Below are 58547 nucleotides of genomic sequence, written 5' to 3'. Positions count from 1 at the left end.
GATTTCCAAGTAGTCATACAAAGGGTTAATGGTTTTTTTTTTGCAGTTTGTTTTGCTGTTTTACGAGTTGCATCGAGAAAAGGAAGAGTCAAGACTGTTTATTGGTCATATGTTTAGTTTTAGTTTAGTATAGACTTAGAGATGCAGCATGGCAACTGGCCTTTCAGCCAACCGAATACATGCCGACCATAGATCACACGTTCACACGTTCTGTACCCCACTTTCTCATCCGCTCTCCACACACTAGAGGCAATTTACAGAGGCTAATTAACCAACAAAAACCCGCACGCCTTTGGGATGTGGGAGGAAACTGGAGCACCCGGCGGAAGTCCATGCAGTCAGAGGGAGAATGTGCAATACATAGGCTGCGGACGCCAATAAGATTAACAAACTCATAAGGAAGGTTGGCTCCGTCCTGGGGGCAGAGTTGGATTCATGGGAGATGGGCTTGGAGGGGAGCATTTTGGACAATACAGCTCACCCCCCTGCATGACACGCTGGTCAACCTGAGGAGTACCTTCAGCAGCAGACTGTTTCCACCAAGATGCAGTACAGAACGCCACAGGAGATCCTTCTTTCCTGTGGCTATCAAACTGTTCAACCCCTCCCCCTTCTGTCGTGGGGGAGACCGACTCCCCTCGTCCCCCCTCCAATCTTTGCACATCCCCAATCCTTTCCACTCGTCACTTTAATTTCATGTTTGATGTATTTTGTGTTTTATGACTGTTGGCAGATCAATTTCCCTCCTGGGATAAATAACGTTTTATCGTATAGTATAGCACTAACGATCGGGATCGAACCCAGTTCCCTGACGCTGTGACACAGGAGCACTAGCAGCTACGCCTTGTGCACTCCAAACCTTACGTGCACCAGATACGAACCAAAGCAACAAAATTCAAAAAACAAGGAACCGTAAACAAAATAGGAAAAAAAGCTAATCAAACAGCAGGGATCCATACAGATAGTTTAGTTGAAATCCCATGTGTCGGCTTAATTAAATGCGTTAACTCAGGAGATCTGACAGTGACAAGAGCAGGAACTGTTCTTCTTGGGAGAGAAATCTTGTTTCGGACTAGCATCATCATCAACCCATAGGCCAGTCAAATGACATTATTTTGAACCCACAGAAAATTGAATGTCACTGCAAGAGAAATACTGACATGCAAAAAATGAAAATTTCTAAACTGCACATCTCATAAATGTGAAGTAAAATCATTAGTGCTTTGCATTGCATTCCCAGCCAATAAGTAGAAACTGTAGGCATTTATACAATCAAGACATTTTTAAAATTGTGACTGTCAGCACAACATTTATTACAATAAAAGCTTGAAGTCCGTGTACTAATATTGCAGCTCTGCTGCATTCTACATATCAAAATAAAGCTACAAAATGTATGTTAAAAATGTCTGTTAAAGTTTGAGAACGAGGTAAATAAAGTCACATACCAACACTTATCTGGACATCTGAACACCAAGGACACTAACATACTAGAATTCACAAGTCAATTACACCTAGTTCTAGCTACAAAATGTGCTCAATATATTCCATTTTTAAAAAAAGGTCGAAAGTTGGAAGATTTACAACTCACAACGACAGATATAAAATACCCCTAAAAGGCACCCATTAACATACAAAATTTATTTTAAAAAACATGCAAGTAGCATTTAAAAAAACTTGACCTTCAAAATACTAAATTATATTGCTTTTAACATATTAAACCTCTGAAGAATTCTAACTGAAACACACTTTACAAACGAGGCCAGAGTTCCTAAATCATCACAGAAAATGCGGTCATTAGTGTATTGAAAGAAAGTGCACGCTTGTATGACAAAAATATCCTTGTGATTTTTTTTTGGTTAAACCACAGCTCAAATTCAATGTTTCCACAAGCTTTTCTGCACTTCAGAATTCAAGCCCTTCAACACTTCTTCTCAAAATCTATTGTTAACCTTTCTCCCAAATTGAAACAATATATTACTCTTCCTGTTAATGATTCCAAATTATCAGTCAGTATAACACGTCATTTTTAGGACCTGTTGTCACAGGACAGCTATGAGAAATAGAGTCCTCAGTCATGGGCCAACTCAGCAGGATGTGTCAAGGCAACAAAGTCAGATATATATTATATATAGATAGGGACCAGCATTTCTTAGCGTTCTTGAAATTAAAAAAAAAATTATAAATCCAACAGCACATATTCAGCTGAAGTTATGAACAACAGGAATATCAAAAGAATTTTATCCTGTGATATAACTGCAAGGTAACTTCTTCTTGGATCTCAACTTCAGGGATCCATACCGGACCTAGAAAACAAAATAAAAAATAAAAATCAAGATCAACATTTGTTTAATGTATTTGAAAAAAACCCCACAAAAGTTCACAGAGTGCTGGAGTAATTCAGCGGGTCCGGCAGCATCTCTGGAGAACATGGACAGGTGGCCTTTCGGGTCGGGACAAACGACACGTATCTACATTCTCCAGAGAAGCTGTCTGATGTGCTGAGTTACTCTAGCTCTTTTTTAAAATCTGCAGTTCCTTGTTTCTACACACAAATAGGCGGCAAGGTGGCGCAGCGGTAGAGTTGCTGCCTTACAGCGCCGGACACCCGGGTTCGATCCGACTACGGGTGCTGTCTATACGGAGTTTGTATGTTCTCCAAAGACGCACAGGTTTGTAGGTTAATTGGCTTGGTGTATGTGCAAATTGCCCCTAGTATGTATAGGATAGTATTAATGTGCTGGTCAGTGCGGACTCAGTGGCCTGTTACTGCGCTGTATCTCTAAACTAAACAAATGTTCAATTTACAGCAAAAATAGTGAGTTTATAAATTATTAAGAGTTCATTCTTAATTTCCTCCAATCAATCATTCTTCAGAGCAGGTGCTGAGGAAATTGCTTGGAATGACACTACCAGTGAAACCAGAGAAGCAGACATTGTTCTCCATGAAGCAGAGCTGAAGGGATTAAACAAAGTGTCCAAGACCACTGAATTGGTAATAGATCTACTGGCAAGAGAGTTGGAAACAGATGACCCAGACTTCAGAGAATTGATGGAAGGACCAACGGAGTGATAACAAATAAAATTATTTTTAACTAAACAACAAACGTTAATCAATTGCAATATAATGCCTGAAAGGATGATGACATTTATTCTGACTAATGAGTAAATGGCTAATGCACATGAAAAATCAACAGCGGTTGTGAGGAATTCGATAATTAAGTGCCGACAAGGGCCTGATAGGTTGAATGGACTTCTGTACTGTGCATCTTGTCATGTTACAAGAGATACAAGATTAAATCAGGCAAAGGAGATTAATTTAATTTGGCATCATGTTCAGCATGGATAAAAGGTCTGTTTCTGTGCTGTACTGTTAGCGCTAAGAATTGTACGATTGTTCCAGAATATTACTTCCAATTAAATTTTGAAGAAAGGATGCAATGACAGATCCTAACCAATAGAATTCATCTCTAACACAATGTGTAGGAAGAACTGCAGATGCTGGTTTATACCGAAGATAGACCCAAAATGGTGGACCAAAACTGAACACAATACTCCAAACGTGGCCTCCCCAATGTCCTGCACAACCACAACATGATCTCCGAACTTCTATACTCAATAACTGATGTATGGCCAATGTACCCGAAAACGTATTTGACCACCCTATCTACCTGCGACGCTACATTCAAGGAACTATGTACCTGCACTCCTAGATCCTTCTGGTCTATAACACTCCACAGAGCCCTGCCATTCAGTGTGGGTCCTGCCCTGGTTAGAGTTCTCAAGATCCAACACCACACACTTCTCAGTATTAAACTCCATCAACCATTCCTCAGCTCACATGCCCAACCCATTAAGATCCTGCAGTTTTTGACAACCTTTACTATCTACAATACCACCCAATGTAGTGTCATCTGCAAATTTACTAATTATGCCTTGTACATTCTCATCCTAATCATTGATATAGATGACAAACGGCAATTGTCCCAGCGCCGAACATTGAGGCATACCACTAGTCACAGGCCTCCAGTCCAAAAAGCAACCTTCCAAAATCACCCTCTACTTCCTTCTATGAAGCTAATTCTCTATCCAGTCGGTTAGCTCTCCTTGGATACCATACGATCTAACCTTCCAGAGCAGCCTACCATGCAGAACCTTGTCAAACGTGTTGCTGAAATTCATATAGAAAACGTCTACAGCTCGGTTTTGGTCACATCTTCAAAAATCTCAATCGGAAACAGGAGACACAATCTCCCATGTACAAAAACCATGTTGACGATCCCTAATCAGCCCTTGTCCATCTTAATGCACGTATATCATGTCCCTCAGAATACTCTCGGATAAATCTCTGACCACTGATGTTAGACTCACTGGCCTATAGTTCCCAGGCTTTTCCTTGCAGCCCTTCTTAAATAGAGACACAACATTTTGCCACTCTCCAGTCTTCCTGCACCCAATTCATATTTAATGATGACTCATAAATCTTCACCAGAGCACCTACAATATCCTCTCTAGTTTCCCATAGCGTCCGCAGATATATCTGATCAGGCCCGGGAGATTTGTCTACCATACACATTTAGGACCTACAGCATCTCCTTGACTGTAATACCCTCAAGGTACTCCCATTGACTGTGTCAAGTTCCACAGTCCTCGTGTCTTTCTTCATGGTAAAAACAGAGGATTACTCATTGAGAAATACTATTGAGAACCTTGTCCATCTCCTGTGGCTCCACACAGAGTTGGCCACTTTGATTCCTGAGGAACCCTCTGGTTACCCTCCTTCCCTTAATGCACTTGGGATTATCCTTAATATTACCTGCCAGAGACATCTCGTGTTCTCTTTTTGCCCTCCTGTTTTCCTTTTTTAACAGCCTCCCCAGTTCCCGAAAACTCCTCCATTGAAACACGATCCCAGTTGCCCATATCTGCCCTATGCCTCCTTCCTATTCTTGACCAGAGCTTCAATTTCTCTCATCATACAAGCATCCTTACGTCCATCTGCCTTGCCCTTCATTCCAACAGGAACACGGAATAAGAACAGGAATACTTTATTGTCACATGTGACTAGGCACAGTGAAATTCTTTGCTTTCATACACAATGTATACAAAAAGCAGCCACCTACGGCGCTGACAAAGCACACCGGCTCCCTCTTTTGTCCCCCACCGCACAACCCCCCCCAACAGTTCCCCACACCGGCTCCCCATTGTCCTTTGACCCCCCCCCCCATATTGTCCATTGTTCTTCCTCACTGAGGTCCCCCCACGCTGGGTCCTCCATTGTTCTTCCCCTCCCCCTTCACGGTGGTACTCCACACTTTCATCGTCCGTCGACCATGGCTCGACCCGCGAGGCCTCACCGCCGTCAACGCCCCACTTCACGGCTCCATGGTGTCGATCTGGGCTCCAGCCGCGGGCTCCGTCAGCCGCTCCACTGACCCGGATGGCCCCTGCCCGGGCTTCTACGCGGCGATCCAGGAGGCATAGAGATCGATAAAGACCTCCGGCCGCGTTCCCAGTCCACATCCGCGGCCTGTTGGGAAGTCTTCTGGCCGCGCAGCCCTTCAGGAAGCCTTTATCTCTTTATTAGTCCTTTATCTCGTTTATAAATTAATCGCTGATTTTCTTCCCTCAACTTAGCATGTAGAAGGTTTTCTTTGTATTTCTTCCACTTCCCCGGTTGCACATTTCCAGGCATCATCAGCCCCGGGGCACTGACCCACTGACCCACAAAATTGACACTCGTTTCCTCGGTTGACTCATTCCTTACCATCCAAGCCACCCCCTACCCAGGTACTTTCCCCTGCAACCACAAGAGATGCAAAACCTGTCCCTGTACCACCTCCTTCTCCTCCCTCCAAGGATCCCAACAATCCTTCCAAGTGAGATAGAAGTGATGTGCATCTCCTCTAACTTCATCTACTGCATTGTCCATGCGTTGTTGGAAGATGCTCCTTGCCTCTGTGTGGTACTGTTAGCATGTTCATCAACTTTGTACTAAAAATCTGCAAAATCCAATTTTGCGAGGTGGTTCGTCAGCTTCTCTGCAGTCAGAGGATGGCAGCTTCAGTGGCTCAATGTGTCGATACACTGTTGATGAGCAGCCCAGGTTCATATCCCTGGGCTTGCAACTGCAATGTCCTGGACTCTTGTCAGGACACCTTTTAAAACATCCCACTTTCCAGACATTCCTTTTCCTTCAAACAACCTGCTCCAATCAATTTCAGCAAGTTCACGTCTAATGCAGCTCGAATCAACTCGAGCAAGTACCTGAGCAACTTCTTGGGTCTATTTGTTTCTCCCCCAATTCTTTCTTCAATTACCTTAAAATTTGCATCCTCCAATTTCCAATCTCCTGTCAGTTACTCTATCAGAAATCCTTAAGTGTGCCCCCTGATTTTGATTCCTTAGCCCTCTTTACTCCACGGAGATCAATCTTACCTGGAAACTAGTCATCTATTTGCACTGAAAACATCTCAACACCATTTAAAAAAGCAACTCAGTGAATCGAATCTAAAAATTTTGCCCTAACATTAAAACTCAAACATTTAGAATCAGCCTAATTGAAAATAAAACTTACCTGCAATACCTATACAATACAGACAAAAAAAGACAAAAAACCAAAGCAATACAATGACAGAGCACAAAAGGAAAGGTCGACAGTTACAGAACCATGATAAAATACCTCTTTACGATGACCTTTCCGTTTCATTTTAAGGCTCTGTGATCGCAGGAGATGCTTTTGTGTGACCAGCTCGTCGTCAGAATGAACGCTGTTCTGCTCAGCCTCTGATCGATCGTCACTGTCCACATCATCGTAATTTAAATGTTGGTCTAAGAGATTAAATGGCACATTAGTTAGCATATTCCCAACAATTGGTTTCATCAAACAAATTATGTTGCATGTAAAGTGTTTCCTGTCAATCGGGAAGAGGGGAAAAGATATACACAGAAAAAAGGTGAGATTCAGTGTTTAAAATGCATGAGCACCCATGAATCAACATGTGACAATTAAATGATTGTTCACCAGGGGGCAATAGCACCTCAGTAGTAGACTAAAGCTGACATACAGCTACATCTTCAGTTCAAAAGACTCAAGATTCAAGAGTGTTTAATTGTCATATGTACGGACAACGGAACAATGAAATTCTTGCGAAGATAGACACAAAATGCTGGAGTAACTCAGTGGGGTAAGCAGCATCTCTGGAGAGAAGGAATGGGTGACGTTTTGGGTCGAGACCCTTCTTCACCTTAGCTAGTCAGAAGAAGGGTCTCATGCTGAAACGTCACTCATTCCTTTGCTCCAGAGATGCTGCCTGTCCCACTGAATTACTCCAGCTTTTTTGTGTCTATCTTCAGTTTAAACCAGCATCTGCAGTTCCTTCCTACACAATGAAATTCTTGCAGCAGCATAAAAGGCTTGTAGACAAAATACACAGATAACATATACACAAAACATTTTCATTACATTAATAACCGCAATATTAGAGCCAACAAAACTAAAGTTACAATTTTTATATAAATCTGTGCTTTGTATGCCGTTAGCAGCCTACTGTTTTAAATTGTATTTTTGTTTAGACATGTTTGTTCTTGTGGAAAGTACTTTGGGCTGCATTCAATTGCTTGAAAAGTGCTATATAAATAAAGTTATTATTATCGTTAGTGCAACCAAAGGAAGACCACGGTTCACAAATTAAAAGCAATAGATGGAGAAGGGGGCAGAAAGAGGTGATCCAAAGCATGCGATTTATTATTCCCTTTTATACCAATTCTAAATCACCCCTATATTATTATCAAAGGTCAAAAGAATTTATCCACTGAAGCATTCATCATTCTAACAGATGAAGAGTGTAAATCTCCACCACCGTCATACCAGGGTACACTTCAATGGAAAATGAACCTTTTTTTTTTTACTTTGGTGCCTCTTTTTTTGTATACACACACACACATACACACTTGATCAGTAGAGCAAATGCCTGTTGCTTACAGTGAACAAACACTGGGTCTCATTTAACAGAGATTGCCTCAGAGAGAAAAAAAGGTGGGAACAAATGGGATTCTTCTCACGTTGGTAACTAGTGGGCGACCACAGGGGGGCAGTTTGTGGACCTCAACTAATCCCAATCAACATAAATGATTTGAATGTGAGATTCTCTCCAGAGATGCTACTTGTCCCACTGAGTTACTCCAGCTTTTTGTGTCTATCTTTGATTTAAACCAGTATCTGCAGTTCCTTCCTACACACATGGTTAATCAACAATCAGGCTTGGATAGAGTGGATGTGGAGAGGATGTTTCCACCAGTGGGAGGGTCTGGGACCAGAGGTCATATCCTGAGAATTAAAGGACATTCCTTTTGGAAGGAGATGAGGAGGAATTTCTTTAGTCTGAGGGTTGTGAATCTGCAGTGATTCATTGCCACAGAAGGCTGCGGAGGCCAATTCAATGGATATTTTTAAGGCAGAAGTAGATAGATTCTTGGATAGTACAGGTATCGGGGGTTATATGGAGAAGGCAGAAGAATGGGGTTCGGAAGGAGAGATAGGTCGGCCATGATTGAATTGCGGAGTAGACTTGATGGGCCGGAAGGTCTAATTCTGCTCCGATCGCTTATGAATCAACTGTAACATTCTCGCATTTGCTAATGACACAAAACCAAGTGGGAATGCGAGTTCAGATGAGGATGCAAAGAGGCTTCAAGGCGATAGAGACATGTTGAACGAATGAGTAACAGTACGGCAAATGGAGTACAATGTGCAAAAACATGCAGTTAATCACTTTGGTGGAGAAAACAAATGCTGAGTATTTCTTACGTGGTGAATTGTTGAAGTTCAAAGCTAACTTGGTGTCCGAGTACACAAGTCGCTAAGAGTTAGCATGCAGGTTAAGCAGGCAATTATGATGACAAATTATATACTGTTTTTTATTGCAAGACAATCTGAGTGCAGAGTAAAGTTGTTTTGCAAAATTGTAGAAAGGCCTTGATGAAATCACACACGGAATACTGTGTGCAAATTTTAATCTCCTTAACCAACCATAACAAGAATACATTTACTTTTGAATACAGCAAAAATTCAGCCCGATGGTTCCTGGCATGGTAGGTTAGGCAAATGGGGAGACTGGAGAAGCTAGGTCTCTATTCTTCATATTTTAGAAGAATGAGAGGTAACATCATTTAAACATACAAAATTCTTAAGAAGTAGACACAAAAAGCTGGAGTAACTCAGCGGGACCCAAAAAGTCACCTATTCCTTCTCTCCAGAGATGCTGCCTGTCCCGCTGAGTTACTCCAGCTTTTTGTGTCTTCGGTTTAAACCAGCATCTGCAGTTCCTTCCTACAAAATTCTTAAGAGGATTTGATCAGGTGGATATATTACTCCCAGACAAGACTACAAGTAGGAATGGGTCGACTCGGCTGGGCGGCACGGTGTGTCGCAGCGGTACAGTTGCTGCCTTACAGCGAATGCAGCGCCGGAGACTCAGGTTCGATCCTGACTACGGGCGTCATCTGTACAGAGTTTGTACATTCTCCCCTTGACCTGCGTGGGTTTTCTCCGAGATCTTCGGTTTCCTCCCACACTCCAAAGACGTACAGGTATGTAGGTTAATTGACTGGGTAAATGTAAAAATTGTCCCTAGTGTGTGTCGGATAGTGTTAATGTGCAGGGATCGCTGGGCGGCGCGGACTCGATGGGCCGAAGGGCCTGTTTCCGCGTTGTATCTCTAAAAATATTTACTGAAATTTAGAAGGATGAGAGATCTTATAGAAACATGTACAATTCTTAAGGGATTGGACAGCTAGATGTAGGAAAAATGTTCCCGATGTTGGGGGAGTCCAGAACCAGGAGTCATAGTTTAAGAATAAGGGGTAGGTAGGCCACTTACAACTGAGATGAGGAAAAACTTTTTCACCCAGAGAGCTGTGAATTTGTGCAATACAACACTAAATATACATATAAAAATACAGGTGCCAAGGACACAATTAAATTTCCATGAGAGAGAAATGCTTACTTTCTATTTTTAGTAACTGTGAAAAAAAATTGAAATTAGTTTGATCCACGTGGGAGAGGATGCTTATCATTTCCTGCATCAAATTTCAATGAGTCTTCTCAGACATAATCCTACAAGTCTGTTCTTTCCTGAGCCACCCTTCATCCACAAATTTCTCTTCTTCAGCAACGAATATCCCTTGTTCAGGAACTGAACAACCTGCTCTAGTGACATTAAGGGATATATACTGTCCTAGACACCAGGAATAACATCCCTACTCAGCTCCAATAAAGTGGGTGGATTTGTATTAACTTCAACAAAAATCAGTGTTGGGAGGTGAATGTTTAATACAGTTAATATGAATATTAATACAATACAATACAATACAATATATCTTTATTGTCATTGTACCCAGGGGTACAACGAGATTGGGAATGCGCCTCCCATACGATGCAATAATTTAAGTAATTTAGACAACAGCAATCCAACGAAACGAAACAATTGTAACAGTTTTAGACAGGGTAAAGTGCAAGTTGATCTATGCGTTGTGGCCATCCGGCTCAGCAGGACCGGTTCATAGCATCTATGGCCCTGGGGATGAAGCTGTTCCTGAGTCTGGAGGTGCGGGCGTAGAAGGCCTTGTATCGTCTGCCCGATGGAAGGAGTTCGAACAGACTGTTGCAGGGGTGTGAAGAGTCTTTGTGGATGCTGGTGGCTTTTCTGAGGCATCGTGTGTTGTAGATGCCCTCCAAGTCTGGTAGCTGTGTTCCGATGGCCCTCTGAGCTCTATGGACTACCCGCTGTAGAGCTTTCCTTTCTGCCTCAGTGCAGCTGAGGTACCACACAGGGATGCCATGCGTAAGGATGCTCTCTATGGTGCAGCGGTAGAAGGTCGTCAGCAGCTGTTGGGTTAGACCAGACTTTTTCAGTGTTCTTAAGTAGAACAGTCTTTGTTGTGCCTTCTTGACCAGCGCAGCAGTGTTATTGGACCATGTTAGGTCCTCCGAAATGTGAGTGCCCAGAAACATGAAGCTGGACACTCTCTCCACACTGTCCCCGTTGATAGAGATCGGGGCATATTCCCCGTTATGTGACCTACGGAAGTTGATGATCAGCTCCTTGGTCTTGGTGGTATTTAGGGACAGGTTGTTATCCGAGCACCAGTCCGCCAGGTTCTGCACCTCCCCTCTATAGTTTGTTTCATCCCCGTTGGTGATAAGCCCGATCACCGTTGTGTCGTCTGCAAACTTGACAATGGTGTTGGTGTCGAATGCAGGAACACAGTCGTGTGTGAAGAGGGAGTAGAGCATGAGGCTCAGAACACAGTCCTGTGGTGCGCCGGTACTCAGGGTGATAGTGGAGGACAGGTGCGGGCCCATTCTCACTGCCTGCGGTCGTTCCAGCAGGCAGTCCAGGATCCAGTCACATAATGACGAGCTGAGGCCTAGCTGGTGGAGTTTGGTGATGAGCTTGGCGGGGATGACCGTGTTGAAGGCGGAGCTATAGTCTATGAATAGCATCCTCACGTACATGCCCTGTCTCTCTAGGTGAATCAGGACAGTGTGAAGAGCCAGAGAGATGGCGTCCTCTGTGGATCTATTTGCCCTGTATGCAAATTGATGTGGGTCCAGTGAGTCAGGGATGCTGGATTTGATGTGTGAGAGGACCAGCCTCTCAAAGCACTTCATGACTATCAGCGTTAGGGCAACCGGGCGGTAGTCGTTCAGGTTGGAGATCTTTGCTTTTTTCGGCACCGGAACTATGATAGCCGACTTCAGGCACTTGGGGACCGTAGCCAGAGATAATGACAGGTTAAAGATCCTGGTGAATACCTCAGCCAGCTGTTCAGCACAGTCCTTCAGTACCCTTCCTTGAACTCCATCCGGTCCAGCAGCCTTGCGTGGGTTGACCCTTTGCAGAGCGCGTTGTACCTCCTGTGTGCTCAGTTGCAAGACCTGTCCCACCACCTCGGCTGGGGTTCTTTCACTCAAGGTGGTTTTGCCAGTTTCAAAGCGGGCAAAGAAGGTGTTAAGCTCGTTGGTCAGTGCCATATCGCTGTGGGGGCAGGCAGGGCTGCTCTTGTAGCCAGTAATGTCCCTGACACCCTGCCACATGCTTCTGGTGTCCGTGGTGTTGAAGTGGTCTTCCACCCGTTGCCTGTGGGTGTCTTTGGCCCTTTTAATACCTTTGTTCAGGTGTGATCTGGCAACACTGTATGCTGAAGTGTCACCAGATTTAAAGGCATTGTTGCGTGCCCTCAGCAGGTTCTGTACCTCCTTGTTGATCCAGGGTTTCCGGTTTGGGAACATCTTTATCTCCTTGTCCTCCGTGACATTCTCCACACAGCAGTTGATGTAGGAGAGCACAGTGGATGCGTATTCCTCCAAGTCTACCTCTGAACCGTAGGTGGCCTGTTGTGCAAACAGGTCCCAGTCGGTGCGATCAAAGCAGTCCTGGAGTTGTAGGGTGGCATCCTCGGGCCATATTTTGACCGTCTTTATTGTGGGTTTGGTCTTGCGGATGAGGGATTTGTATGCGGGCAGTAGAAACTGTGAGAGGTGATCGGATTGTCCCAGGGGTGGGCAGGGGAGAGCTCTGCAGGCGTCCTTTACATTGGTGTACACCTTATCCAGTGTGTTTGAGCCCCTGTATGACCTACCACAGTATGGCCTTTTCTCATTGATGTACTGAAGAGTCAACCTAGATTGTTGTACTCAAGCCTCAAGAGGGACTCGAACCCAAAATCTTTTTATTCAGAGGGAGGAAAACAGACCCAAAGCTGACAAAATAGAGGCAATATTCACAGCAATGAAGTCATTTTCCGGGAGCATGAAAAGCTGTTGTCTGACAAAGGATTCTCCATCCCAAGCACAGCCATTTTAAGTGGGAAAGAAGGTTTTCCTTCTTTCACTACCAATTTCCACTACCACAATCAATAAAAAGTGCTGCTGTAAATAATTTAAGACACACATTACCATAACTACATGATTTAATTAAAATCTGCAATAACACCTAACTTCGCAGATATTAAGACTGAGAATGCATATATTCCTGGTTCAAAATTAAGCACTACAAAATAGAATAAATTAAGAATTATGCCCAGCAAGTCACCTCCAGCCTACCCCAACCACATGCTTATCCAAGTTAACCAAAGGTCTAATTCTCATATTTGGGATCTGTAGTTTGAGAAACTGTGAACAATCCAATAGCAATTATGCTTTGATCATAAACTGATACAAAATCAAATATAACCACCAACATAGAAACACATTAAGGCAGAGCATTCAGTCCCCTACCCAATTTTCTCTATACCCATGATTATGTAGCCAGACACAATTCCAATGCCATCTTTAAATTCTAAGACAATGTCACTGTTGTTAAGCAAATAACAGGTAACGATGTGTCAGATTACAGGAGAGATTGAAAATTGAATTGAATGGTGCCAGAACAATAAATAATCTTGTTCTCAATGTTGGCAAGATCAAGGAGCTGATTGAATGTGTAGGAAGGAACTGCAGATGTTGATTTAAATCTAAGATAGACCAAAAAAAAGCTGGAGTAACTCAGCAGGACAGGCAGCGTCTCTGGAAAAAATGGGTGATGTTTTTGCACGAGCAGAAGGGTCTCGACCCGAAACATCACCCATTCCTTCTCTCCAGAGACCCTGCCTGTCCTGCGGAGTTATTCCAGCTTTTTGTGTCTACCAAGCAGCTGACTGTTGACTTCAGGAGGGGAAAGCCAGGGATCGAGGAACTAGTCTTCATTGATGGGAAGGTGGTGGAGCAAGTCAAAAGTTTCAAGTTTCTGGGTGTGCATATCTCTGAGGATCTGTCCTGGGCCCAGCACATCAATGCAAGCACAAAGAAAACTCATTAGCCCCTCTACTTCCTTGGAAGATTGAGGAGATTTGGTATATTGATGAATACTCCATCGATCTTCTGCAGGTGTAGAGAGCATTATGGACTGGTTGCATCACGGCCTGGTTCAGCAATTCGAACACACAAGAACAAAGGAGGCTATCGAGAGTGATAGACACTGGCCGGTGCATCACAGATTGCCGACATTCCCAAATTCAAAGAGATCTACAAGAGGCAATGCCTCAGAAAAACAGCCAATGTCAAAGACCCACACGACCCTGGCCGCACTCTCATTTCACTATTACCATGGGGAAAAAAGGTGTAGGACCCTGAAAATTGTGACTACCAGGTTTAAAACCAACTTCTTCCCAGCAACTATCAGACACTTGAACACTCCACAACACTAATCTCAGCTACTATAATCTTCCATGGATCGTGTCTTTGATTGCAGTACAGACGGAGGTTTTTGCACTATTCTGGTTACCTAGTATTATGGTTATTAATTGATTGTTACATGTTGTTTACTGTTAACCTGCAGCAAGTAAGAATTTTGTTGTTCCGTTGTCGGTACATATGACAATTAAAACACTCTTGATTGGAATCTCTCTTCAGAATAAAACCTTAGAAAGTCCAATATCTTAGTTACTTCTCTCCTTCCTCGTGGCCCCCTTCCACCCTATAATCCACCCTGAATGAACCAGAAATCCACCAGGCTTGATATTTCTCAGGACCAGATTCACTGCTTAGTTTTCTGAAAAATATCGAGTTGTACAAACATTGCATCACTTTGCGGAAAGTTTTGCGCTTTTAATTACTTACTGAAGTCCTCTCTGGGCAAATGTTTTGCCTTCTTTCTGGTATCTGCACCACCAGTTAAGGAACGGTGTCCTACTGGCTCATCACCTTGTATGGTTGTTAGGTCATGCATACTTAAACTCCTCAGCTTTTCAGTAATTGCACCTTGACTCTGCACAGAAAAAAAAGATCAAAAGTGATGTTATGCATCAATTGCAAAAATAAAAATCTTCCTTTGTCCTCAATTGGGTGTGATGAGCATCAAACAGGAAAAACTAAGAAAGTGCCAGTTTTACTTCCTCTGTTTTAAATGAACCCTTGTTGAAAGGGGTATTACACTGAGATTACAATCTCAAATTGATGGTGGGGAGGGGGGGGTAATAAAGTATATTTGGCTATACTCCAATTACTATTCAGGGACTACTGAATTTTACACAAATCAGCACCAGTTGGGAATAGTTCAGAAATTATATGTTCTGGCTTTTGAGGTCAAATATCCAACTGCATCAGCACCCAGGTTCCTTTTCTGTGGAATATGCATATTCAACAAAGGGGTAACCACCACTGCCATAACGTACGTCAAACATTAGAGGCATAGAATCATAGAATATGCAAACTGGCCCTTTGCTCCATCTGGTCCATGTTAACCAAGATGTTGACTAAGCTAGTCATATTTCCCATCATTTGACCACATGCCTCTAAACGTTTTCAATGTACCTGTCGAAATGTCATTTAAATGTTATTATTGTGCCTTTTTCCTCTGGCAGCTCATTCCATACACCCACCACCCTCTGAAGGGAAAAGTTGTCTCTCAGGCTCCTATGTTTCCATTCTCACCATAAATCTATGCCCTCGAGTTCTTCATTCCCATCCCTTGAGGAAAAGACTATGTATTCAATCTATCAATTCTTTCCCCCAGCCCCCCCCCCCATGATTATATACACTACAAAATCACCCCTTAGCCTCCTGCGTTCAAAGGAATAAAGTCTAAGCCTGCCCAATCTCTCCCTATAGCTCAGGACCTAGTGTTCTGGCAAATCTTTTCTGCACCCTTTTCAGATGAGTGGTATTTTTGTTCTTTGAGTACATCAATACAAACGAAGATAGACTAATCTTGGCTAAAAGAATTTTGGCTAAAAATAGTTTCAGAACTTTTTCATGAATCGTCTGGCAACGTACGAAACAGTGGAATTCAACACAATGAAGCTCACATTAAACAGCCACCTTCCCCCCCCCACAAATATTCTAAACCAGGTATCAATAACTTAAAAAAATGAAAGAAAGATGAGCACAAGCAACAAGGCGGCAGCATATTTGCATGCAATTTTTCTTCTGTTAACATCGTTAAGATGATCGAAGTACTTATAGGTAAAAAGCAGGAGCCAAGTTCTGTTCCTTTTTTTTAAAACTAGCTTTATGATGACAAGGTAAACAAGGAACAGTACTGTCATGTTCATAGTGAGCACAAGAGGTTGAACTTCAAAACAGTTTTGAATGGTTTAAGTGGGAAATTACAAATCATTTAAAAACTAGCACTAAAATTTGAAACTTAAGTATTTTCCACTCAGAAAAATAAAGTCCAAAATAGATGCTGACCACAGAAAGGTTGGGTTATACATCAGGTCGGGGACTTGCACTTATTGTCAGATTGCTGCAAAAAGACTTCAGGTTCCAACACAAAATCAGTACTATTTACAACAGTGCTGCAGTTTATATTTCACATATGATGGTAACAACTTTTTAAAATCATTTTTACAAGTCATCACACATTATTAAATTTTTGGATTGTTAATCATCATAAATTGTTTTCAAAATCTGTTTGAAACCTAAAAATTGTATTAACAAAAAGACAGAAATAATTAAGCCCCTATGATACCCTTCAGATGAACATGCCATTAATAGCTTCAAAAGCCAACATTACAATTATATTTTTTTATAGGAATCATCCTAAAAAAAACCCACAAATTTAAGGGGACAATAAGTTAATTAGTAGTGCATTCATCCTTAGCTTATAAAAAAATATGTAGCTACAGCAGTTATCCATTGATGCCAACAGTCTCATTACCTCAACTCGATTGGGCCAGTACAACAGCAGAAAGCTGAGTAATTATCCTGCAAAACAGTTTGCAAGTATAGGCAAGAGAGAGCAATATCAAAGTTAGAATTAAGACAGAAGGGAAACGACAAGTCAGAGAAGAACTTAATATTTTACATAAAATGCAATTCAGAATTAAAATTTAGTGGCTTTGAACCACATTTTCAAATGTGCATTAACTCTTGGACTATAAAAGAGGTTTTATAAAGACATCCAATATTTAAAATGTAAAGTTACTAAAAGAAAACCAAAGCTGCTTTGGGGATAAGACACGTGGAAATGTTCTACTATTTTCAATAGGTTTTTTTGCATTCCACTTTAACAATACATATTTGTAAAACAGGTCTAATGCATGATAAGGCAGTGTATTATTGTTTCTTTCATTGTGTCACACATACGTCTGGGCATGTGCTGAAAAGACATGCAATAAACCATATATGTTCACAAAATGCAAAGGAAAGTACGTAGAATGCATTCTGTAAACCTCCCCAAAATTTTATAAAATTCAGACCTACAACACGTTGGGATTTCTGCAAGGATTTAGGCCAGGTCTTTAAATCGGGGCAAAACACGCAGTACTCACCTTTACTGCAGCCGTCACAGCAGCAGTTGCAGCTAGGTTTAGACCTTGCCTTCCAAATTTCACCATTGTATCATAGCTTCGATCTTTAGCTTGGCTAATATACTCATCAATCTCCTGAAGCAAACATAAACACAATGTACAGATTAATTTTATCATTAATCTTTTAGAGTATGTTTCTCAGTGCACAATATCAATATACTCACATTTAATAAATGTGGGTTATTTTGTGACAGAATTGTTTTTTCCAAAATACAAGGTACAGGATAAGTGTTACTGACAATATTGAGAGAACAATGAAAGCAGCATCTTTATATATCTCAGGACTATGCCAGAGTCAATCCGATACTTATGAAATCTGATCATAAATAGCATAGTTAAAGTGGGATCAACTTAAAACTGAAACCATGGTTAGAAGTTACAACAGCAGGATCACTTACTGTCTCACGGGAGGAAAGAAGAGGGTGTAGAAACTTTCTGTAAAGTACACCTGCACCTCGTGTGTATGGAGACAGCAACCAAATAACAAATGCAACTTTAAGTTCATAGTACAGTGGAAACCTGCAAACAAAGACAAACAGTTGTAAAGCTACATATAATGCAATTAGCTCAGTTTAATATGCTCTTAGTCGCTTGAATAAACTAGAAATAAACTTTGTTTCCAATCATCTATTCCAAACCAGTACATTTCTGTAAAACTGTTAGAGTTGTAGAGTGATCCCTTTTAACTCTTCCCATCAATATATCTGTTTAAATACTTTTAGAAAGTTGTAGTTATATCCACTTCTATAGGTTCCTCTGGCAGCTCAATCTAGGTATGATCTCTCCTCTCTCACCTCAAGTCTATACCCTCTAATTTTAGAATCCTGGGGAAAAAACTGAGCGTTCACTTTATCAATGCCTCTTGTGATTTTATATATTTCAATAAGGCCAACCCCTCAACTCTCACATTACAAAAAAATGCTACAGCCTATCCATATAACTCATGCTCCAAGTCCAGATAACAACTCGTGAATCTCTTCTGCACCTTTAAATTAGGTGCAGCCTGAATAAATAATGACACATTAATGACATCCTTTCTGTAGCTGGGCAACCAGAACAGCAAACAGTACTCCAAGCTTGAACTCAAAGAACAAGAGGGTATAGGTTTATGGTGAGAGGGGAAAGATGCAACAGGAACCCGAGGGGCAACATTTTCAACAGAGAGAGTGGTGGGTATATGGAAAGTGCTGCCAAAGTAAGTGGTTGAGGCAGGTACAAGAACAACATTTAAAAAGACATTTGGACAGGTACACGGAAAATAGAACTAGTATAAATAAGCATCTTGGTTAACATGGATGAGTTGGGCCAAAGCACCCGTTTCTCTACTGTATGAATCTGACTCATGATCAACTACTTGTACAGCTGGATCATTTTGTCCCAACTCTTGTGCACAAAGTTATAACTTAGGCCAATGGAAATTTTTTAAAAAAAATTTAGAGACTGTTAACTTTGCCTCTCTGAAATCTGAAATAGGGTGCAACTCATACGAGTGACTCAAAAGGCAAAATCAAACAAGACCTCACCAACTTGGTAATTAACATCTTCTGTGAGAAACAAAGTTATAAATATTACGATTGAAAGAATATTTCATCAATGATTGCGGAATCAAAAAAATCCCGGCAACCAGTAAGAATTCATCCGATAAATTTATAAAATCCCCCACCTTATCTTCTCCCCATTTCCTACTTCTTTACAAAACTGTGTCAAAATAGTGAGTAATATCTGAACATGTAGTTCCTTTGTTTGTTTAATTAACTCTATTATGCAATTAAGATACGCACAGCAAATGTTAGAAATTGCCGCTCACTAAAAATAGACGTTCCATCTTGTTGGTTACTTATGTTTCCTAAGGATCTTCAACTCTGCAGAAGAACCTGTTTTAATCTATAACAGTTATTGTGCTCATTAGCTTATAGCTCTCGATGCCATTTATTTATTAAGTACAATAACTTGCATTCATATAGTGTTTATAACGTTATAAAACATTCTAAGGTGCTCAACAAGAATCTCATGAAGAAAATATTGAAACACCACCATTCTTTTTACATGTTTCTATTGGAGTAGCAGGTTAGACTTGTATGTCAAGTTTATAAATCCACTCAATGATTTCATATAAAGGCATGTGTTTCATCCTATACAACTAACAATTAACCTTTAGAGAGAGGTCCAGTCACAGCCACGTCTTCTATCCCAATTTACCATTTTGTGGCATATGATTATTTTTTCTGTGAAGTGACTCAAACGGCTCAAGGTGGAATCAGAATCAGTTTAGTTTATTGTCACTACAGCTGAGGTACAGCTAAAAGCTTTTGTTGCATGCTATCCAGTCAGCAGAAAGACATTACATGATTACAATCGTGCCAGTTACACTGTATAGATACATGATAAGGGAATTATAGTGGAATTATAAGGAAACATAAGATAATTAGGGGATTGGACACATTAGAGGCAGGAAACATGTTCCCAATGTTGGGGGAGTCCAGAACAAGGGGCCACAGTTTAAGAATAAGGGGTAGGCCATTTAGAACGGAGATGAGGAAGAACTTTTTCAGTCAGAGAGTGGTGAAGGTGTGGAATTCTCTGCCTCAGAAGGCAGTGGAGGCCAGTTCGTTGGATGCTTTCAAGAGAGAGCTGGATAGAGCTCTTAAGGATAGCGGAGTGAGGGGGTATGGGGAGAAGGCAGGAACGGGGTACTGATTGAGAGTGATCAGCCATGATCGCATTGAATGGCGGTGCTGGCTCGAAGGGCTGAATGGCCTACTCCTGCACCTATTGTCTATTGTCTAATTATATTTAGTGCAAGTTAAAGCCAGCAAAGTCTGGTCAAGGATAGTCCAAGGGTCACCAAAGAGGTAGACAGTCGTTCAGCACTGCTCTCTGGCTGTGATAGGATGATTCAGTTGCCCGATTACTGCTGGGAAGAAACTGTCCCTGAATCTGGAGGTGTGCACTTTCACACTTCTTTACCTTTTGCCTGATGGGAGAGGGGAGAAGAGGGAGTGGCCAGGGTGCGACACCTTGATTATGCAGCTGGCCTTGTCAAGGCAGAGTGAGGTATAAATGAAATCAATAGAAAGGAGGTTGGTTTGTGTGATGGTCTGGGCTGTGACCACAATGCGCTGCAACATTTTCTTGCGGTCTTGGATGGAGCTGTTCCCAAACTATGCAGTGAAAAGGTTTTTCCAGGAAGAATCTTTGTCTCTTCATAAAACTTACTTTTACACCTCTTTGTATCATCAGCACACTTGGATACAATCTACTCAGCATGTTCATCCAAGTCATTAACATTAATTGTAAATAGCTGAGGCCCCAGAACTGAACACCTTGGCAACCCAATTGTTGTTACAGATTGCTGACCTACAAAAGACCCATTTATTCCTACAGGTTTCCATCTTAACCAATCTTCTATTCAAGCTACTAGAATACTCTGAAAAATGAGCCCTCACCTTGTGAAATGAGTATATGTAGGATCCTCTGAAAAATCATTTGGAAATTCTTTAGCCACGTGCTAAATCATTCACAGGCAGAAACAATACACAAAAATCTTTAAAGCACCCGCATCTTCAGGGAGGATGCTGTTCACCAAAAATAGCAAGACTGCTAGGTGTACATTCTCTTTGTCTACAACATTATTATAAATGCACACCAAAGGATGAGTTAAAAAGACAGCATACACAAGGATCTAATGGGAAAGAATTGATGGAAATGTGATCAGAAATCGTACAAGGTTTATGTTGGCCAACGGTGTGTGTGGGGGGGGGGGGGGGGGGGAGTGTTGTCAATTACTAATAACCAGAACATGAAAAGTTTGTTGAAATCTCAAATATTTTTCGAAGATTTGAGAGATTCACAGCAGTTAGAATACAAAGTAAAGTGTCACTTCTAAAATGGTCCTCTAAACAGAAAAAAACAGAACAAAGAAACCCAATTTATCCAGGCCGCACCTATTTGCCAGATTGCTGGTTTATATAAAAGCAAGAACTCAAAATTGCAGAATGAATGAAAAAGGTGCAAACAATCTCTGAAAGACACGAGAATATGGGAAAAAAGGACTAAAGAAGTTGCACCAAACACCAGAACGGCACGGACAGTACAAAGCAGATGCTGAAGGAGATAAAAGTTGCAGACGCAAATCATTTGGACTTAAATATGTCTGATCTTTTATCCAAGCACCCTTTCCTGCACTAACCCTATCTTGTGTAATATTAGAATATCTCTTGAGCTCTGCTGTGAATATACTCAGTAACTCCATTGCCAAGAGTTGAAATTCAAAAGATTTGCTGCCCTCTAGATGAAGTTTGACACCCCACAGAACAAACATTGCCGCTTGTCAATCTCTCCGCTAGATGCTGCCATTAAAAAAAAATCACCTCACGCTCTGAGTGCGAGAAACTGTAACCCCAGTCTTAGTCTCTCTTGAATCCACAACCCCAAATCCAGAATTAAACTGGTGAACATTTATGATTCTCTCTCTTGCTAGTTTCTTTCCCCATCAAAGGTGACATAACTACACACAAAATGAATGAATGAACTTACCAGGATCCTATTTCAATAATATACTTTTACTTTTGTACTTAAATCCTTTTGCAATAAACACCAGTATACCATGTAGTTTCCTAATTACTTGATGTATATCCATCCGCATTAGCTTTTAGATAGTCATCAGCAAGGAAACCCAGGTCCCGATGCACAATACTTCAAGCTCTCAACATTTCTAGAGACGTACTGTACATTTTTTCCAACAAAGCAGATGGCTTCACATTTTTTCCATCTGCCACATACTCACCAATTCACTTAACCTGTCCATACCTCATTGAAGCCTCTCTGCATCCTGCCCACAACTTCCACTTCCATCAACATTTTGAACATCAACAAGGATACACCAATGCTAACTTCTGCTTAACATACAAGATTCAGAAAATTGAACAGATTTTAGAACTGCAAACTAGAAGACCCATCTACTACTGTGGAAGTCTGTTCAATCTGGTAAATCTAAATTAGTCGAAGATTGACACAAAATGCTGGATTCAGACCAAAGAAGGGTCTTGACCCATTCCTTCTCTCCAGAGATGCTGCCTATCCCGCTGAGTTACACCAGCATTTTATATCTATCTTCGGTTTAAACTAGCACCTGCAGTTCCTTTCTACACAAATCTAAATTAGTCTCAGGTTGTGCTTTGTGTTTCGCTGAATACATTCTAACTGTTAAATAAAATATAATGATAAAATATCATTAAAAAATGAAATTTAAGTAACATTTAGACAGGTACATGGATAGGGTAAGTTTAGAGGGATATGGGCCAAATGCAGGTAGGTGGGACTCATGTAGATGGGACATGTTGAGCCGAAGGGTAAGTTGGGCTGAAGGGCCCGTTTCCACGCTGTAAAACTCTATAATGAAAACTCTCCCATTAACATTTTGACAAATAATTTAAGTTCAGATAAAACTGGACCACTTTTTAATCCAGCTGATATCCAGAATGGGAGCATTTATTAATGGAGCCAGAAAGTACTTCATAAATCTTAATTAATCACTCTAAGTGGTTTGCTGGCGAAAAGACTAAACAACAAATTGTTGCAAAATTGATAAGAAGTACATGACTTCAATTTATATACCGTCAAATATATTGTCTAAATATATTAACATGAAACATCACTACCGTGGGCGGCACGGTAGCGCAGCGGTAGAGTTGCTGCTTTACAGCGAATGCAGCGCCTGAGACTCAGGTTCGATCCTGACTACGGGTGCTGCACTGTAAGGAGTTTGTACGTTCTCCCCGTGACCTGCGTGGGTTTTCTCCGAGATCTTCGGTTTCCTCCCACACTCCAAAGACGTACAGGTATGTAGGTTAATTGGCTGGGTAAATGTAAAAATTGTCCCTAGTGGGTGTAGGATAGTGTTAATGTACGGGGATCACTGGGCGGCACGGACATGGAGGGCCGAAAAGGCCTGTTTCCGGCTGTATATATATGATATGATATGATCACGACAGCATGTGGTTCAAGATCCTGGAGCACAGGCGCCAACGCCGCAATATGATCAAATACAACAGCCACAGACTCCCCAGAACAACGACCAGATACGACCTCACCTGTGGAAGGATCTCCCTGTCACGGAAAGGCCTAGTCAGTCACACAAGGACATGTAACCACAGCTGAAATATCCCCCTCTCCAAGCAGGACAACACCAAGCCGCACCATCATCTCCCGCAGATGGACGGATGCCAGAGTATAATGTCTCCAGTGAGAGATAAAATAGTACCCTAACCAGAACCGATTGCGTTCACTGTTTGTACTCTCTTGCACTTTATTTACTTCAGCCCTCAAATACACTGCATAAGAACCCTGCTACCTGACCCAAGCCCAGTGTTATCTAACATGGGTCATGTCAGGTTGCATGTTGAAACTATTTTATTTATGGCTTGGTTTGAGCCAGAATGAACAGAATCTGGAAGTACATTCCAAAGCCGTACATGTAGGTATCAAAATACAAAAGGGAACCTGATTCAGGATAGGTTTGGATCAACTTGAGCTTTAATTTCATGCCTCTGCAGTACTCAGCAATATTAAACACAAGGATAAACATAATTTCATCATTACGATTTCAGTCATTTTCTATCTTTTATCAAATTTTTCATTAAACAATTACCAGTCATTTAAATTAGCTGCAAATTTCATTGTGTCCTATTTTGTTGGTCCTTACCATGCAATAGTGAGATCTGCAATAGTTTCAAGTATCGTGTAAAGGGCAAAAACAATCCAGTACATCATCCAACGAACCTGAAAAAGACAAAGACAGAACCATATTTTACGTGATATTTGAATTAATGAACACGTGATCCTGCAAAATCTGCATGAGCACCTCTCCTGAAACAAAAGCATTCAAATAGTCACTGTAACAAGATTAATGAGACAGAATGAAGTCAAGCGGCTGAAATATGTAATTATATCTGAAGAATTCCTCATTTTGAGGAGCTGGAATAAGAGGAAGCTGGAATAAGAGCACTGAACAAAAACTAATAACCGGAGACTGGATGGATTTCCTGCCAATTATGCTGAGCAGATTGGGTTAAAAAAAACTACGGAAGAGAAAAAGCACACTAATAGTGAAATTAAATCTACCTATATCTATTATTTGCACTGCATATTGGCTAACCCAGGTGTATGAATGACCTTAAAGTTACGTGATGATATATATCAGTTGAATCTCTCTTAACAATTAAAGTGTTATTTTAAGTGAGTGAATGAAATAAAATGAACGGATGTCATTTCAAAATTGCTGGTAGGATAAGTAATGTTTGACCTTAATTGACTTTAATCAACCTGACCATCCATTTCTCCCATACTATTATCACTCTAATGATATGGTTCAGCAACCATGCTTATTTTGAGATGATTTTAGACAGTCTAAATTATACTGCTTTAATTATACTGCTGACTCCATCTGGCTAACATGACATGGCTGATCAAGGCATTTCTTATATTTCAATGTACATGTGGAGAACTATGAACAAGCATCTATCTGAAAAAGGAGTCAGCCCGACCATTATCTCTGTATGTGCACTATTTTTCTTCAGCCTTTTTAACTGCTTTAATATATTTCAACAGCAAAGAACCACCACGGGGTGCCAAAGGCTTCTGGCTTGAAGGCCAACATCATTTGACAGGGTAGGTGTTGGGATGATGTTTCCCCCATCTGAGAAATCCAGAATTCATGATCACAGATTCAAAATAAGCAGAAGGCTACGCAGCACTAAAATCAGAAGAATTTTCTTCTTTCAAAAAGTTTTGGAATTTTCTACCTCAGTCATAGCTTGTGCTCAAGATCAACAAATTTCTGAACATTTTAGAAATAATAAGAAACAGGGATGCCCCAGGGAAATGGGTTTGTGTATAAACAGCTTTCGAAAGTTTACACTTCCCAACATAATACTTCAGAATTACAGGTTGCTTATGATGATTGGGAAACTGTCATGGTTTAGATTAGGAGTTAAGACAAATAAGATCAACATCCAAGTTTCAAGACATAGACACCAGGAGCTGCAGCTGCTGGTTTACAAAATGGACACAGACTCAGTATCTCAGAACAGCCTGCTGAACACGGTGGAACCAGGTAGAAATAGCTCAGAGTGACTCCTGACTCTCCGCCTCAACACCACCGCAGGCCCGGTCACCCTTGTCAGCGTGTATGCCCCGACACTGTCCTCCACATCAGACACAAAGGACGAGTTCTACGAGAACCTCGCATCCATCATCAGCAGCATCCCCAGCAAGGAGGAGCTTGTTCTCTTGGGCGACTTCAACGCCAGAGTGGCCGCAGACCACGAATCGTGATCTTCCTGCCTTGGGCAGTTTGGTGTGGGCAAAATGAATGAGAACGGACAGTGACTGCTCGAGCTGTGCACTTACCATCACCTGTGCATTGCCAACTCGTACTTCCAGACAAAGCCCCAGCACAAGGTATCCTGGAGGTATCCGCGCTCAAAGCATTGGCATCAACTGGATCTGATCCTAGTCAGACGTGCCGCCCTCAAGAACATCCTCCACACACGCTCCTTCCACAGTGCGGACTGCGACACAGACCACTCCTTGGTGTGTTGCAAGATCAGGCTGCAACCAAAGAGGTTCTACCATACCAAGAAGCAGGGGAAACCCCGCATCGATGTCAGCAAGATGCCCCATCCAGACCTCTTGCAACAGTTTGCAGAGGCTTTTGAGAGAACTTGGCACCTCGTGTCCTGGAGACTCTGCAACAGAGAAGTGGGAAACTCTGTGGGGCACCATGCACCGCACAGCCTTGGCTAGCTTTGGGAAGATCTCAAAGACACACGACTGGTTTGAGGCCAAGTCGACCGAGATGACTGCCGTCATCGAAGCCAAGCGCGCCGCCCTAGCTGAGTACAAGCGGTCAGCCAAGGAGAAGAACCTGCAGATCCGCAGGGTTGCCAGGAGCAAGACTCAACAGATTGCCAGGCGTTGCGCGAATGAGTACTGGACACAGCTCCAGACAGCCGCCATAACGGGGAACATCAGGGGAATGTACGATGGCATTATGAAGGCACTAGGACCAGTCCAGAGCAAGACAGCCCCCCTCAAATCCTCCACTGGGGAAGTAATCACAGACAAATGCCAAAGATGGAGAGATGGGTGGAACCCGACCTCTACTCGAGAAAGAACACAGTGTCCCCCTCAGCCGTTGACGCCATCAAGTGCCTGCCGACCATGGATGAGTTAGATGGAGAGCCGACAGTAGAAGAGCTCAGCAAGGCCATTAACAGCCTGGCCTCAGGCAAGGCCCCAGGCAGCCACGGGATTCCCCCTGACCTGATCAAGCATTGCAAGATTACCTTACTGCTTCCTTTGCATGAAGTTCTCTGCCAGTGCTGGCAAGAAGGAGCTGTACCGCAGGACATGAGGGATGCCATGATCAGTACCCTCTACAAGAACAAGGGCGAGAAGCGACTGCAACAACTACAGAGGCATCTCCTTCCTCAACATCGTCGGCAAGGTCTTTGCTTGGGTCATCTTGATCCGCCTGCAGAAGCTGGTAGAACGTGTCTACCCAGAGTCACAGTGCGGTTTCCAAACTGGAAGGTTAACAGTAGACATGGTTTTCTCCCTTTGCTAGCTCCAGGAGAAGTGCAGAGAACAGCGGACGGATGCCCCTGTATATTGCTTGACCTCACCAAGGCGTTTGACTTCGTCAGCAGAGATGGCCTATTCAAGCCTCTCCCAAAGATTGGTTGCCCACCAAAACTGCAGAGCATGCTAGAATCCTTCCACATCAACACGAAGGGGACAGTGCAGTTCAATGGCAGTTTCTCGGAGCCCTTAGACATCCGCAGTGGCGTCAAACAAGGCTGCATCCTCACTCCCACACTCTTTGGGATTTTCTTCGCTCTGCTCCTGAAACATGCCTTCGGCACCGCAACAGAGGGGATCTACCTGTGTACTAGATCAGACGGCAAGCTTTTCAACCTCACCCGCCTCCGAGCCAAGACAAAAGTACGTGAAGCTCTCATCAGAGACATGTTGTTCGCCGATGACGCAGCAGTTGTGTCCCACACCCAGCAGGAACTACAGTCACTGATGGACCGCTTCTATCGGGCTGACAAGGACTTTGGGCTGACCATCAGCCTGAAGAAGACGAACGTCCTGGGAAAGGATACAGAGGCACCGCCTGTCATCACCATCGACGACTACGAACTCGATGCCGTCCATCAGTTCACGTACCTCGGCTCCACCATCACCGACAACCTCTCCTTGGACACAGAGATTGACAAGAGGATCGGGAAGGCAGCTACAACTCTCGCTCGCCTCACAACTCGAGTGTGGACCAATCCAAAGCTGACAGTGAAGACAAAGATAGCAGTCTACAATGCCTGTGTCAACAGCACACTGCTGTACGGCAGTGAGACATTGACAACATATGCCAGACTGGAGAGAAGACTCAACACCTTACAAGCATCCGCCGTATCCTGGGTATATCCTGGCAAGACAGAGTGTCCAACGCCGAGATTCTGTCTCGCCCTGGCCTTCCAAGTATGTACACTCTACTCAGGCGGTGCAGGCTGCGGTGGCTGGGCCATGTCCACCGCATGGAGGATGGCCGTATTCCAAAAGACATCCTCTATGGAGAGCTAACATCTGGGAGGAGAACCATCGGCCGCCCCTAGCTACATTACAAGGATGTCTGCAAGAGAGATTTGAAGGTGCTCGACATCGATGTGGAGTCCAGGGAGAGCCTTGCAGCTGACCGTACAAGGTGGAGAGGTACCCTGAACCAACATCTCAAAACGGGGGAAGAGAAACTGATGAACGCAGTGGCAGAAAAGCGGGCACACAGAAAGGAGCGCAGCAACTTCAACAGAGCAGAGTCCATACACAAATGTGACCTTTGCGACAGAGACTGTCACTCCCGCATTGGTCTCTTCAGCCACAAGCGACGCTGCTCTAGCCAAGGTGTGGAGCAAGCAGCCAACTAGGATGCATCACCCATGGTCGGCCATGACCGAGGGGGCCCAAGAAGAAGAAGATGATGATTGGGAGACTGTCATGGTTTGGATTAGGAGTTAAGACAAATAAGATCAACATCCAAGTTTCAAGATATAGACACCAGGAGCTGCAGCTGCTGCTGGTTGACAAAATGGACACAGACTCAGTATCTCAGCAGATCAAGCAGCATCTCTGGAGAACATGGATAGGTGACTTTTTGGGTCTGAAGAAGGGTCCCAATTCGAACGTCACCTATCCATGTTCGCCTGCAAGTTTCAAGTTTATTATCATGCACGAATATGGTGAGGCACAAGTACAATGAAAAAGCTTGCTTGCAGCAGTATCATTGGCACAGATTTAGACAAACACACACAAAAACAAGATGATACAAGGAACTGCAGATGCTGGTTTACAAAGGAAAAGACACAAAGTGCTGGAGGTACTCGGCGAATCAGGAAGCACCTCTGGAGAACATGGACAAGTGACTTTTTGGGTGGGGACCCATCGTCATAGGCAAAAATATATACAGATTACACAAAATATAGAAGACAGTGCCAAAAAAATACATTTGTGCCAATACGTAATTAGAAACTATAAAAAAGTCCATAGTAGTGCTCAAGGTGGGCCACAGAAAGAGATTCACCAGAGATGTAGAGATAAAGATAGTTTATTCTCACTGGAACGTAGAAGGCTGTGGTGTAACCTTTGAAGGTTTATAAAATTATGAGGGGGCATAAATACGGTAGAAAGCCACAGATATTTTCATATGGTGGTGAGGATAGTCTAAAACAAAAAAGCCCAGCTTGAATGTGAGACAGGAGAAATTTAAAGGAAATTGGAGGGGCAAGAATTTCCACAGGGGCTGGTAGTGATATGAAATACATTTCCAAAAGAAATAGTAGAGACAAATACATTTATGGTATTTAAAAGGCACTTGGATAGGAAGGGAATGGAGGGCCATGCGTCTAATGAGGGCAAATAGAATGAGTGCAGATATGCATGATGGTCGGCTTGGATGAGTTGGGCTGAAGGACCAGTTTCTGTGCTGTACAACTCCGACTTAAAAGTGGACAGAAGTTATATAATGCCAAATAAATGCATTTAAAAACATACTTTTGGGAGACCATGAACTTTGTGGGGAATTTACTGACAACTAACACCACAAGACCAGGGTTTGAAACATTTTAAGCAATTAAGGTGACGTCAGTTGCTCCAGAACAACAACTTGACCTTAAACTGTGCATTGACACCCTCTCAATTATATCATGGGTGAGGCACACAAGTGAGGAGGATTTACTGGAAGGACTGCATTTGAACAAGCTTGTCACAACTTGTACATAGAACATAATCACATGGAATGGCAACTTACATGACTATGAAAATTTTACCAACTGAAAACAACCTTTAGGGTTTGGCTGTCTTGGTGCAGCTTACGTCAGCAACATCCGAGCTGAGTGCCAAAAGTCAGCACAGTAAAGCCAAATTAAACTTACTTTAGCCTACATCGGATCAACTCCAAGGTTAAAAACAGTGCCTCTTCTCAAACGCCCAGGCAATCCCAAGGAACAGCCTTGAATAAATAACTAACAGCTGTTGAACTGAAGGCAAAACTTAAATCGATTCCATGTTCAAGATAATCTCATATGTCTGTCCCATCTACGAATGGAGTGATGCAATTTTTCTGCTTTGACTTCCAGGCGTATTACTTTTGTTCAGGAGACACTGCTGGGTTTTTTTTTAATGTTATTTCTGTTGCTAGACAAACAAAAAGAGAATCTTCGACAATTACACCAGTTTTCCTCTGGACAGTTTATACTGTTGGGATGTCTCGGTCCATATGTTGACAATTCTGCAGTGGCCACCCACACACAGATAGACTGCAAACTACAAGTGCAAGTAATGTGTAAAAGCCAATTATTAAAGAGCTAACAAATATGCACAGTCTTTTTCCCAGGATAGGGAAATCAAGAACTAGAGGGCATATGTTCCAAGTGAGAGGGAAAGAATGTAATAGGAACCTGATGGGCAACTTTTTCACAGAGTGGTGAATGAGTTGCCAAATAAAATAGCTGAGGCAGGCACAATACAACATTTAAACAACATTTTGGACAGGTACATAGATAGGAAAGGTTTTGAGAGGGATATGGGCCAGCCATGGCACATGGGACTCCCCTGGATGGGGCATCTTGGTCAACGTGGATGAGGTGGACAGAAAAACCTGGTTCTATGCTGTATGACTCAATAAAAATAATAACACCTTTATAATAACTGGCACTGACAGGCGGGAAAGTACATCACTGAAATTTATAAATACCTCATTTCTGGACATATAACGTACAACGGCATTCACCAGCTCAGACCAGCAGTACATAAGACAAAAGAAATAGAAATTGGACACCATTTGGCCCCTCATGCCATCCCTGCATCATGGTTGGTCATGAAGATAAGTGCTATTTTCCTGCACTAACACCACATCCTTTGATATCCAAACATCTATTGATCTCAATCTGGAATATAGTCTGATAAGGGTCCAGACCCGAAACGTCACTTCCATGTTCTTCAGGGACGCTGCCTGACCCACTGATTTACTCCAGCACAGTTTGTCCATTTTTCTTCTTATCTCTGTCCTGAATGGCTAATTTAAAGACTGCGACCTCAGGATCTAGACAAGCTGGCTTGTTGGAATGCCCCAGAGCAAATACAGTGCAGTGCAATGACCCTCATAATGCATGTGGCCAGGTGCACAAATCATTGGCTTTAACAACAGGCAACATCCCACCCCAGGGCATACCAGCTGTTAAACTGGTTGCTGTTAGCAAATATTTGTGAACGCCAAAATCACTTGGGACCTATAGCTCAAATAAAAATGCTCAAAGACATTAAAATTTAAAGTGTTCTGAAAGCCAAGTTAAAAATAATTAAAAACACCAATTAATCATTGAATCAAATAAAAACCTCCACCTGCTTTAAACCACCCACACCCCACTCAGGAGCAGCCTTTTATATATTTCAATCAGTCAAATGTACTTGCACGGGTTAACCCAGAGAGTGGGTTAAATAACTGAAATCAGTTCAACTGAAACAAAACTTAAGTTGATTCTAGGTGCAAGACAATCCCACATGTCTGCAAGTGGGTTGATCCAGAGTGTGTTTCCCAGAGAATGCAGAGACGGTGCTGTCCCATTGGATTCCATGAAGAGTACACAGGCACAGAGCAGAACTGCAGAGGTGTCTTATAGCCAACACTATATCGAGCACAAGGATTCAATTCACCCTCTGCCATGAAATAGCCATGTTACAACATCATTTGACATTATAATCTGTTGGAAGACCACAACTAAAAATAGAAAATGCAGAGCACGTCAGGCAGCATCAATGGAGAAAGAAAGTTAATATTTCAAGATAATGGCCTTCCATCAGAAATTTGAATTAAGTGCAATCAGAATGAATTAAGATTCATTTACATAGAACTAATTTTTGTTGATTATCATCATTTTCTCAATTTTATATCTAGTTTTCTTTTCATCAGAAAAGTTTTTTGAAAACTGCAGCTATTTGTTTTCGAGAGATCTTACTTCCTTACTCTTTCCGAATTCCATTCATTCGGCGAGTGTGCATGCACGTGTTAACATTTTCCTCTCAGGGCTGGAACAGTTCCTTGTTCAGGCACCAAGTTCAGCATCAAGCTGATTCTGTACCTTTGTTTCAACTTATCACTACATCATCTTCTTCCACCGGACGGCTTTTAAAATAAATGTTGCCTTGATAACTTCAGTCAGCACCCTATCAAGGGCATTCTCTCCATCTCTGCAATTTAAAACATACTGGTCTCCCCAGCCTTTCCAATTCTGTTGAAGCATCCACAACTTAAAATGTCCCTTGTGTTTCCCTCCTACTGGCGATGCCTGACTTGCTGAGTGCATCCAGCATTCTCCTTTTGTTTAAGATTTCCAGCGTCTGCAGTTTCTGTTTGAATTGATCAAATCTACTCTGATCAATAACGTGTCTCGGCCACAAATGTGGAAGAATAGTTGAATGACCAAGGTGTCATTCCTTTTTCGGCACATCCAAAGCCATTCGTTATTTACTTGTTTGGAAGTGCTTAGTACTGTTGGCTTATGTTCACTTTAATCCTAAGAGCAACTTAGAAACCTTGCAGCCAGCTGACAGCAAGTATTGCTACCTGCTGGAGTAGAACAAAAGGCCAAGTCCAAGCCCTTCGATTGAACGATCTTGTATCGTGATAGGAGGAAAACTAATTAAACTGTTCGATAAAAACATTCACGAAAATTCCTTAACATGCATATATTCTTAATGCCATGTGTTCATGCTCAAATTTAAACTTGAAAGAAATACTATTTATAGTAATAAAGGGCAAAATAATATTTTTAGTTTAATGATAATGCCTCAGCAAAATGGAAAAAAGTACTTACATATTCCTTCACGTTTTTGGTTTTTACAGCTTTGTATGAATAATAAGCAGGATACAAGGTTCCAAACACAAGGCTGTGAAGAAAGACAAACAGTTACCATCACTATATATGTGTTACTTAAAACCTACTGTTAGGTTTACATGAATATCTAAGAGGTATATTGCAAACCCATGCCTCTATAACCACAAGAGAACAAAATCTTTGAACGCCACAAGGCTTTACGAAACACCTACACCAACCACAAATATCCATCTACCTCAAGTCAGGATAATTTATTCAGCCAGCTCTGTCACTTGTCAGCTATTAAAATACTTTAGCTTCTGCCTCTTATAAATAATTCTACCAATAACCAGTCAGCTCCTGCCAAAGCTTTCCAGAGTCTCATGCTCAGAGAATAGAATCCAAGCTTACCCGCCTGCATAATCCAACACTGCTTAAAACTATCTCGTAAAGATTGAGAATTTATTAGAAATATATCATGTATTAATGCTAATTCCGAGGGGCTGAATTTGGCAAGATAAAAGAAACAAAAATAGTAGTGGCCAACAACAATGTGAAACTGCAGTGGGAAACATTAAAAATGCTATTCCAAAGTGCTGTAAATACATACTCCACTTAAAAGGAAAGAATGAAATAAATGTTCATGATACTCCCGGCATGAGTGAAGGGGGATGTTTCGAATGGGACTACTGAGGATTGCAACAAATTACAATAGAACTTTAATAAACTTCCAGAATTGGCAAATGAAATTCAACAAAAATAAATGCTAAATTTCCAAGGATGAATAGGGAGGTGACATTTACTTAGGAGTTGCACGTCTAGTGAGGTAGAGGAACAAAAGGAATCACAGAACACAAGTCATGGAATTGCACAAAAGGTTATCAAGGTCATAAGTGTGTTAGGAGGATTAGGAATACTTTATCGTCACATGTGACTAGGCTCAGTGAGATTCTTTGCTTGCATACACAATTTATACAAATAGCAGCCACCTACGGCGCTGACAAAGTTACAAAGCACGCCAGCACCCTTTTTATCCCCCCCCCCCAAACAATTCCCTCACGCCGGATCCCCATTGTCCTTTGTCGTCGTCCCCCTATCTCTGCCCCCCCCCCCCCCCACGCGTTAACCAAGTACCATGGTTTATTTCTAGAGGAGGAGAATTAAATAATTGATAAGGTCGAGTCATAAAGTGATACAGTGTGGAAACACGGTCTTCAACCCAACATGTCCCAGCTGCACTAGTCCCACCTGCCTGTGTTTGGTCCATATCCCTCCAAACCTTTCCTATCCATGTACCGTTTCTACCAATTGTCTACCGTTAACAATCTAACCGTTTCTTAAACGTTGGGATAGTCCCAGCCTCAACTACCTCCTCTGGCAGCTTGTTCCGTATACCCACCACCCTTTGGGTGAAAAATTTACCCCTCAGATTCCTATTAAATTGTTTCCCCTTCACCTTAAACCTGTGCCCTCGATTCACATCCTTTAAAAAATATTTCCACTAAAATGGTTATGAAGAGACCATTTCCACTTGAGAAGAACATAATTCAAGATTATCAATGTAAAGGATCACGGCAAAATCCAAAAGGAATTCCAAAGAAAGAGACTTAGAGTGATAGCAATGTGGAACTCTCCACCACAGTGGTTTAGGTGAAAGATATAAATGTGTTTAAGAGGAAATGGGGGGGAAACATATGAGGGAGGAAGACCTTGAGGGATTTTGTTTAAGATTTGGATTAAAAGGATGGGAACATGGCCAAGTGTAACATAAATGCTGTATGGACTGGTTATGTACAGTACATTCTCTACAGTAAAACAGCCAGGCCAAAGGGAAACAGAGAAATCAAGCTTGATAACTAGTTGCACGAGTACAAATACAAATTTTTTGAACAGTCAGCAGGAAGGGAATGTAGAATCCTGAAGCGAATGGTATAAAATTAACTGTAAGCAGGCGAGCAGCTGCATTTAAATTGGAACTATAGCGTACTATATTTCATACAGAAAACATCATGACATTTAAACAATCCAACTACAGTGCTTCATCTGTAATTTAAGCTTCCCCAGCTTTAAGGTGTTTATCCAGGCACTGCAAGGCACATACCGTACCTGAGAGTGATTGCCGAGAATATCCGTTTGAACAATGTAACATTCCTGAAGCATGCTAGCCACCCTACATCGCCCCTACCTCAAAACCTGCTCAAGATCCATGTTCCTACCCATTCCTCTGCAAAACCCCACCACTCTACCATCTGGGGGATTTCTCTTCATCTAGTGTTTACCTCAAACCTGGCTTCAAACCTGCATACTCTAATACCCCACACCCTTCTACCACTCCTCAAACAAATTCCAAAGACCTGAATGAGGGTTAGCCCAGCATGTTCACGCATGTTCCACAGGCAACTAACAAGCAGTAACAAACAAAAGTGTACACGTTAGGTGTACATTTTGCCATTCCCTGAAAAAAAAAAGATAGTACAGGATGTCCCCAGGTTACAACAGGGTTCAATTCCCAAGAACTGTTTGCAAAGTGAACAATTCTTGTCGAATGCTACCATAAATCAAGTTTGTGCATGGAGGAAGATGCCGGTAGCCCCTCAACAGCTAGCAGTTCCTTCCTTCCAATTTCCCATACATTCATTTGTATGTAGAAGCTGTACACAAGTTGGGCGTTTGTAAACTGGAGAAGACCTGTACTCACTAACAAAACAATGGATGGTTTTGGGATCCTGTATAGAACCTTCTCTCTTATCATTTATTAATAAAAATAAACCATACGCAGAAAGCAGATGTTTTACTGGACTAGATGGTTTTAAATCAAGGATTCAAAGAGAAGAAATAAGACACATTGTTGTAGCTATTTTCACATTCCATACATTATCCCCACAGATAAACATACGATACCTCTTTCACACTCTGCCTCTATGCTTCAGTTCAAAGTAAAAATGTACCACTTTGATGCACAAGAGCAGACTTTATTTTTATAGCAAAAAAACAGACAATGGACGACTTGTTTCAGCCCTCGTGTATGCCCATCTGCTTCTATTCTAAAAAAATTACAGCATTCCAGAATAATTCACAGAACAACTGGATTACTTAATCCCAGCAAATAACTTTGTTGGCGGTCTACCAATAGACATTCTGGAACGCATTCTGTATTCAGACTTTCATACTTATTTGCACTGGGCACAATCTTCTAGAAGTTTTTGTTCCACAAAACAATAAAATGTTCGCTTAAATATTAAGAACTGCATTCTCCAAATGGCTTCAAAGGCTACCAGTGCTCAGGGTATGAGCTGATTTTAAAACCACACCAGCATGTAGACATGAGAGCTCACATCTTGTGTACAGATTAATGGCAGCTTGCCCGAAAGAACCAGATGGGAACAAAGCCAGGTTTTTACTCTGGCTTCAGCAAAAACTTAGTGGTCTTTCATGCTGGAAGGTTTAAAAATGAAAAAATGCACTGAACACTCAGTCAACAGAAATTTGACTCTTGGTTTTTTTTTTAAACCAAACCCAATATCTGTTAACAGTCAGGAAAGTTTGTTCAGTACAACAGTTGTAGCAAAATACTTGGATACAAACATTTAGTTTACTTAATGTCAAATGAACAATGTGATCTGTACATTTTTACAGCAGAGAAAATACTATTTTCTTATTGGAAAGAAATAGCCTATAAAAATGTAAAAGAATTAACTCTTAATTAGAAAGAATATGGACATTAAAGCCACTTTATTATTTTGAAAAGTATCTTTTTTAACCGAAGCTTTTTAAAAAGCTTCCAAACAACTCAAAATAGCAATGTGCCTTAAATAACAGAATAAGATGAATAGTAGAAAAAAAGCTCTACAAAAATGATACCAAAATGAGATAGCGTCGCTCCATTCTCCTCACCAGTACAGTATAGCACATCCAGTTAACAGTTAAGTCAGATAACACCAGTGTGTAAAAGTGATTTGCATCCAAAATGCTGATAGATCACACAATCAACATTTTCAGTAGAACACTTGTGAATATCACCATCAAATAGCATCTGATTGTTGCAGAACAAGGATTCCTAGTTTTAAAGGAATCACAAAACAAAAGGAAAATCCATGTTTTTGTTTTTAAGAAAGGGCAGTATACATGTGGAAGAAGCCAAAAGCAATACAACTATGGAAAATGAAAGCAGGGCAGAGTTCAAAATGTTCCCAGAGGTAAACAGAATTAAAGATTAATGGATTGCAGTTTGGTGGGCAGTCAAAATGCTTATCTGAAAATCATTACTGTTGGTTCATGGAAAAAAATTGCAAAGAAAATAAATGTAAAAGCACTTAAAATTCAGCACATAGATTAAACACACAAGAGCAAATGAAATACATTTCAATCCAAAATATCTACAAAATAATTAAGTTATTTTCTTCAATAGGCACAAAAGTAAGATTTTTAACAGCAGGGGTAGAGATGCTTTATTGTCATCAGTAAATCATTTTCAGCATGAATCTAAATACAACAACTTTTATTTTGTTTGCCTCACTACATAGACTCAACTCAATTGCAAGTTATTACATTCACAGCACATAATCCATAAAGTCAACCGGTAATAAAAACATCATGATCTTCAATTAGGAAACAAGTTAGCCTTCAAAATCAGTTTTTTTCAGAGAATCCAATACAGATTCAGTGAGAAATATGCACAATTGAGACATACACATCAGAATACAAAAATTGCCTAAACAAATCCCCCTTCACCGACAGCCCAAGAACATTAGTGAAAGCAAGATCGTCTCATCTTTCCCCCTCAGCCTCATCTCTTTTCCCCCTTCCATCATCCCATCTTTTTTGTCTTATCTTGACAACAGCAAAGACAACTTTGCTTCGAAGAAATCCTGGATAAAATTCAGATAACGCAGGAAACAGAAGCTAATGTTGGATCAACCACTGAAAAAGGAGAAATACAAATTCTTATTTTAATACAGCAATTTTAACATTTAAATCTGATTTGTACATCTAATTTGTACCTTGTATTTACCATTTTGTAATTGTGCTAATTGCCTTTTAAGTTCATGACAATCAATAACCTCATTAAGTACCATGGTCTGAACTACATTTTTGTGTTAGTAAAGTGTAGGACACAGGTCACTCCATTCACCACATTTTTCTCCAAAAGTACTGGGAATAAGAATAAATTTAGAGTTCCCAGTTCATATACTGAAATCCATGCAATTATTTCAAAATGAAGCAAGGATTAGATCAAACCCATCTGCCCTTCCTCTTCCCCTGCCAAGATGTCATAAGTGATAGGAGCGGAACTAGGCCATTCGACCCATCAAATCTACTCCGCCATTCAATCATGGCTGATCTGTCTTTCCCTCTTAACCCCACTCTCCTGCATTCTCCCCAAAACCCCTGATACTCAGACTAATTAATAATCTATCTATCTCTGCCTTAAAAATATCCATTAACTTGGCCTCCACACCCTTCTGTGGCAATTAATTCCACAGATTCACCACCATCTGACAAAAGAAATCTCCCTTTGTCAATTCCCAACAAAGAAAATTCTTATTGGATGCTTTTTCTTTCTCTTTAATAAAAACAAAACATGGTGTAATGTATGCTGCCATTTGAATAACAGCGCTCAACTGACCAGGTCTCTATTCTTTTGCTGACGACATCATCTACATTGTCCTGACCAGCTACTTTTTTTCTATCTTTTGCAGACATGCCATTGAAACCTGCTGCTTGCAGAAAGTCTATTATTTCATGCATCGTCCTCTTGCTTGCTGACCTGCACCAGTTTCCGGTTGAATAATTATTCAATGCTGTTGATTTTATCCTTCCTTTCAAACCCTCTGTGGCCTTGCTCCTCCGTACCTTGATAATTTCCTTCAACACTTCCAATCCATCCCTTCTCAGAATATTTGCAATCCAAGTTTGGCATGTTAAATATCACCAAATTTCTTTGCTATTGACAGTCCTTTAGACTCACGGGTGACTTGATTGCCCTCCATTTTTACTAGTTCCAAAGCAAATAACCAGTCCAGTGTGGGATCTGCAAAAGACTGGCAGCTATCACAGCAACTACGAGGTTCCCAAGCTCTGAACTTCTTTGTTAAACGTTCCTACACATCTCTCCTACCATTAAGCTCCTTTACACTGAAGCATTTGATCAAGCTTTTAGTCATCTGCCCTGCAGATTCCCATACTCTAACACTGTATAGCTTGATAAGAAAATCAAAGCTTTATATTACAGGTTCTATGTATAGTTGTTGTGGTAATGGAAGTGATGGTGGGGATAAATGAACATAATTCCACTTTGGGGAGAACACTGCTTGCCATAAGCAAAAGTCCTCACAGCTGTTTCCAGCTTTTGTTTTTCCAAAGGAGCTGCAGAAAGTACAACTTTCCTCCAGCGTCCCTTCAAAGCACATTCATCACCAATTAAGTATCAAAATGCAAAACAGATGTATGAATTTTATTCAGAAAAAACTCAGGAGTTAATTACATGAAAACAAATTTAAAGAACAGACTTTAAATATCAGCCTAAATGGTACCAAAGGAACACAAAATTTTCAAAATGCAATTGGTTTCTAAAAAATCTTCTAAAGCTATCATAAAAATCAGTTTTGGCCCACGTGCAGAACCAGCACATTGCGTGGGTAAAGTGATCATTATGGAAAAGACCGGGTCTTTGAGAAGGCTCTACCAATTAATCAGTAACTTCTGGGTGCAAGGTCATTCTATACATTTTGAACAATTCAATTTAAAAATTTACAAAAGAAACAACCCACTCGAAATAGATACGATTTTTATTTTTTAAAAGCCATGTTCATTCATTTAAAATAAAGTTACTCACGGGGTAAAATTATGTGATTTGATATGTTTATTTTTGGTGATAAATTTATCAAACAGCCCAAAGACAGAATTCTTAAAATAATGCTGAATTATGATAAGATTTTAATTTGCGATGTGCAAATGAGCTTAACCAGAAATACTATGGGGAATAAGAGACAGAAGTACAACTCAATAAAATTTTCCAATAAATGATAACCATGCAGAATTTACATTCTGTTTTCAAAATGCTGAAGCAGTCAAGCCACCTGTTTGGACGCAAATGGAAAGGCTGATATAAATTCAGCTTATTTTGAAGGTGTTGAATTTCATCCTTCATGTTGGTGCTTCGCTCAAACGTACAAGCAATCTGCCAGGAAGTGATTCTCACAGTCATTATTTCTCAATTCCCTTGTCTTTCTGAACATTGGGAGTCACAGAATTTCTATGAGGCCATGTAGACTCTGAATTGCTCGGAGTTTAGTAGAATAAAGGCAATATTTATTTTGCCAGATTAAATTTGTGGCATAAAACATTATGCATGCGACTGAATCAATTTTAGTTGTAGGAAATGAAGCAACTCACATTCACCAGGTTTAAGATATTTTCCAAGTAGGAAATAGAAATCACACATTGGCAAAAATCTGAAGGCTTAGCAAAAATTAGTAAAAATGGGTCCAATATCTGCTGTTATACTTCCAATCACTGAACTTGCAAAAGGCTTCTGGCATTTTTGGAGTAGTTTCCTGTTCAGTGTTCACAAAGTGGCAGGTAAAAAGCCATTTGGAAAACAAATGCCTTGTGCAACTTAATGATCATATGTAGAAGTAGCAACTTTCTAAACCTCTAAATTTTACAGCTCAATCATACAAATATCGTGTTTGAAAAGAACAAAAGATGTCGCAAAATTCAATTGATGGAATAGATGCTCATTCCAGCATCTACAAATTTACTGTAACAAATCCAGCTTTCTGGAAAAGTTGAATGCAGCGACCATTTTGTCCAAGTCATTGGCAATGTTGACAACTAGTATAACTTTGCTACTACAACTTGTGTCATTAGTAACCGCAAGAGGAAAAGTATCAGTGCAAAATATATGCTGTATTGTTTTGTAAATAAAAAAGTACTACAGAATTTTTTTTCAATAACGCAACATGAATCTGCATGTGCACAAGCTATTTTGCTTTGGTTGTATTCAAAGACCAAAAAACAAATTTTAACTCAATAAAAATTGTATAAAAAAGTATCAGCCACCAACAAATCTGAAAAAAATGAAAACTTCAAATCATAATCATGTTGGATCTTGATAAAAATAGTCCACATGATAATTCCAAGTAATTGCTGCTCAAATGCAGATTTCACTTGCCCTGATCATTGCACCCAACATGTCTAAATCACCCTGCACCAGAATGTCCCAGGATCCTGCAGTTTAATTTTAAATCCAACACTATTGAGCAGCAAACAGTACAGTGATGGAACTAAATCTACTGGGATTCTCCAGCTTAGCACCAACAAATGTTGTTTCTCCAATTCAATACAAGGTCAAACCTAGCAGAGGACTGGAAACCCATTTCACATTAATGGGGTCACTGCCTGCAGATTACAAACGGGAATGACGAGACCTTTTAAACAATAATAATTGCCTTGGAATTATTTTTTAGTTCACTTTAAATTTTTTAATAATAATAATAATAATAATTGTATTTGTCATATGTAGGTTGGCAAAGGGTCAACAGTACAATGAAATGTATTTGACAAGACAACGGGTCACCTCAGCAGTAATATTCCAAGGATAAATAAGATAAAAATGACATTAGTGAGGTAAAAAGACAATATTAAAATAATCAACATATATGATGTGAAAAGTGTTTATGAGTTCAGAAGCCTGATGGTAGAAACTGTTCTTAAGTCTGGTGGTACGCACAGCCATACTCCTGTATCGTCTGCCTGACGGTAACAAGGAGAACAGCCTGCGTGCTGGGTAGTTGTGGTCGTTGATGCTGCATGCCTTCCACAGGCACCGCCGGTAGAAAATGTCCTGAATGGCCGGGAGACAGTTGCCAGTGATGTGCTGTGCCATCTTCATCACTCTCTGTAGTGATTTGTGGCTGTGGGCAGAACAGTTCCCGTACCAGACTGTAATGCAGCCCGTCAGCAGGCTCTCGATGGTACATCTGTAGAGGTTTGTGAGGATGCTGGCGTTTATGCCAAACCTCCTCAGTCTTCTCAGGAAAAAGAGCCACTGGCGGGCCTTCTTTGTTATTGTGTCCGTGTGCAGTGTCCAAGAAAGGTCCTCAGTGATGTGCACACCGAGGAACTTAAAGCTGCTGACCCTTTCAACCTCAGCATCACCGATGTGGATGGGGAGGTGTCCACTCCCCCGCTGTCTCCCACGATCATCTCTTTAGTTTTGCTGACATTGAGAGAGAGGTTATTTTCCTGGCACCAGCTGTTCAGTGTCTTTACCTCCTCTCTGTAGGCCATCTCATTGTTGTCTGTGATGAGACCCAAGATGGTCGTGTCGTCAGCAAACTTTAGGATGATGTTTGAGCTGTGCTTAGCAGTACAGTCGTGCGTGAACAGGGAGTACAGGAGAGGACTGAGCACGCAGCCCTGTGGTGTGCCTGTGTTGAGGATCAGTGAGGAAGAGGTGTGGCTGCCAATTCTCACCACCTGGGGCCTGCCCGTCAGGAAATCGAATATCCATCCGCAGATGGAGGTCTCCAGTCCAAGATCAAGGAGCTTGGGGAAGAGTTTTGAAGGAATAATAGTGTTGAATGCCAAGCTGTAGTCAATAAAGAGCATTCTCACATATGTATTTCCTTTGTCCAGGTGGGTGAGCGCAGTATGTATTGCCATGGCGATGGCATCGACCGTGGCCCTGTTTGGTCTATATGCAAACTGAAGAGGGTCCATGGTGTCAGGGAGAGAGGAGTAGATGTGAGTTTTGACTAGTCGCTCGAAGCACTTCATGATGACGGATGTCAGTGCGACAGGACGGTAGTCATTTAAACTGGTTTCTTTAACAGGAACGATGATGGATGCTTTGAAGGAGGTGGGAACCACGGACTGACTCAGAGAGAGGTTGAAGATGTTGGTGAACACCTCTGCCAGTTGATCAGCACATGCTCTGAGAGCCCACCCTGGAATACCATCCGGCCCTGGAGCTTTGCGATCGTTGACCTTTTTGAAGGACCGCCTCACATCTGCCGTTTGTAAGAACAGTGTGGTAGTCCCCCTGCACACCTGTGGACTCATGGTGAGCGCTGTGTTGTCTGCATCGAACTGGGCGTAAAAGGTGTTAAGCTCGTCCGAGAGCGATGCAGTAGGCTGAACAGTGCTCCTGTTTTTCCCTTCGTAGTCTGTGACGCAGCGTAATCCACTCCACATGCGTCTGGAGTCCGAGCTGTAGTAGTTAGATTCCACTTTGTTTCTGTAGTCTCTCTTGGCTTTCCTGATGGACTTCCGGAGGTCATATCTGGCTACCTTGTAGCCGTTGAGGTCGCCTGAGTTGAAGGCAGTAGTCCATGCTTTAAGTTTAGCACGGATTTCCCGTCCGACCCAGGGTTTCTGATTTGGGTAAGTGAAGATGGTGGCTTTTGGAACCACATCATCGATGCACTTACTTATGTAGCCTAAGATGCAGGCAGCAGTAGAATGGAACAGTGATCTGCCTTACCAAAAGCAGGGCATGGGAGGGGCTTATAACAGTCTCTGAATGGGGTGTAAAATGGTCCAGGGTCTGCTCTCCCCTAGTGGGAAAAGGGATGTGTTGGAAGTATTTTGGGAGAACCTTCTTCATATTGGCTCTGTTGAAGTCTCCCAGAACAATGAACGCAGCCTCAGGATGGGAGTTCTCCAGCTCCTTTACAATCCCATACAGTTTGTCCAGGGCTAGAGATTTATCAGCCTGTGGGGGGATGTAAGCAGCAGTAAGGAGGACTGAACTGAACTCTCTGGGGAGGTAGAAAGATCTAGCTTTAATGGTCAACAGCTCCAGAACCGGGGAGCAGTCATAAAATTAAAGAATATTAAAATTTGTTTCATATACAGTATAAACATCAGACATTTATATACTTTAAATCAATCACAAGATTAAACATCTTCAAAATGTGTCTCCATCTATGCATTCTGTCAAGGTCAAAAAAGATCTTTCCAGAAGCAGGGCCTCAGCAGTCGTCAGCCTGTGACTCAGTTGCTTTGAAGACCTGACTCCACACTGCACACGTCCAGTAAGATCAGCCCTCTGCATCTAACCCAGCTGAGTACAGACAGGGTTATCAAGATTGACAGAACATGGAAATGTGTGGCTTCACTATCAGAGTGCATTCACGTTTATTTTTAAATGTGCACTGTATCATCAGAAAATGTCCCAGGCTGTTGTTAAAAGTCATAAAATAAAGCACAGGTGATATACCATATGAGGTTGCTAATCTTTAATGTAAGATGCTCTTTGTAAAAAGAGTAACATTATATTTCACAGTAGCCAGTCGCAGTCAAATTCAATGTCCTTTATGTACCGCCCCCTCACCTCAGCCTCCATATAGCTATTGCACTCTGAGCTGCAATTACATTCACCTACAAAGCATTTTCTGCTTGACACCACCCAGGGCAATGCTTACCAATTTCACAACACAATGTGTAGGGACAGAGGCGCCAGATATCAAGAGTTAAGAGAGGTAGCTGGACACATTGTTCACCTTTACAGATAACAAAGAAAAAATCAAAATAGAAAATGCTGAAGACACTCAACAGACTCGGCAGTATTTGTGGAAACTGGAACAGAATTAACAATTCAAATAGATGACCTTTCATCAGGGGGCTCAACATTTCAGCTTACATTGCAAATTTTAATTCCTACAGTTTTGAAAGTGATCAGGCAGTGGTGGATTCAATGGTCACAGAGGAGACAAATATAATATAGGTCCCTATTGTGGAGCAAAGAAGAAGGCCTGTTTCCACACTATATGACTATGACTCTGAGTGAACCAGAGCCACTGCACATAATTCTGTCCTCTTTTACAGTCACACATTCAATAGTTATTTTGTGATTCCATTACAAACGACCTTGTCAGATTTGTTGCCGACAAATGTCAACTAATTTGTTTGCACTATATACCATTCAGTTTTCCAGCTATGGCCAAGTACAATTCCAGCACTTGACAAACATACATGCAAGATTTCTATTACAACCAGAGTATGGGAGCAATAAAAGAAAACTCAACAGCGTCTGAGAGACTTGGATATAACAGTAGCTCAAAATAATTGGTGTGTACTAGACTGCAGATATTCTCTGTTGCATATAAACTCATCTTCCGCAGCTTTACCATAATTCCTAATTTTGAGGTAGAATGATAAGGAATGATGGGGAGGGGAAGAGTCAATACCAAGGAAGAAAAGAACAAAAAATACAGGCAGGTATGGAAAAGATAAATAATTGGCAAGTGAAACTCCACATACATAAACGTGAGTTAATATATTTAGGTAATAACTGTAGAGTTATTTAGATAATAACTAGAGAGAATATATCTTGGTTCTACTCAGATTTGCATAATAGAGACTTTCTCTATTAGGCAAATCTGAGTAGAACCAAGACATAAAATATACCAGTCACTGTAGTTATGCCATAGATGAGCAAACCTACAAGATAAACAATTAATCATGCATTACAGATTATTTCTAGTGGGAAATAATTGAAAAGTAGGGAAGTTATGCTAAATCTGTGTCCAAACTCAAGTTGCACAGCACATTTAAGAGGACAGTTCTGATTATATTAACTTATTTATTGTGTGACTGAGGCAATGAAGCATACAATTAATATTTACAAGATTGATACCAGAAATAGGAGAGAATATACATCTGGAGAGTACAAACACATTTGATGTCATAATTTGAAAACAAAGGAGGCTGGGTTACTCAAAAGAGAGAAATGGTTTTGCTAGAGTGGTTCGAGATAATGTTTCTAAGTGTGGAGAAGAGCAGAACCAGAGATCATCAATCCAAAAAAACTCACTGAGGGAACATGGAAGAAATTTACTTACCCAAATAGTGGTAACAATGTGGAATGTACTGCCACTGAGCAAGTTTGAAAAAGAGTGGAGGGGTGGGGGGAAGAAAGGATGCAAAAGAGGAGGGAATATTGCAGTGCTGATCAGGTGGAGCAATACAGGGAGGATATTCTCGAGAGATTGGCCAATGAGGCGATATGGGTAGAGCCTAGGGATAAGATGGGGGCAGTCCCTTTGATATAGTTATACTATAGACTTCCCAATAGCAGTAATTAGAACACATATGCAGGCAGATCGTGAAAGGGTATAAAAGCAACAGGGTTTTCTCAGTTGCGGATTTTAACTTCCCCGATATTGGTGAGGATTGCATTCAGAAGGGTTTTCTGAAGGAGTGTGTAGGGGGTCCTACAAGGGACAGGGCTGAACCTGACCATGTCCTTGGGAATGAGGATTGGCAAGTGTCTTTGGGCGAACCCATTGGGAACAGAGACCACAGTTCAGTCAGCTTCAAGGTTGTCATGGAAAAGGGTAACATGGGTTCCCAAGTTAAGGCCTTACACAGGAGGAAGACGAATTTTGATAGCTTAAGACAGGACCCGTGAGAGGTTGACTGGGAGCAGCTGCAAGGGGGATAAAAATATATTTTAAATGGCAGCCCTTTCAAAGTCAAGAGGTAAAGATGGCAAGTTTAAAAGAACACTGGTTAATAAAAGATAATGAAGGTTCAATCAGAGAAAAGGAGGAAGATGTTAGGTATAGAACATTGATATTAAGTCACTTGAAGCTTGCAGGGGATAGAGCAAAAAAATTAATGACAAAGAGGCACCATAAAATTACATTGTCAAGTAGGATTAAGGTGAATCCTAATACCTTTTAGGTATATTAGAAGCAAGAGGATAGCTAAGGAATGAACATATCGCTTCAGGGAGCAGAAGTGCAAGCTATGCATAGAACCAGGGGATAAGAACGGGATCCTAAATTAAAACTTCTCATCCAAATTCAACAAGGAGAATGACATGGAGGCTAGAGATTTAAGGGAGGGATACGCTGATATTCTTGAGTATGTCAGGAAGAAGAATTTGCTAGAAATATTGGAGCACATTGGGATGAATAAATCCCCTGAGCTAAATAGGATCTATCTCAAAATGGTAAGGGAGGAACTTGATGGAGCACCTTCATTAGCCATAGGTGAGATACCAGATGATTGCAGGATAGCTAATGTTGTCCACCAGCACTCCCACCTATTTCTCCCTTCCCCACCTCCTGCTCCTTTCCTCCCATTAGCTTCACAATGCACAACTTTTCAAACCTGTCACACACTGCTTTTATCTCTGACCTTTGTTCTAGGCATCTGCCTATCAATCCCCTTCTTGCTCGATTTGTCTTGCCTCTCCCCCTACCAGCTTTCTTCCTCCTATAATCAGTCTGAAGAAGGTTCTCAACCTGAAACAGCAACTATCCGTGTTCTCCAGAGATGCTGCCTGATCTGTTGAGTTACTCCAGCACTTTGTGTCCTTTTGGCAAATCTTCAATGATTTTTGCCAATTTCTACAGATGCACCACAACAAACATCCTAACAGGATGCATCACAGCTTCGTATTGCAACTGTTCTGCACAAAACTCAAGAAATTACAGAGAAGTGTCAGTGTAAACCAGCCTTCCCGACCCCATCCCCTATCAACCTCATCTGTACTTCTCTTCCCTCAGGAAAGCAGTGGACATAATCAGACTACTCACACCCCAGTCATTCCCTTTTCTCTCCTTCCCCAATCGATTCGAGGATACAAAAAAACTGAAAGGACAAACTACCAGATTCAGGAAAAGCTTCTTCCTCACCGTCTCTTCAATAGATAGCTCATATGCCAAGGATGCATTCCTGATCTTCCAATCTACCTTGTTGTAACCCTTGCACTTTTCCCTGTATCTCACGTGACAATAATAAAACAATGCGCTTCCACCCCACCCGTTCACAAATGAGACGGAATTTATATCTTTGCCATCTCCAGACTCAATTATTTCACATTTCCTCAGAGCCTCGTAAATTATTAATAATTACAGGAATCCTTCCTATGTATCTCCTTCAGCCGAGCCGTTTTTCGTATTATGCTTTAATTTCTTATTAAACAACGTGGGATGACTTGAGGAAATGTAAAGAATCCCCTCTTCTAAACATGGACCCCAGAAATATATCAATTTGAAATAAAAATTCAATTTATCTAACCTATAATAACCAGCAGACTCTTTGGTATTTACAAAGCTTTAATGGTCGAGAACCAAGCTGGGACCGTGAAGGTGCATGTTACAACTGCGCCAGACACAAAAAGGACGGCGACACACGAAGTGCATTCATTGCACGAATGATTCAAGAGGAAAAAAAGTAGTCCGGAACCACTCAGTTATAGATATCCCTCTATAAAAGAGTTAACCCTATCCCACCCAAGGCTCACTGAAATGAAAATATCCCAACGCAAGTGATAAATCGGCCTTTCGAAACGAATTGCTAAATTCGGTAAACAATTCAGAGCTGAAACACTCGTAACGCTCTTGAAACATAAATAACTTTGTTGAGAGGTCATGGCCCTGAAAACTTAACCATCCTCCCCTCTCCATAGTTGCTGACCTGCTCACTTTCGCTGATATTTGTTTTCATTTCAGATTTCCAACATCTGCAGTTTCAAACAGCCCTGATATTGTCAGCTCACTTGGCACTCTTGTCAGAGTAATCATTTACACTGAACTGAAAATATCCCAACGCAATTGTTCCAATTGACTTATTGCTCTTTAAAACTGAAAAATGACGGTTAAATGGCTCATTTAAGATCAGTAAGAAACCCTTTTGAGGTGTGGCTGGATTAAACGTCATCTGGCTTTTTAAATGGTTAAATAGTTTCAGCGTGAACAATAATTATTGGGGGTTTTTTTGTGCCCTTTTTAGTCAGACACCAACTGGTTTGACATAAACCAGTCCTCCGGCATCTACACTGACTTATAAGGAAGGGTTGGTCTTTCAAAGGGCAATGAGCTGTCACTGAAGATATGTAACCTTCTGGGACAGATGGGTTTTTCATTGCAAGTGTATTTTTAGCACAATAAGGTGATATCTGAAGAAGCGCCCCGTCCCGGAATGGCGGGACTATCGTATGTTGAAAGGCTGGAGCGATTGGGCTTGTATACACTGGAATTTAGAAGGATGAGGGGGGATCTTATTGAAACATATAAGATAATTAGGGGATTGGACACATTAGAGGCAGGAAACATGTTCCCAATGTTGGGGGAGTCCAGAACAAGGGGCCACAGTTTAAGAATAAGGGGTAGGCCATTTAGAACGGAGATGAGGAAGAACTTTTTCAGTCAGAGAGTGGTGAAGGTGTGGAATTCTCTGCCTCAGAAGGCAGTGGAGGCCAGTTCGTTGGATGCTTTCAAGAGAGAGCTGGATAGAGCTCTTAAGGATAGCGGAGTGAGGGGGTATGGGGAGAAGGCAGGAACGGGGTACTGATTGAGAGTGATCAGCCATGATCGCATTGAATGGCGGTGCTGGCTCGAAGGGCTGAATGGCCTACTCCTGCACCTATTGTCTATTGACCCAAAACGTCGCCTGCCCATTCCCTTGCCCGCTGAGTTCCTCCAGCACTTTTGTTGTGTTGGGATTAAGGTTGTCTATTTCTGGAAAGATGAAAAAAGGTTTGGTCCCCCACTTCCCTTCCCGTTAAACGTTGTCGCTTGATGTCATTACCTGCCGAAATGAATTTGGGTGGAGACCCAAAATCCACTCATCCTGGAGCCACTCTCCCTCCCCCCGCCTCTCGCCCCGAGCAAGGCCCGCGACCCAGGCCCCGCCATTTCCACTTACACCACCGTCCTTGAGATGATCCACGACACCATGGCGCTCCCAAGCCGCGTCGCCGGCGGCGGCTCTCGTCGAGGATCAGGCGCTGGGAAAGTCGCGGAAGTTGTGTTGTGCTGCCGGGCGCCGGGCACCGAGCTCCCTCCTCCTTCTCCTCCACACACACTTTATCTCCGACACTCTCTCCGCTGCCAAATCCACTCTGATCCGCCGCCGCCGCCGCCGCTCCCCAACCTCCCGTCAACGACTTCTCCCTGCCGCAGACCCAGTCCCGCAACCATTGGCCGACTTGAACATTGCCCGTGTTACGTTTCGTTTGATTGATCGCAAGGCGTGTCAATCGGGACATTAAACCCGCCCAATGTTTTTTCAGCTGGAAGTGTGTGGGAAGGAACTGCAGATGCTGATGGACACAAAATGCTGAAGCAACTGTGCGAGACAGGCAGCATCCCCGGAGAGATGGAATGGGTGACGTTTCGGGTCGGGTTGAGTGAGACCCTTCTTTAGAGAGTCAGGGGAAGAGGGGAAACTAGAGGTTTGAAGGGTAAGGTGTAAAAACGACAGATCAAAAGCAGATGTGATGGATGTTTCTTTTGTTTGGTGTTGTTTTGTGATTGTATGTGTTATTGCATTTTTATTGATTATTCTTATTGGTCTTATTGATGAACTGCGGGTAATTTTTCATTTCACTGCACATTTATGTGTATGTGACAAATAAATTGACTATTGACGTTGATCAACGAAAATGTGGAATGGGTCACTGTTGGATGAGGGGAAGATGACAACGAGGCATACAAACAGTAAAATTAACCAGGAGGGCAGTGAAACAACTAGTCAGACAACTGGGGGGGGCAGAGTGAGAGAGGTAAAGCAAGGGATATTTGAAGTTAGAGAAATCAATATTGGAACTGCTGGGTTGCAAGCTGCCCAAGCGAAATATGAGGTGCTGTTCCTCCAATTTGCGTTCGGCCTCACTCTGACAATTAAGAAGGCCCAGGACAGAAAGGTTGGTATGGAAATGGGAGGGAGAGTTAAAGTGTTTCGCAATCAGGAACTCACGTAGGCCTAGGGGGACCGAGCGAAGTACTGGGCTGTACCAAGTACTGCGAACCCAACCTCGTCTGTCATGTCAAGATTTGCTGGGAGTCAAATATAGCCATAACTACAATTAATGCAACTCCGATTTTTTTTTTAGAGTGGGATGGCTTGAAACATTTTAACCCATTCGCTGAATCCTGTATTGTCATTCACAGTGACAAACACCTTAACATCATTAAAATATATATATTTGCAGCAGCACATGCATGGTTTACACAATACACAAAATTATTATCATTTACAGTCACAAGAATAATCGAGGCATTTTGTGATCTGTAGAAATAGTGTTTCTTCCAATGGCATGGACTTTTAATGTGTGCGTGTTGGGGGTGGGCTTAGATTGACAATGAGCCTTCAAATTAGCTAAGGTATTTGTGGATGGTTTAAAAATGTTTATCTTGTGGAAGATGATGAAACATGGATTGATGGAATTGCCTTAAGAGTTAATACAGACTCAATGAGCTGAATGGTGTCATGTGGCCAGAAAATTATGATTATATTTTTTAATAATCTCAAAACACGTACAGAAACACACAGCAGAGCTAAAGAGCACACAAGTCCCATTGACCTGTCCTCCACTGAAAATTCACTCCAGTCTGGATTGTGCTCTTTGCATGGTGTCAAAATAACCCTATTTCAGTAGCAGAAAAAATATTGGAATCCATAATTTAGGAATAAATAATAAGGTGCTTTGAAATTAGAGTTGGCCAGGATCAATATGGATTTCTGAAACAAAAATTATGTCAGATAAATCAGTTTGACTTTTTTAGGTTATCATTCGCAAAATTTAGAAGTCATACCAGGTGATGTGTATCGGGACTTTCAAAAGATCTAGTATAAAATATGCCACTGAAGTAATTATTAAACAAAAATAGTGTTCATTGTGTTGAGGATAAAATATTGGCAGAATTGATGAACAGAGTAGGAACAAACACAACATTGGCAAAAATTATGAACAGAGCAGGAATAAACACAACATTTTAGCTCAGGAGGTGTGACCAGAGGGGTGCCATGAGGATCAATATTGGTGCACAAGCTGCTCACAATTAACATCAATCACTTGAATGGGAGAATCAAGTGTAACATCTCCAATTTTTTGGGATGAAACAAAGAAAAATGGAAAGTAAAGGGTGCAAAAAAATGCCTTGGGTCTTCAAAGAGATAGTGAAGAATAAGTAAATAGCAAGGTTGTCCAGATAAAATATAATTTGGAAAAATATGAGGCACAAAAGAAAATTTGTTTTTAATATTGTGAAATATTGAAAGGGATTGGCGTTGAGGGGAATCTAGCTGTTCTTATTCGTGAATCACTGAAAATTAATGTGCAAGTACACCAAACAAATGTGGCAAATAGTACATTGACATGTTGAATACCATTCTAGTTTGGGATGATATAATCATTTTAATAGGGTTAGAAGCATGAGAAACTTGAAGTGAGGCACAGGAAGTCATTACTCTAGAACATTAGGGGTATCAACACCAAAGGGATTACAGTGAATAAAGAAGGCAGCTCATCAACATTTTCTTAAAAGCAAATGTAGTTGATCCTGGCTGAGCTTTCAATCAAGTCAAGTCAATTTATTTGTATAGCACATTTAAAAACAACCCACGTTGACCAAAGTGCTGCACATCTGACTAGGAAAAAAAAGAAACATACAGTGGCAGAATCAGACATCTGCCTCCTTATTACAAAGTCAATTTCCATTCCCTTAAAATTGCCATGTAACTGAAACTCTCATACAGACTACATTATTACAAAACACTTCTGTCTAGCCTCCATCCCTCATTCCACAAAGATCCAAAATTCCCCTACCCATATTCTAGCTGATGCTCATATGACCCTGATTCCCACAATTTTATTGTAGCTCCTGGTTGAGTCACACACTGTGTTAAAGTTTTCTTCTTTGTTGTAGTTGCAGAGGAGGTTGCCAAGTCCTATGTCCAGGGATTTGCAGAGGAGATTGATTTGAATTGTCATGTTGAAGGTGGAGCTAGAGTCATTTATAAATCCATCGTAAGTGTCCTTATTATTATAATGTTCCAGGGATGAGTGTAGGGCTCGGGACATGCTATCTGCCATGTACCTTTTGCAGCAGTTAAGCTTGTCTGGAAAGCTGGAGTTGATTCACGATATAACCAGCCTCTTAAGATGATAGACACTTTAAGATGATAGACACAAAGTGCTGGAGCAACTCAGCAGGTCAGGCGCCATCACTGGAGAACATGGATAGGTGACAGTTCACGTTGGGACATTTCTTCAGACTGATTACGCTGGGGGGGGGGGGGGGGGGGGAGGGAGGAATGCAGGAAGAGAGGAAAAGCATGGCAGGTGGACACAGGCGTGAGGGGAGATTGATAGGCAGATTATTGGAACAAAGGCCAGAGATAAAACCAGAAAGTGTGAGACATGATTGAAAATGACATAGTGCTGGAGTAACTCAGCCAGTCAGCAGAATTTTCTGGAGAACATGGATAGGTGACATTTCGGTTGAGACCCTTCTGAGTTGCGAATTGTGAATAAGAATTGTGAATTGCTGCCTGCCCCACTGTGTGTCCTTTTGTATAAACCAGCATCTGTAGTTCCTTATTTCTTCATAATGGTGGATATCAGAGCCATCGGATAGTAGTCAATAAGGCTCGCTTCCTTTTTTTTCACATGGGGATGATAGTCTTCCTCTCAAAGCAGGTGGGAACCTAGGTTGGAAGAGAGCGAGGTCAAGGTCCTCCAGGAATACTTTCGCCATTTGGTCTGCGCAGATTCTAATGGCACAGTGGGGTCTCTATCCAGGCCAGTTGCTTTCTTGGGTTCACTCTCAGGAAGGCTGTTCTGACATCTGCAATGGTGAACATGTACGGTTGCCCATGACGCTGTTGGGGCAGGTGACATTCTACTGACCTTCTGTTCAAAATAAGCACATCACACATTGAGTCCTTCAGGGAGGGATGTGTTATTGTCAGTGAATCAGCCAGGCTGTGCTTTTCAACCTGTTATAGCAAACAAGCCTTGCCACAGTCAATGGGTGCCCGTGTGGTTAGTTTGGACTTGAGCATGATCTAGAATTGTCTCTTGGCATCCAAAAATAACAGATTATAAAATAACAATGATTTTTTTTTCTTTCGCACTTTTAGCTCAATCCATCAATTTGAATGTTATTTAAACTGCAGCCTTCAAAGCAGAACATTAAACCCCAGTATTTAGTGTTAGTATTTATCTTTATGAATAGTTGTGCCATTCCCATGAGCTCATGTTGTCCTTATACCCATTTTCTCTCCTTTCCTTCAAACATCTTCCTAATCTAGTCTTGCATCTAGTAAACAGATCACAAACAAATCAGGCACATATAAAAACACATGATAACTTTCTATCTGGAATAGATTTGAATGAATATCCATTTAAAGTCAAATCTGATAGCAGTTGAAATAAGGAATAAGACTTAACATGATATTCACATGATCTCCATCAATGTGCCTTAATATTCTGAAAGTTATTTTCTGCTGTGTTTTTTTTAAAGCTATTTGATTCTAATAATGTGACTCTTTGTGGAGTGTGCAATTTTTATAAACACTGAGATTTTTGCCTGAATATAACTTGATCAGATTTGTTATAAAGTAAGACATTAATTCAACCCTGCCACATCCACACACAAGCAGGCAAACTGAGCCTCTGTTGATTTTAATGTGAACCTTTGATAATGAAGTACTTCCTTATTGTTGGGCTGAAACGTCAGGATAGATTATGTACTGCTGATGGGTGCAAGACATGAATACTACTTTTTTGTTAAACTTGTATCCAGAGGAAGAACTACTGAACTACTGAACCAATCAATGCTCCCTTTTAACAAAACAGACGGAAGCCACACCACTGATTCAATATTGTAGAAAAAGCTATTCAATTCGTTCCAGCACTCTGCCCTTTCCCAAAACCTAATAAACAATTCCCTTTGGTTATTTATCCAATTTCATTTATAAATTTCCATTGAACTGATTGTTATTAGCCTCTCAGAATAATCACTGGGTCTGTAATAATTTCCATTGATTGCTCTTTTTTTTGCCAATACCCCAAATCCATGCTTTCCGTTTCTTTCCTTCTTATCAGGAGTAACAATTTCTCCCTGTTTACTATGAAAACCTTAGATAATTTTGAGTATTATTTTAACTTCATATCATCCGGTGCTAAAGTTAAAGAATAATTTAAGCAATTTAATTGTGATTTCTTTTCCACATTTCCCATTTCAATTTCTCTTTGAGTCTGATGAGAAGTTATTTGTTACAATAAACCAGGTCAGTGGAAGAGCCGGACTAAATTTGTTGCAATAAACTAGGTCAATGGAAAAGCAGGACTGAAGTATGTTCCAATTAATTTGCTTGGAGGATAGAAGATAATCAGATGTGTTGGATGGTCAGATGACTATATTGGGTTGGATTATGATGCGTTTTGTTGACGGATCTGATTAGAAGTGCAGATGTTTTGCCATTTAAACAGCAATATCTCCCAGATTTTCACAGATGCTTTGCAAAACAAAATTCAGGACTTACTGGCAGATTCGAAGGGGTGTGTACATCAGTTCACTCTGCCTCTACCAACAAAAGCTTTTCACTGTACCTGGGTAGACGTGACAATAAACTAAACTCAAACTCTTTTCTCTGTGCCAGGTCTGATTTGATGAAAGACCTGAGACCCCAAGGGAGTAAAGGGGAAGATAAGTTACTTAAAATAATTATTTTGCCTAATAAATGGCAATTACCATGTGTTATTACATATGCTTTTATGCATTGCTGATGTATTACATAGATTAAACCAAATGAGACACATTGCAAAGTCCTCCTTGCTCTCTTGTGGAGCAGTCTCTCAGAATCAAGGATAACTTGCTTCCACTCTTGTGTTGTAGGTTCTGAGGTGAATGATGATGCCAGACTCTTCCACAAAAAAACCCTGAAAATGCAAGCAGCACTCAACAGGTTGGGCGACTTCTGTGGAAAGAAAAAGAGAGTTAATGTTTCAGGTTAAAGACCTTCATCAGAAACAGGAAAGAATAGTGAAAGGCATGGATGGAGTGGATGTGGAGAGGATATTTCCACGAGTGGGAGAGTCTAGGACTAGAGGTCATAACCTCAGAATTAAAGGACGTTTTTTTAGGAAGGAGATGAGGAGAAATTTCTTTAGTCAGAGGGTGGTGAATCTGTGGAATTCTTTGCCACAGAAGGCTGTGGAGGACGTCAGTGGATATTTTTAAGGGAGAGATAGATAGATTCTTGATTAGTACAGGTTGTCAGAGGTTATGGGGTGAAGGCAGAAGAATGGGGTTAGGGTGGAGAGATAGATCAGCCACGATTGAATGGTGGAGTAGACTTGATGGGCTGAATGGCGGAATTCAACTCCTATCACTTATGACCTTATGAGAGAAGCCAATTTTAGATTGTAGAGGGAGTGGATGAGGGAACACACAAGAATCCTGTTGGAAAGTAGAACAGAACTTCAAGTTTGTCATTCCAAGGAAAACAGAGTGCTCTGAATTTAACAGTAATTTTAAAGTACAAGTAGAAAATGCTAGCAGCACTCTTTCACAAGCTGGACATGCCTGACAGGGCAAGAAGGTGGATAGTTCAGCTAATAATTTCACATTAACAAGTAACAATGGTTGTAACATTGCTGGATTATTATAAAAACCCTCTGGTTCTTATGTCACCTTTTCCCAATCTAGTCTGCACAAGAATACATGCCTAATATAACATTTCTCAAGTGCCGTTGGAAATGTCTTAGCAAGTAAATACTCGCCTGTCCTTAGTGACGCCAAATCCTGCAACATGAACAAATTAAAGAAAAGGCATCCACAGAAAAGGAAAGTATTTACACACACTCAATTGACCAGAACAATTACACTTGGGAAAGATAATATAGGGGCCTGGGATGGGAAATTACTTTGGCAAGGCTAAAGTTCAGAATGCAGCCCAAACAATAATAATCTTTTAAAGAAGGCGATTAATCCTTGCACAAATACATTTTGGCTCAGAAACACTGATTCTGAATGATAGAATAGAAATTACATGGTATAACAATCTAGTCACAAATCAATGTACATTTTGAAATACTAGAGGAGTTAATTGGCTTTGAGAGTGTGTGCGAGTTGTTATTTTGCATTGTGTTTAGGGAGATTTGTTTTAAGATTGTGATTGGAGACTATCATAAATACTCCTTTGAAAACATCAAAAATGGTCAGTTGTAATATACAATGTGTTCATGTAGTACATCTCATGAATAAAACACAAAAGGGGTAGTTCCAGTGTTTTCAAATGGAATTTGACACTGATCCACACAAGGAGAATTTAGTCAAAGGGAGAAGTTTTAATTCAAATAGAAAAGCCATATTCAGGTCAGACAGCTTCTGTCAAGGTTTATTATGGTTTCAGGTCAAGAACATAATTTCAGAGTTACATTTTTAAAAAGCATTACGATGTAGAGGAAAGTCAGCAGAAGGTAATCAGAGGAAGCTGGGGGGGGGGAGGGGGGACAAAAAGTGAAGATTTGCATTGGGTGGAGGCAGAAAAGCATAAAATGGTGATACAGAGGGGTAAACCTTTCACACAAAGGGTGGTGGGTGTATGGAACAAGCTACCAGAGCAGGTAGCTGAGACTGGGACTATCCCAACATTTAAGAAACAGTTAGACGGGTACATGGATAGGACAGGTTTGGAGGGCTATGGACCAAGATAGTGTAGCTGGGACATGTTGGCCAGTGTGGGCAAGTTAGGACGAAGGGTCTGTTTCCACACTGTATCACTCTATGACTCTATGAAATATTGAAATATAATTAAAGTAATACAACATAGAAACAGATCCTTTGGCCCAGAAGGTGCATGCCAACAAATTGGTTTTCCTATCCAGCATTAACTCTTTCAATTTTAGATTTTTATAAAATGTAATCATTTTAAATTAATGCTTTATAACAAAGCTTTATAAGATTTTGTGTTTAAGAATTACAAAAACTATCTCTCAAAGTCATTCTAATAAGTGCCTGTCATTTAAGACTGAAGACTCTGTATATGCATGTGATCATGAGACTCTGTACATAGAGCCAGTGATCATGAGCCAGGTCCAGGAACACACTTGGCAATAGTGGGTAGGAAAGCAGTTCGCATGGATCAGATGGACCACAGAACAGAGTTTGTGCATAATTTGTTTATTGACTCACATTTGCTTCCAGATTTTAGGGAAGGTTTAAAAACCATCTTAAAACAACAAAACACAGTGGCTCAGCAGTAGAGTTGTTGCCTTATGGCACCAGAGGCCCGGGTTCGATCCTGATCTCGGGTGCTGTCTATATAAAATTTGTACGTTGTCCCCATGACCTGGGTTTTCTCCAGGTGCTGTGGTTTCCTCCCACATTCCAAAGACGTGTAGGTTTGCAGGTTAATTGGCTTTGGTAAAAGAAATTGTGAATTGCCCCTAGTGTAGGAAAGTGTTAGTGTGCGTGGATCGCTGGTCGCCTCAGACACAGTGGGCTGAAGGGCCTATTTCCTCACTGTATCTCTAAACTAAACTAAACCTCAGCATACCTGCCCTGTTATGGAAAGATTTAAATAGGGACAATAGTGGGATGAAGAAAATGCATGTTAGGTAGGGACAAGGTCATGGAAATTTGGTCATTTGAAAACAAAAATGAGGATAAAGGTTTTAAAATGAGTGTTATACAGCTTGCACTGTGCCAATCATAGGTGGCAATAGGTGAACAGGATTTGATGCATGTAAGAAAACAAGCTGCAGAGTTTTAGTTGAAGAAGTTTACAAAGGATAGTCTACCTTAAATTGTATTGTCGTCTAATCTTGAGATTGCACCAACAAATGAACTGACCCTTGAGCAGAATTGACTCTAAATGATTTTGCTAATACCAGACTGCTGAAACAGGTCCACAATACCAAGCTCTGATATGGAAGGGTATTACCCGAAAGACAGAGAAAAAGAATCAACAATGTACCCAGAGCTTCCTTTGCGAAGTGCAACATCATTA

General features: G+C 41.3%; 1 protein-coding gene across 1 annotated transcript; it reads right to left on the bottom strand.

Moving 5' to 3' along the window:
• Positions 1-1302: 1302 nt before the first annotated feature.
• On the bottom strand, positions 1303-49691 carry LOC144600887 (receptor expression-enhancing protein 3-like). Its single transcript, XM_078412771.1, has 8 exons — positions 49449-49691; positions 32781-32853; positions 24056-24132; positions 17751-17871; positions 17314-17427; positions 14660-14807; positions 6680-6828; positions 1303-2303 (listed from the first exon to the last, which is right to left on the bottom strand). The coding sequence occupies exons 1-8, from the start codon at positions 49478-49480 to the stop codon at positions 2238-2240; spliced, it is 780 nt and encodes a 259-aa protein (XP_078268897.1). The 5' UTR covers positions 49481-49691; the 3' UTR covers positions 1303-2237.
• Positions 49692-58547: the final 8856 nt, after the last annotated feature.

Source organism: Rhinoraja longicauda, chromosome 16, assembly GCF_053455715.1.
Source record: "Rhinoraja longicauda isolate Sanriku21f chromosome 16, sRhiLon1.1, whole genome shotgun sequence".
NCBI lineage: Eukaryota > Metazoa > Chordata > Chondrichthyes > Rajiformes > Arhynchobatidae > Rhinoraja > Rhinoraja longicauda.
This window is presented reverse-complemented; position numbering and strand designations above follow the sequence as displayed.

What these genes read in the sequence shown, in the direction of transcription:
- LOC144600887 (XM_078412771.1), bottom strand. Translation starts at nt 49,480, where the DNA reads ATGGTGTCGTGGATCATCTCAAGGACGGTGGT. An exon ending in TTTGCCCAGAGAGGACTTCA is followed by an intron (nt 6,829 to 14,659) that starts GTAAGTAATTAA and finishes TTAATCTCTTAG; the next exon opens with ACCAACATTTAAATTACGAT. An exon ending in GGAAAGGTCATCGTAAAGAG is followed by an intron (nt 2,304 to 6,679) that starts GTATTTTATCAT and finishes TTTGTTTTCTAG; the next exon opens with GTCCGGTATGGATCCCTGAA.